A 72,089-nucleotide genomic window follows, 5' to 3' on the forward strand; every position below is an offset into this window, starting at 1 on the left:
TTAAAATTACTTCACCATTCCATTTCTGGTACCATAGCTCCCTATTGTGGTCAACCCTAATAACAGATCATCCTGATTTACTGCGATATAGTCTATTTATATTTATATTTATAACTATATCCAATGTTCAGTGTGGTCTAAAGTAATTTCATGAAAGCACAATGGGCAGAGTTGAATGGTCCATTCAACTCTTCCCCTTTTAAAAATTGAGTGACTATCCTTACTTAAATTACTACTGGAAATAGTCCAATTCCAGTACCTGTAATAATATCTGATTGATATAAATTCCACACAGGTAAACTCTAACAGGGATCAGCTGAAATACTGAAGGTGGAATACCCAGCACTTATCTCTGTGAGACAGGGTCCATGTTAATACAGGATCTCTCAGACTGCAGCAATGGTTCCCTGACACAGGCAGGATTTCACAGGACACCCGGCAGGAGTGCCTTCTGGAATACTCAAGACTATAACAGGTCTCTGACAAGACTTTAACCAGACTCAGACAAGGCTTAAATAAAGCTATAATCGGCAGGGTCTCAATGAGGGCAGCCACACCAAAAGACAAAGGTGTGCATCAACCCCAGGAAAGGGGGATCAGCATAACCTAGAGTGCTGATCTGGGGAACAAATACAAAACCCACACAGAACATATTAACTGCAGAGTTACACCGACACACTGGAGGCAGATCATAACAGTACCCCCTCTTGAAGATGGGTAAAGGGACCCCAATACCAAGTTTCCACACCAGGGATACATCCGAAACCCTGGCATGCAGGTACTTACCAAAACAAGATAAACAGAAACAACAGTGCCCCCCCCCCCCCTTGAAGGTGGCTACTATACACAATAAGACCGGATAAAAATACATTTTTACAAGCAGGGCAAGGTAAAAGCCAGCGCTTATTTTTATACTTCTTTTTACCGTGTGCCCGCTTGGAAACACCAGGAAAGGGGAAGAGATCTCTGGTTCAAAATAATCTTCAAAAAATATAGGTCAAGCAACCAGATGATTCTTCCCTTTCCTACCTGAATGCCTAGACACATTAGGAATCTCAACATAAATTGGTTCCATTCCCCTTGAAATTGAAACTCCAGGAGAGTTCCTGTAGAGAGAAGACAGTTAAGCACATCCAGTGGCAATAACTATGGACTGGGAGTTGTACACTTACTGGCTGAAGTGCTTCCCTTGGGTAAAGTCACTTGAACCCTCTCCTGAGGCTGTGACTTTTAGGACCCCCTTAGGGGTTATGGCCTTCAAAATCTCTTCTAGGGCTGTGATCTTCAGGACCCTTCCTGGTACAGTGGTCTTCAGGACTCTTTCTGAGGTTGTGGCCTAGACGACCCCTTCTGGGGTTCTGACCTTCAAGACCTCTTCTGGGGCTATGACCTTCAGGACCCCTCCTGGGGCAGTGGTCTTTGGTCCCTTTCTGAGGTTGTGGCCTTGAGGACACGTCCTGGGGCTATGGCTTCAAGACCTCTTCTGGGGCTGTGACTTCGAGACGTCTTTTGGGGCTGTGACCTGTAGGAACCCTCCTGAGGCAGTGGCCCTCAGGACCTCGGCTGAGGCAGTGGCATTTGGGACCTCAGCTGAGGCAGTGGCCCTCAGGACCTCAGCTGAAGCTATGGACCTTGGGACCTCAGCTGAGGCTAGGGCCCTCGGGATCTCAGCTGAGGATGTGGCCCTCGGGAACTCAGCTGAGACTGAGGCCTTCGGGATCTTGTCAGAGGCCGTGGCCTTCTCAGTGTCGTCCTGGGGATATGGATTCTGGGACCCATTTTGGCGCAACGCCATTTGAGACCCCTTCTGGAGTAACATGACTGAAGTCCCCTTGTGAGACAACACGGCTGGAGTCCCTCTCTGAGTCCGATCAGACATAACCACTTTCTGGGCCGGAGTAAGCCTTTGGACCCCAACTCGGGGATGTGGCCTTTGGGCCACCACTCGGGACTACGACCCCCACCTGGGGCTGTGCCTATTGAGATCCATTAAAGGGTAATGGCTTCTGGGACCTCCCTTGGGGCTGTGCCATGCGAGACCCCTTCTGGGACTGACACCTGAGACTCCCCAACTGGGAATTGCAGCTCTGATTTTACAGGAAAGGAGAAAGATAAGGGAAACAGCCTCCTTTGATTCCTGGATCTATAATGGAGCTCCCTAGTCCCTGGACCCAAATTATAGCTCAGAGTGCTTTTTTGTGTACGTTCTGGGACAATTACCTCTGCCACAGTAGAGACAGGAGTACAGTAGGTCTTGAAACCTGATTCAGTTTGGCTAGAAAACAGGACTTGTCACCACATTTTGGCCTGTGCAACTCACAGGTCTGAATATAGTGGCCTAAACCCCCACGATATAGACACAGATTTTGGTCTCTGCACCGCTTTCGCTCCTCTAAGGAGAGCTTGGGCCACAAATACCCACTATGCCTCTTTCGGGTCTCCTTCTGAGAACTCACTATCTAATAATTTCTTAGACTGGGCTGAATGAACCCCAACGACCTCTGGGAGGATAAGAACATTTTTGGTTAAAAGTTTTTGCAACTGCAGTAGGGACTGCTGTAGAACCTCTAACTGCTCAGGTTTTAAGGCATTGAAAACCATGTTTAAGCCCACCACAGACTCCTGCAGGCACTTCAAACAAAAACCAAACAAAACAAACTATGGCAAACCAGGCAAAAGTGGACTAAGACAAGACTGCACTAGACAAGACTGGACTGGACAACACTGAACTGGACAAGCCTGGATTAGACAAGACTGGACTGGAGTCAGCTCCAGAAATCTTTTGTTGGCCGGCTATGATGTAAGGACTCTGGGGAGTCCCCGTGTGCTAATACGGAAGGAGACTGACCACGCACCACACCTGACCTTGTTGTCTCTCCCAGTGGTCAATTGATGCATGCAGTGCTAGACCTCACCTAGAGCAGCCGCATCTGAAGGGGCGAGTTTGGCCAGCTCCAATCCAGATGCCCCCAGGTCTTATGTAGGACAATGCATCAACCGAGATTGAGAGACGGACAAAAGGCTAACTCACTAAAACTCGTGGAAACAAACAGACAGACAGTGGTAGACAATATAACAAGTGGACAGAAACACCAGGGAGTTGAGTGGAAGAATATGGGAGCAATCCTCCACTGAAGTCCCAGGATTGAAAAAATGCAAGAAGCTGTTATAAAAATAAATAATTCCTCACACCCACACTTGTAACTACAGATACACAGCAGAATGTGAACACAGCATGTCCTGACTAATGGCTAATGGATTAATGTTTCAAAGCGACTCACGATATTGCATGCCATTTGCATGCAATTCCGTCGAATACATTTCGTGTCCCCTCGCGGGGCTCACTGCGCTCGTCATGCTTGAGGCTCGGTGGCTCGCTGAGCTCGCCACACTATATAACATCAACTCAACGCCCTAGTGGATAGTGGGGTAATTAAATAGATAGTAAATCGCATGCGATATCACATGCAATATCGGATGTCAAATCGCATGTGATCTACGGGCGCCGTGAAACTACACAAGTACTGGCTGGATTTCAAGGGACACCCGGGAGGAGTGCCTGCTGGAATACTCAGGACTATAACAGGACTCTGACAAGACTTTAACCAGACTCAGACAAGGCTTAAACAAAGCTATAACCGGCAGGGTCTCAATGCTGGGAGAATGCCTAAATACTCAGATGCCTAGCAGGCAGCCACAACCAAAGACTAAGGTGTGCATCAAACCCAGGAGTGTTGATACAGGGAAGAAATACAAAACCCAGAAAGAACATATTAACTGCAGTGTTACATCGACCTGCTGGAGGTGGATCGTAACAATTTTAGGTACATTACAGTGTTTATTTTGAAAAAAAAAAAACATGAGCATGTTAGAGCGATGCAGATCATGTTTAAACTCAACCAAACATGATTCTTAGTACAGTTAATATTGGAGGACTCCTTCCTACATTCTCCCTTGACTGTTTTACATTGGTTGCCTCAATTACCTAACCTCCTACAGTATATCTGACTATTGGGCCCACAATATGGACTTAGAGAAAACTTAGGGAAATGTATACTGGTTTTGTCTTTCTGGCTCATTCGCGACCAACTCTATTGTTTGATAAAATAGCATTTCCACCTATGGTTTACAAGTTGAATTCATAATGTTGATCACAGTCAGGGATATTTAGAATCAGACAATTTATTGGTTCTTCTAGGGTGATGCGCTTTACTAATATCCAAGTGCAATTGCTTTTAATCAATAGTGAGACTTGCTGTTATGTCCAGATCAAACATTTTTTTCTAATCAAAAACTCTTCTTTCTGTAGAGATTTGTGGTTTGCAGCCATTTAAACAGTTATTGTTATCTATAGCCTCTCTAAACATGTAGTTTCCACTATTAATAAACTTTTGATTGTGAGCCATTATTCTCCATTGCCAAACTTTAGTGTAAAATAGGAGCGATACCTTGGTATATCAAGTGTAAATGGACTACATATGGGCCCTTATTCAGATCTGATCGAAGTACAATTTTTTTCTCAAAATGGGCAAACCCATGTGCACTGCAGGTGGAGCAGATGTATTTACCCTGCACAGAAACAAAATAACTCACACAAATCTAACTATCGCTATCTCTCTATACCTGTTACATCTGCCCCACCTGCAGTGAACATGGTTTTGCCCATTTAGAGGACAAATTTGTAATGCTATCAGATCTGAAAAAGGGCCATGATGAATCGCATGTGATCTAGCTGCCGGGGAGCTGTTGGGTCACTTGCCAGGGTATTGCACACGATGCTAGCATGTAAAAACTTGCACAGGTTTATGGGAACCTTAACTCTCACCTGAACCTTATCATCTGGTTCCAGAGGATATAACTGTTTCATCCAATGGATAAAATTATAATGTCCTCCGGTGATCAGTTTTGTGACTACAGTACACAAAGGTGTGGTTTTCTGGTAAGAATGCTACAAGCCTGCTTGCTAAAACCCCCTGATTTGAGCTTCGAGATTCTTTTGATCATTTGGCTCCTTGCTGGTGCCCCTATCCCTTCCCCTTCTTCTCATGAATGTGTACCTTATCTGTCTGTTGTTTACATTCTATTTTTCTACTTTTTCTTCTAATTGATTTGTGTTTAACTTACTTTTGAAGTAAGCCATGTTTACATGTATACATGGTTAAAGTACTTGTCAGTTTCCTTTTTAGACCATTGCCTTTTGTCATCGCTGTCAACATATAATGTTTTAGACTTTTTTATCTTCCAGAATATTTGCCTTGACATTTCTTGGCTATTTTGTATGTCTTTTATCAACTGTTATTAAAGTTCACAAGGCGGCATTTTGTCTGCTGTATTTGTATATTAAAACCTCAATATAATTTACTTGCAAGAAAACAAGTCTGTCTTATTTGTACAGTATATTGCTGCAGAGTTCAAATGTGTTTAAAATATACAGCTAAATGCTTTATATTATTTGATTTTTGCATTGATAAGTTATCTATTTTTAAAGTAGCCTAATATTCAGTTATTCTCCATGGTTGTTGTACCAAATAGTGTCTTAGCTGCATGCTATGGCATTATGGTGGTAATAAAGGATTGAATACAAGGGGGTTTGTTTGCCTAGAAGCAAACGGAAAGACAAATGTGCCTTTTTGGGCACACTCTTTTATACAGTAATAATTGTATGATAAGTGTATTTGTTTAAAACATAACTTTTATTGGGCTTTTTATCTAAAAGGAATACAGCACTTTCAATACATTTTTAAAAAACAAATGAAATATCAAATCAGCATTTTTGCCATTTTGTTTTATTTTTAATACATCTAATGATTCTTTGGTGGTGAAAATAGTACAATGCTGATCCCAATTATTTTAATTAACTATTGATTGCCTTGGCATTCACAATATTCCTAGGGATCAGCTATCCCATGTGGTCTAACACCTAGATGATCTATGTTGGTTATAAGCAGGGCTATTTTTGTGCAGGCTCTAGCAGGAACTGTTACCCTTATTCTAGCTCACTCTTTCTGACAAAATATTTCTTAGAAGGACAAAACCATGTGCACTGCAGGTGAGGCAGATGTAAAACCCCACCCAAATCTAATTATCTCTGCACAAGTAACACCTGCCTCACCTGCAGTGCTCATGGTTTTGTCCATCTAAGAAATATTTTGTCAGAAAGAGTGAGCTAGAATAAGGGCCACAGTTCCTGCTGGAGCCTGCACAAAAATAGCCCTGGTTATAAGTTATTATATTTAAATAGACGCAAAACCCTCTGAGGGTGAATTAAACTCAACTATTTGCAGCCAAGAATAGCCCAAGTGAGTAAGTGCTCCCACAATAAGCGGCTCCTGTGTATCTGCTGTTTGAGCACTAAGACTGCGTTATCATACCAGCTATTCACCAGGAGTCTCCTCTCTGGTTACTGACCTGGCCCCTCACTGGTCATGCTACACCTTAGCCAGTAGTGGGGTATGATGTTAACGACTGCAGAGGTAGTATCAAATAAAAGTACCAGGTTGATTGTACATGGGAACCTACATGGTAATAAAAGATATCTATTCAATTTAAATAGATCAGGACAGGCCAACCTGTGGCTCTCCAGATGTTGTGAAACTGCAAATCCCAGCATGCCTTGCCACAGTTTAAACACTCTCTTATAGCAAAACTGTGGTGAGGCATGATGGGATTTTATGTTTGACAACATCTGGAGAGCCACAGGTTGGCCAGGCCTAAAATAGATAAATACCAGGTTATAAAACAAATTACAACAGTCAAGTAAATAACACTATTTTAATCTAACAATATATACCAAAGCCCACCCCTGGTCTGTAGGATAGTCCGATATCAATGATCCAAGGGTGTATCATCATCGATCTCCTTCTACTCTCCCTTGAATCTCATATTTTGTTGCTATGAAAATACAGTGAAGTGAAGTGGAAGTGGTCAGTGGGAATGCTTCAGATCTCAGTGGGGATGTAGGTACAGCAATGCTCATTAGTCAGTAAGAGGGCTAGTAGGCTGCAAGGTGGTCAGCAAAAATGATTGCTATATTTTATTTCTAGCACACCAACATCATCTGCTGTGATATACAATGAGGGGACAAAACAACTGTGATTCATTTGCCAAGCTAGTTAAATAAATAGTTATATAACTCAGAAATTAAAATTCCACATTTTTAATTAAATTCATGATGATAAATATTGACAAAAAGTACCACATCCTTGTCATTAATGAGATTATAATGACATTGTTTTGTGCCATGCCAATCAACAAATAAGGAAAATGACAAGATCACCCTCAAGCACTATCCTGAGTGTATATAAGGTGAGAACTGAATGCTTTACTTCAGAGAGCTATCACTTGTTATTGTGAATAAGCGCTTGACAACCCATATTCTCACCATGAAGATTGCTGTCATCTTTCTTGTTTTTCTCGGCCTCACCAGTTCCCTGGGTAAGTATGCTTATTGATTAATGTTTGATTTGAAATATAACTGATTTGAGATATAATTATTATAAAACTCATTTGATTACAGAAAAGTTCAGCCATATGTAGCAAAAGATTATTTAAAATACATTTCTTATGAGATTCAAAAGAGAAATATAATGGGACAAATTTAATAGGGGGAGAGATTCAGAAACTGAGAGATTTGGTAGGAAATCTCCATTTTTTTTTTAAAGCTGCAATTATATACACTGCAAAACCAGTTTAATTTCGAACTGTAAATGATTGCCGCTTTAAAAATACTAGGGATTTCTTATCAAGTCTCTCACTTCCTGCATCTCTCATCCTATTAAATTTCACCCAATATCTCCTATAGATCCTAGAGTTTATTGTCAGTGGAAACATCTAAGCTACTCTGCCTCATATCTCAGGTTACTTTGCTGAAATCACTGAGGCAAACTGTCCCACTTGTATAAGTGGAACAATATGATTAAGAGAAGGGTGTGATTAAATACAAAGGTCATAACATGATGGTTTTCCAACATACAACTACAGTACAACTACAGTACAGTTAACACAATAAAACTGCAGTACAGTTTATATTCAACTGCCCCTAAACAGTGCTATGCTATCCAATGCAGGTGCCATGGATGGCCCAATGCATAAGATGTTGGAATGATATGTTTTTAAGGGGATTTATTACTAAGATGTATTTAAGTGTATGTTTATGTACTTATGTATGTATGTATGTATGTATGTATGTATGTATGTATGTATGTATGTATGTATGTGTGCATGTATCATACTAATTATCTAACTACCATATCTTTGTGGATCAGAAATAAATTATTCAGAGAACCTTTTTCATATATTTCACTGTTGCATTCCCATACTGTAGATACTGTATACAATTGAAGGGACAAGACGACTATAGTGTGATCCTGCATATCTACTACACATTGATTTGCAACTTGACTAAAAACCTATATTCGTCTCTATGTACAGCAGAGTGAAAAATGTTTTACTGAATAACCAAATCTACTGTATAAATGCAATTTTTGGCTTATTTATTTTTTCTTTTTTAGGAGCCACCATCCCCGGAAACCAAATAAAACTGAGTGGTTTGAGTGTAAGAAACTTTTTTAAAATAGTTTACATTACAGTATTTCAAATCTTGACACCATAATTGTTCACAAACACTATAACCAGCACGACTGTTTGTATAGTTGCATCACTTTACTATAATTAAATCATTATATGAATTGAATAAAAAAATTTTTTAAACATATCTCATACATTCCAATAAGGGATTTTGGTACTTATATGTTAGTTGGGCGCCCACTTTAATTAGTATGCTCATACCCCCACGCCCAACTAACATATAAGTACCATGATTTATTTTACAGCAGTAATCAGGGGATTGCCAATGTTGGTACATGTGATGTAAACTTTTAACATATTACATATACTGTAAGAAATTGATAATACGATTTGCTTATTCAAGAAAAAAAAGATAATTTTTAATAACCATTTTGTTACAGGGGATTTAAAAAAAATACTATCATTTATGTTGTTTCAGAAAGAAGCTGCTGCCAGTGTTGCTGTAATATTGCAGGGGGTATTAGAAAAATATGAAACGTTGCAGGTAAATATTAACATGGAAAGCTAAAATACTAAGATATGTCACAAAATCTATTAAAATATAAATACATTTCTAAAATACAGACTATATTTGCTAAATGATTATTATTCATTGTTCTCATTGTAATAATTTTGCAAATGTATCTAATAGATTATTTATTTATCATACACCTACAACTGACATAAATTGCTTTTTGCTATTATTGCTTTAAGGTATGAATTACAGTAGGTGCTGGTGCAGCCTCGCTGTTTAATAATGGCTTGACTTACAGTATATTATGCACATAAAAAAGACAGTATGAAATAAATCATATGCAATTCTATCACCTGGGAAGGTTCTGGATGGCTCAAGGGCACAGACAATTGCAGAATATCAAAATGAAGAAAATTGGTAAAGCTGTCAAATAAGTTTAAATCAGCAAACCCATGAAGTAGAATCTTGGAACTTACCATTTTCCATGGTTCGTTACTTAAGGTTGTTAGTAATGATTATAATTCTGTAAAATGTCTTAAATTACTATAGCAACCACAGTCAAATGGTACAAGTCATATAATCTCTTTCTGTTCTGTCATATTCTTTGTTCAACTCACCCCCACCCCTCAATGTCACAGAATATTCTGAAGGGCATTGCATAATATGTTGACATCTTTGTGATTATGACAATCATATTTCTTCTTATTTATAGATTTTGATTAATTTTTAAGACATACAGTAGATATGTTTTGAAAAACATTTCTATTACAAGACAATACAAAAAAATAAAACTTATACATACATCACAAACTGACTACCTATATGCATTCATACATATTCCAGGATAAAAATCATATATTTCTAAAAGGGATATTGCATTCTCATTAAAAATTTGGAAGAAATAATTTCTTACTCTTTATTTATACATTCTCAGATGGCACTCTCCTCCTGTTCAATATGCCTTTTCCAAGTATTCAATTTCTGAATTCATTTATTATCCATCCCGTCAGTTGTCTTCATTCTATAAGCTTCTATAAGTTTTCAGTATTGAACAATTGTTGTTTTTGTTGCTATAAAGACATGGTTCAAAAATGATGACAATAATATTCTTTAGAGAGATTTTGAAAATGAGATAACTATTTACAATTTATCAGCTAAGAGAAATTCAGATGCATGCTTATAAATATCTTAGTGGTTATTCAGGAAGGATCTTAAAAGCAAAATCTTCAGGTGTGTTCAAAATTAAATGTATATTGCAGTGTAAGGGGTACATTTCCTAAGATGGGAGTTCTATTGAAGATGGGATGTTGCCCTTAGCAACCAATCAGAATATATCTATTATCTTCTAGAAGGTGCAAAATAAATAAGATTAACAGTATAATCTGAATGTTTGCTATGGGCAAAATCCCATCTTCAATAGCACTTCCATCATAGTAAATTTACCCCTAAGAGTAAAGCAGCCAGTATTTCCCTGCACTGAAACAAAATAACTCACCCAAGTCTAACAGTTAAGCATGGTTTTGCCCTTTAGAGAAAGATTTTTCTTTTCATATCCTTATTGAATAACCCCCTTCATTTGCTATTTATAAACACAAAAGTGGGATTGCTGATTTAAAAAAAAACTGAATAACTATGTATTCATTAGTTGATTATTTTCAGTATATGTCAACCTTTTGCTTGTCTCAACCTTTTCTCAATGTCCATCTAGACCAGCAGTTCTCAAAGTGTGTGTCCTGAAACCAAAGAAGGTTCCGACCTTCTCAGCATGGGGTTGCGACTCCATGTAGCTGACCATCAGGCTGATAACTTCTCTGATCTCAGTCAATGATTTAAGGAGTCTTAAAAATCTGTTCAATTGTCTGTTAGACTCCTCACATCATTGTGTGCCTCCACAATGCTGCTGTGAATGTGCGGTCTGATGACTACCATGTGATGTGAGGACCTTCTGCAGTAACTTGAGGACCCCTGACCTAGTCCATATGGACCTTTTTCATGTGTGGACCTACTGCCTATCATCCAATAGTGGTCAGCCTATTGACTGTCGACCTAGACACAGTTGACTTAATAATCCACACCCCCCACTATCTGGGTAATGCCTTGATTTCCCATTGTTCAGCCACATAATTGTAGTGTGTTTAGTTTGTGCATACCCCCCACATTAGTGGCAGTGGAGGAGGGACACGAGAGTGCACCATAAGGGGCATGGCTTCATGGTCAGGCGGAGTGGCCTATATCTGTAGCACTCCCAAATGAGGGGCATGGCTTCTTGATCAGGGGGTCTGACCTATGTTTTTGGCACTTCTGTGAGGCCACCCACCATTTTTGGCACTTTTTTGGGGCATGGCCTGTGCTGAGAGAGCTGCTGTCAATGCCCCACATCAACCCTATGCAGTAAAAAAACACTGTGCACAGTGTCTCTTCCCTGATGCTCTGCTAACCAGAGCAATGGGTATTAGGGGGGACTCCCAAATACCCCCTTCCCCATAGTGGGATAATGCCGGTCCTGGACAGGATGCAAGATCATCTCAATAAAAGGACCGTTGCTAGATATGGTTTGTGTAGTGTGTACTAGTGTATACCTTTAGTGTTAGAGTGTGTTTGATGTTCAGAAGACATATACTATATAAAACCTGATTTACTTGTATAACCTAAGGTATGAGTGGATATTTATGCATAACAAATATGGCATACAGTAATGAAAGAATGTTTTATTACATTTGCAGAACAGCGCTGAAGCTGAGAAACCGGCAATCCAGAAATGTATAGCTTTCGATTTGATCCGTTTATTGGTAATTGTAATATACTCTTTAGTTAATTTAATTTAAAGAATAACATATATGTATAATGTTTTGTAGAAGATACACCTAAAAATTAATGCAACATATACAGTATGATTTAATATGTCATATGCACATTGTATATTAGATCATATTGTCATTTCAACATATAAAGTATAAATTCTATATTTTCCCAGATACAGTAATACTTTTGTTGGAATAATAAAATCAGTACATGAAGAAACTTAAAAAATACATATCATCATATTAAACTTTATCTCAAAAGTTTAAAAAAACACTGTACAGTATATTGTCATTTTTATATTTTGTTTTTGTTTTTTCACCAGAAATTATTATCCCTTGAGTTGCAATATCCACTGCCACAGCTTTTACGTCTCTTGGTAAGGTTCTTTTTATATACATATATAAAACATTTTTTTTTCATGAATTACACAAGAAAACAATGTCTGTAGTTCTATAAAATATTGAATTTAAATGTAATGTTAAATGGTGTTATTTTACAGATTCTAACATGTTATGTTTATTTTTATCTATTGTTACGGTCTTTGCTAGTTATCTTTATTTAGTGGCAATCAAGGCCACTTAGGCAGATAGCAACTGCCTAGGGGCTCTAGAATCTGGGCGGCACCAGAGTCAGAGTATCACAAAATTAAGTATGACTCTGAGGAGTGCAGGATGATTGACTGACAGTCGGGATTTTGACAGTCATTTCTCTGACCTCGGAATCCCAATAGGTTGTAAGCCGACAGTCATAGCCCTGACTTCCACGTTCTATTTTCCCACATGGGGGTCCACGACCCATACAGAGGGAGAATAGAATAGACAGCAAGCACAGCTTGCTACTGAGCCCACAGCTCAGGCTCTATGACAGTCGGGACTCTGATGTTGGAGAAACGAACATCGGAATCCTGACCGTCGGTAACATATACCATACCTGACTCAGAGATACATCCTTGTCAAACTTAAAGCAAATGGCAGGTGTGGGACCTCTAAAACATCACCTCCACACTTTTCACCCAACTTATGAAATGTCAACGTTGGTGTGTGGGTGGTGGGAGCAGTAAGCTGAAGTTTTGCCTAGAGTGCCATAAAACCTTGCACTGGCTTTGGTGGTAATATACAGTATTATCCAATGCTACAAATCATAGAATGCTTAGAATTAACATTAATTTAGTAACTTTTACATGCATTGTTTATTTTGCATAATGCACATGTGAAGTCTAAAAAATAACTGATAAATAACAAAACGCTACAGTAAGCTGGATGGCATTTAAGCATGTTCCTGACATGGTAGCATCTAATGAGATCTACTTGTTGTTTACTGTAAGATAATGCAATACTGTGCATCTCAAGGGGACTTCCTGACCCCTCTATTTCTTGAGATCCTCCTACTGTATTTGCAGCTGCAAAGAGGAGCACCTGCCAGTCAATCCAGCTTGCCCCCAGTGTTACAGACCTGGCAGATGCAATGAGGAGCAGCTGGTGCCATTAATACTTACAATAACAGAACTCCAGCAACCAGTGTTTTATGTGCCATGTATGAGTATTAGCAGTTTTCTAATATATTTAAGTAGTAGTGTGTGACCTTTATATGTTTTTATATTTTTATAAAAAAATATAACCATTGATGGCTCTTCAAACCATTAACATGTACATTATTATTATTTCAATGCCATTGATGATGGCACACCATCTATGTAAGAACTCGATGTTAAGAAATGATTGTTGATCCTAGCCTGGTGGCAGGAGTCTGCATATGGGAAGAACTTGACCTTCAATGGCTAAACTAGTGATTTGTTTATAATGTTGATTTTAATTGACCAGCTACCATTAGTATAGCTATCATTGGCCATAACTCTAGTACACCATACATAAATTGCAAGTGTCCCCATAAGCAATATAGAAGTATTATCTTTATACTACTAATTGTATTACAATTATTTTAGTGTGACTACAAAATTGATAGAAATATGTGCAAATTGTGTAAACGTTGACACAATTGGCTAACAAAAATCATTCATTTTTTAAAAGATTATCCAAATGTAATAATTTTCATGTTTTTATATTTTTTAGGAAATACCAGAGGAGGCTATTGGTTTTATATTGGTAAGTGTTATACATATAATAATAATAATAATAATAATAATAATAATAATAATAATAATAATAATAATAATAATAATAATAATAATAATAAAAATTAAAGAACATACTCTCAACATAAAAAGGAACTAATCTTTAAACAAACTAAATAAAAAAATATTTACAAAATATTTATTTTACAAGTGCCCAATATACTATAGGCCAATCTATAAATTAAAGAATATTGTAATTAAATTAAAAGCATGTCTAGTATTTGTTTTCAGTGCCATCCCATATATTGTGACAAGTGACTATTGAATTGTTCTCTAAAGAATATAGACGTCTGTGTTTATGTAATATTGTCCTCCTATACCAGGGGTTATCTTATGTTGGTTTATGCATAGTTACTATCTAGCTTTTGCAAAGAGCAGAAAGAGACACTGCATCAAGGGGGTTGTGTAAATAGTATATGTAAATATGCTATATAGAGTTATTAGGGGATGCAGTTACCATCCCGCGGTCGGGATCCCGGCATTCAGAATCCCGACGCCGGAATCCTGACCGCCGAAATGCCGACACTTTCTCCCTCCGTTGGTGTCCACGACACCCCTGGAGGGAGAATAAATTAGTGTGTTGGCATTTCGGCTGTCGGGATTCCGGCGTCGGGATTCTGAACGCCGGGATCCCGACCGCCGGAATTCAATACTGAATCCAGTTATTAGTTTACTAGAATTTGAGCATTGTATGATATAGTAATAATTAACATGCAGAATATAGCCATCATTTAAATAACAACATACAGTAAAAGTAGAAAATGATTCTATTGTGTTTCAAAGTGCTGCTGTACACAGAATATGGGATGCACTACTGTATGTATGAAAAAATCAAGTACAATGACTGTAAGGAGCAACAACTGCTTCTGCCATCTTCACAGTGCCGCCATACAAAAAAAAAACAAAAAAACAAAGAAAGGGTTTAGAAAGTCCCAAGGCACTGTCTAAAAGTCCATGCAGCCTCAATGTTGATAGAGGGTCACTGGAATACCTCCTGGAATGTGCAACTGGAAAAAACAGTGTTGATGGCGCTTCTGCATTCATTTTTCTCATTTAAAGCAAATACTGTAACTTGTATCATATATTCACAGAGGTTATTTCCCATTAGTTACTTACAGTTCCATGTTATATTATAAATAAATTACTGATAAAATGAATGCAATATAAAATAAATAATAACAATGTATACTAAACTTAATTTGTGTTTCCAGAATGGCCAAATTGACCAACTATTAGAAAAATTACCAATTTCTTCACTTTTGGGAACAGTTACTACATTGGTGGTAAGTTGACAGTACAATTGTTTTAACTGTTCATTACTGTACATTACAATGATACTGTAGCTATAACTTTACCACATCACATACAGTAGGTTAACGAGAGCTTCCATGGTTTGTTATTTATTTAGAAAAATATTATTTACCTAAAAATTCTGTAAGCCATATTAGACTATAAAGTTAAATATTAATATGGTGAATCAGTGGGTACAATGTTTGCCTAATATTTAAAAATTGCCACCAAAGATTTATTTAAAGACCCCATTTAAAGATAATGATTATATCATATCATCTATCTAATTAAACCAATGCTCCATACCATTTGAAATGTTTTTGTTTTCTTTAAACTTACCTTTAATTGGCTGCATTGATAAATAAACACAAAATGATTAGTGACTATACAGTATGAACATCATGTAGTATACATGAAACTACTGTATGTTAAAAAGGATATTGAGATCCCAGGGCTTGGAAAGCCATCAACCAGAAGACTGACAATGACATCTGGTCGGGATTCCAACACCTATATATATTAACCCAATCTAACCCTCCCTACCTGCATACTAACTCTAAATCTCCCTTCCCCATTAGTGTCTAATCCTGGCTATAACCCCCCCCCCCCCCCAGCCTATTCTTTTTTTTTTTTTTAATAATTCTTTATTAAGGCTTTTTTTAATTCATCACAAAAAAGGGAGACATACTTACATATAAACAAACATAATAAGGTAACAAAGACAAAAAAGAACAAAAAGAAAAAAGACATATACAGGCGTACAGTTTTATCACATAGTTTTTCAGTGAGTACCAAGACATATGTAGTATGGTTATATGGGAACTATAAAAGCCGTCAGGAAGATATTCTATATGCTGGCGTTTATCTGAGAGACCCACAGTCATATCGCCTCTCCAGGCATTTAATCTACTCTCAGGCACAACAAAGAACTGGGGGGAGGGGAGGGGAGTAAAGGACTGTAAAGAGGGAGAGGAAAAAAAAAAAAAAAAAAAAAAAAGATAAAAAAAAAAAAAAAAAAACCATAACTGTGTATATGTATGTATTAATTCATAGGTGTAGTCCTTATATAAGTTATAAAGTGCAAAGTGATGCCAATCATTCTAGGATCAGTGTTCTCAACAAAAAAAACAAAAAGAAAAAGGTACATAAAATTTATGTGTTATACTATTATCTCCTTCTAGCCGTGTGTGTCGCTTTGTTACATATTTTAAATATATTTATTTATACGTACCCAAATAAGCGTTATTAAGTCGTGTGTCATACTAGACCTTTACCAATTCATATACTATTCTTTTACCCAGTGATGGCCTATTTCCGCGTGAACCACTTATATCTCTATCCAGTTCTTAATTTCCTCTAATTCCCTATTCCCGCCTCCATCCCACCCCCCCCCAACCCACCCCCTCCCTCCACTTTCCTACCCTGTGTTCCCACTACCCCTATCTTTTTACTTTTACAGCTCTCCATAACCAGTACCCAACAAAGGCCATGGCTATGTATATTAATTCATTAATGTAATCTTTATATAGTTTATAAAGTGTGAAGTAGTGCCAATCCTTCTAATATCCGTGTTCACACAAAAAAAAAAAAAAAAAAAAAAAAAAAAAAAGAAAAAAAAAAACAACATAGCTGTGTACATGTATGTATTAATTCATAAGTGTAATCCTTATATAAGTTGTAAAGTGCATCCCTAACCAGCACCCCACAAAGGGCCATGGCTGTGTATATTAGTTCATTAATGTAATCTTTGTACAGATTATAAAGTGCAAGTAATGCCGATCCTTCTAATATCCGTGTTCACACACGAAAGAAAAAAAAAAAAAAGAGAGAAAAAAAAAAAAAAAAAAAGAAAGGAAAGAGCGGGAGCCCCATTCTTTATATAGGGGTCTGAGTTCATATACTTTTTAAGTTACAGTATTTCGAGTAATACCATATCGCCCATATATCAAAGAACCCATCAATAGAGTTCCTAGAGAGGTGCACAAATTTCTCATGAGCCATATTGTAATTAACTACTGCGATCCATTCTTATAGGGTTGGCCCTTTTTTTGCCATCCAGCACCGGGCGATCACAACTTTAGCAATAGCACACAGGTTTATTAAAAGCCGCTTAAACCCCTTTGGGGTATCCCTTGGCCACACCCCGAGGATTATCGATAGTGCAGAAAGGTTTTGTGATCCCAAGCCAATGTCTACCAACACATCGCATACTTCTTTCCAGAATACCTTCAATACTCTACATGCCCAGATTAGGTGCCAGAAATCGCAGTCTGGCAAGAAACATTTTGGGCAGTGTCCATTACCACTCTGCGAGAATCTTTTAATCTTATTCGGGGTTAAGTATGTTTGATGTAAGATGTTCAGTTGGACTTGTTGAATTCTTAGCGAATTCGTTGCCAAGCAGGGGGCATTTAAGGCCTGTCGCCAATTTTCATCATTAAGTTCGGGAATATTAATCAGCCATCTCCGTGCAACTGCATTTGAATCATCTTTTTGGGTATTGGCCATGAGATATTTGTAGCATTTTGATAATGTCTTGTTCTTCCCCAGTGCCCTAAGAAATTTCTTTAAAGGAGACTCTACCACTGTAACAGGATTATGCCTACGTTGTTGTGATGCAGCATTTCTCAGCTGCAAATATCTATAAAACATGTTTTTTGGCAATGCATATTCGGATTGCAGCTGAGAATACTGTTTCAATTCCCTGCCAGTGAAAACCTGCCCAACAGAGTTTACTCCGTATTGTCCCCAGACTCTCCTTCCCTGACTTTCATTTAAGCCAGCATACGAGGGAATAGAAAAAAGAAATGTGTCGGGATCTGCACCTAAGTATTCTATCTTTTTATGAACCCATTTCCATATACAACGCATTTGCTTAATGTAAGGGGGTAGATCTTGATATCCATTCTGCTTTAATAAAGCCTGCAGTGGAGAGTGTCCGGGAAATAGAGTGTCAATGTATCCAGCTAGCTCCGCGAGGTACTCATTATCATTCAACCAATTTGAAATTTGGGCTAACTGGGATGCATAATAGTACATTTTTAGATTGGGCATCGCGAAGCCACCTTGATTCCTCTCTTTACATAGTAGAGACATTCTGATTCGTGACACTCTATTCCTCCACACAAAAGATAGGATCACTTGATTGATTTTACGAAAAGTATTTTCCTTGATAAAGATGGAAGAGTTCATTAAGACATATAAGAACTTAGGTAGAAGTACCATCTTTACCAAGTTAATACGCCCTATCAGGGTTAATGGGAGCCTCTGCCAATTTTTACACCTGCTTCTAGCAGCTTCAATGATGGGATCTATGTTGAGTTGGATAAACTCCGCTGGGTTTGCAGAGACAACTATTCCCAAGTACCTAAATTTTTCGACCTGGGGAAGGCAACAGCTATCGTTCAATCTATCATTGTTGACCCTTGCAGTGCGTGTCACTAGAAATTGTGATTTGTTATAGTTAATCGTCAACCCCGAATATAATCCAAACTCTTTCATACTGTCTATGACTACGGGCAGATGGTTAGCATAATCCGTCATTCCCACTAATAGATCGTCCGCGTATAGCGAGACGATATTGTTAGACCCTCCCTGATATCCACCATCTAAACCCAGACCTGACCGCAGCTTACAGGCTATTGGCTCAATGGCAATTGCAAATAATAAAGGTGAAAGGGGACACCCCTGTCGGGTGCCCCTAAAGAGTGGGATCGGATCCGAGAGATAGCTATTGATTAGGACTCTAGCTGTTGGTAGCTGATATAAAAGAAATACCCAGTTGATGAACCTAGGGCCCACTCCAAAGGCTATTAACACCTGTCTTAGATACAGCCATTCAATAGAATCGAATGCTTTGTTGGCATCGAATGAGGCCACAGCAGCACTCGCGCCATTCACCTCTGCCATCTGCAAGAACATATATAGCCTACGAAGATTGATACAGGTAGATTTCCCGCTCATAAATCCCACCTGATCTGGGTGTATAATCTTCCCTATCACATTGTTCAGCCTGTTAACAAGCACTTTAGCAAATATTTTTGCGTCCGTCGTGATCAGAGAAATTGGTCTGTAAGAGTCAACCACGTCTGGGTCTTTCCCTTCCTTTAAGATGACGGTTATGATGGCCTCGGTCATTGAACCAGACAGTTGGCCTTCTGATTCCATTTCCTCATAAAATTGTAACAGCTTTGGGGCGAGGATATCAGAGAACTTCTTATACAGCTCGCTGGGGAGACCATCCACCCCAGAAGCTTTCCCCGTTGGGAGGGATTTAATTGCCGCAGTCACCTCTTCAATGGTAAAGGGTGCATCCAAGATTTCCCTGTCTCCAAAGGATAAAGCAGGATGTTTAATACTATTTAAGTATTTTGCAATATGTCGTTCGTCGAGGGCCAGCTTCGTGCTATATACTTGGGTAAAGTGTTCACAGAACGCTGCAGATATATCTGGAGCAGAGGTGACAATAGCTCCTGCGTTTAATCTTAGCTTGGTGACAATAGTTGATGGCTTATCTAGTTTAGACAAAAAGGCCATGTATTTACCGGCCTTATCGATATTCATATAGAATTTATGTGAGTCAGTTAAGACTTTATGGGCCATCATTATTTGTAAATGCTCGACCCATGACCGCTGAGCGTCTAGCCACTCTTTTTTTGCACCATCTGTATGTTCTCTCAGGAATTTCTGTTCCTTGAGTGTCATTTGATTTTCCAGCCCCAAAGCTGTTTCGCGGAGCTTCCGCTTTACACAAGCAATTTTTTTTATACATATCCCTCGTATATAAGCCTTTGATGAATCCCAGACTATGGACGATTTGGCGGACTGTGCATTGTCCCCAAAGAACCCCTCAATAAGTGGTTGCCACTCCCCCCCGTCACCACAATGGGGGAGCCACGATGGATGAAGTCTCCACAGCTTGGCACCCGAATTGCCAGCTGGGTCTAGCTGCATCGAGATTGGCGAGTGGTCCGATATTCCTCGTGGCATGTATTCCACAGACTTCACTTTAACCAGTAAATTTTTAGAAACGAAAATATTATCTATTCTGGAAAATGAATTATGTGGGGGCGAGTAGAATGAGTATTGATTTAGGTTTGGGTGCCTCTCTCGCCACACATCCCACCAACCAAATTCGGACACAAACTGAGCCAGTTTAGATTTTTTTCCAGGGTCACTTACTTTGCTATTCAATCTATCTATCCCACCATTCATTAATGCATTAAAGTCTCCTAGACAGATAGTATAGCAGTCCGGGCGAGCTGCGGCAAAGTTGACCGCCAATCTTAATACCTCAAGTGTGAACGGTGGAGGGATGTAGACAGCAAGAATACAGTATCGAATGGATTCCAGCATCCCATCCAAAAATACATAACGACCCCTCGGATCAATTTCGGACGCTAAGAGCTCAAAGGGGATGTTTTTTTTTATAATAATTGATACCCCACGGGCGGATGATGAGAACTGTGAGTGGAAGGCTCTTCCTATCCATGACCGCTGCAGAGACGCCACTCTGTCCCCAGAGATATGCGTCTCCTGGAGACAGATGACATCTGCCGAGGCGGTCCGGCACTGTTTAAGCACCAAAGAGCGCTTTATCTTTTCGTTGAGGCCTCTCACGTTCCACGTCAAGAACCCAACCATGACCTAGCCTTTTTTTAATTTTACCAGCATTGCATAAGTGGACAAGTATTTGCATCTAGTTACATGTATTTGCTGGAGAAACGGGATACCTCCCAAACCAACCGGAGCATTTATCGTCCCATAATATGTGCCTCCCATCTCTACAGCGCCTCCTTGTCTTAAATGATATTTCAGTACACCTTGACATACACCATACAACATATACCCTTCCCTCCCCCACCCTGTATCACCTATCCCCTTAGGCATACTTTCACTAACCCCTCCCATCCACCAAAAGAAAAAACCCAAATTAACCCTAAACCCGACCTTAAGGGGCAGTCTTATCAGGAACCCTCTCAAGACGTGTGTGGCTCTCCAGCGCCATCTAATAATGATTTATGTATCCAGGACCCCTTCCCCCCCTTCTCCCACCGGTCCTGATATACAAGTGCATAGTACAGTACATAGATGTGTATCAAGAATTCAAAAACAATACATCGTTGACCCGTATTGAACAGCACAAAAAAAAAAAAAAAAAAAAAAAAAAAAGGAAAAATATCATTCATCTACGATTCTACATCAATCCCGTGCCATTTGCATTTTGGTGGGGAATGCCCTATCGAGCCAGACCGCCACTTCGGTTGGGGTAGAAAAAAATTTGACCTCATCCTCAGCAACAACACGGAATTTAGCGGGATAAATCATTGAATATTTAAAGTTCAGTTCACGCAGTCTGGCTTTCACATCCCGGAATCGTGCCCTGTCCTTCTGAACTTCATAAGGCAGGTCCGGAAAGACAGAGACCTTCTTTCCATCATATTTCAGATCCCCCATTTCCCTAGCAAGTCTCAGGATGGTGTCACGATCTTTGGAAAGTAATATTCTTGCAATTAATGTGCGGGGGGGAGCACCAGGGATTGGGGGTTTAGCTGGGATTCGATGGGCCCTTTCCACCGAGAATTGGGAGGAGAGGGCTTTACTACCAAATGTTTGCGTGAGCCAGTCCTCGATAAACTTCTCAGGTGCCTTGCCCTCAGCCCGCTCATCAAGGCCAACAAAACGTATGTTGTTCCGACGGGATCGACCTTCCATATCGGTTATTTTATTACGCAGCTCCTGCATCCTATCCACCAGGATCTTAACCTGGGCCTGCATAGGAGTGACACAGTCCTCAATTCCCGAAATCCTTGACTCAGCCTCAGTCACTCTATCCCGCACCTTCTGTATGTCATCACGGATTAATGTAATATCAGATTGCACCTTATTTATCTGTACTGTTAAACGGGTTTCTGATGCATTAATTGCTTCAAGAAGCTGCGTCAGGGTAACCTCATTCTGCTGGGGACTACTGCTGCCCTTAGTAGGGGTGCTCTGTGGGGTAGGGTCACGTGACGCAGGCAAACCTTGTGTCTGTGTTCGGGCGAACTTTTCCAACCGCGTAGCTGCGGCACTTTGTGAGGATTTACCCATCACCACGAGTTATTAAATGGTGTAGTGTAGATTTGGAATCTAGCTATAGGACAGCAGCGGCTGCGTTCGACTGGATGAGACCCGACAGGGATATATTTCAGGTAGGCAGGTACAAATTCAGGTAAAGATTCTTCACCACACACACCCGGGTTTAATACTCAATATGGTTACTCATGCCCACCTGTATTTTATAGTATAGTCAGCTCTCTCTATACAGAGTTGGAGCACATCGGTATCACTGTGTCACAGGCAGGTATTTAGTTCCCCAACTGGAAACGGGTTAAAGGATAGGTGTGTGTGGACTTACCCGGATTGCAGATCAGGGAAGCAAGTCTCTTAGGCTTTTATGCAGACCGTTTCTTGCTGCATATGCTGGATGTTGCTGCCTGCCGTTCACTCCTGGCTATAGCTCGTGGCTATAGTTCATCAAGAATTGCCAGTCCAGTCCCTGCAGGGAGGGATGTATCTATGCCAACTGCCGCTATCCCGCTGTTTCATCCAGCGTAGGTGCAGGGTATCCCCCCAATTTGCGGCCAGCGGACCGTGCCCAGACACCGCCAATGTCAACAGTGTCTTAGCCCTCCGTATTCGCTGCACCCGGGTCTGGGTCACAGCGCGCTGCCTCGAGTTGCGGCGTCGCGTTCTCCTACAGCAGCCGGATCTGCGTCACTCTGGAGCGCCGGGACGGATCACGGGAACACAGGCAGACCTCACGCGGCGGAGTATTGTAGTCCAGCCGCCCGTCTCAGCAAGATACCGCTAGCGCACACCACCGGAAGGCAGCCCAGCGTCCAGCAAGGCAGGTAGGTATATCGGTGGGGGATTCGGGGAGAGTCCGCTATCTAGAGGATATGGGCGCTGGAGAGCACATCAACCTCCCTCACTCACACGCCGTCGTGGCCCCGCCCCCCCCCCAGCCTATTCTTAAGCATACCCTCTTAGGGCCTTACCATAACTTCCAACACTACAGTATAACCCTAACCCTACTACAATGGTTACATGTACCCCCTCTTCCTACACACAGGCCCTAACCCTTACCACCACAGTTTATAACTATCAGGATGCTGATATTTGTAATCCCAGTACCAAAATTGTGAGAAGTGTTGGAGTTCCGGTGGCGGTCCTCTAAATAGTGCTGGGTAACCACCAGCATGCTGACTAGAATCCCATGGCAATTCTTTTTGTCTAGAGACTAAATAATAACTGCCACAATTTTTTTTATATTTTCAAATGCCACATAATATTATATCTAATTATATTGCTAATTTGTTGGTTATAATGGGCTATCAATTGAAGGGATCATGACAAAACACAAGTTATATACAATGACAATAAACAAATGATTAGGGTGATTGTATCTAAATAATTTGAGAGGTTAGAGGTGTATTACAGAATGCAGCAGACAGGGTCAGCGACAGGGGGTCAAGGGGAATGTCTGAGCCGGGCCCCAAGGGTCATGGGGCCCCAAGGATCAATGGGCACAAAAGAAAACATGCAACTCATTTTCTTTGTATTATGTCTGCTCTGCCACAGCGTTGGAACAGACAATAAATATCCCAAGTATCCACCCGGTTACTCATCACTTGGTTTGATCCTGCTGAGAGTCATGATGCCATGGTGCTGTAACATGCGGGTCCTTCCAATCTGATGCCGCAGAGGAGCTGCACTGTCCCCACCCCTTAACTCCAAGCCCCAGTCACATACAATCCTCTATGGGAGAGAGTGCGGCCATTAGCACCCGCACTGAACTTCAAACACCAATTGCTCTTGAAACACTGTGGGTGTTTCAAGAGCAGCTCTGCAACGTTGTCCATTGGGCTACATTGCGTCCTGCTCCGTAGACAATTGACTTGCTGAGTTTATTTGACTTTCATCTCCCTCACTTATCTTCCTCTGTAGTAAGCTGGTCCCTAATGCTATCACCCCCTTCTCCCCCAATCACCAGTCCATTGTGGATATTGTACTTAATGCAAATGGAGGATATCTCCATTGTCTTCATAATTATGTTCATATGGGCTCAGATTTCCTTAGGACAACCCACCCTTTTGCATGCCACCAGTCCATTGTGTTCCATTCTGATTATTTTTATTTTACCAGTCTCAAACAACCATCATAATTTGTTTATGCTTCTGGAGCCCACAAAACTGAATAGAGGGGTCTCCAATCATGGATAGATGTACTGTAAAAAAATACAGTGTATTCATGAAATATATACAGTGGGCATTATGTGTAAGTAGCACTACAGGGGGCATTATGTGTGTAAGCGGCAATAGTGGGGGCATTATGTGTGTACGCAGCACTACAGGGGTAATAGTCATGCCCAGGTCTATCCTTATAGCCCCCATAAACCAGCACAAGCTGCTGATTAACAGGGATTTGCTTTACCTTCTCCAGACAGCAAAAGCATAATCCCTGAAAGCAGTTTAGCTTTCAGCAAAATACGAATGGTTATGAATGGGATTGGACAGAATTGCCAGTTTTTTGAAACTGAGAATTCGGCAAATGGACCCAACTTCTCAATACTTCTATGGGTAAAAATAAAAGGGTTAAAAAAGCAGATTGGGGTCCACCATCTTGAGCATAAGCAGTTCTGATTTCCAAAATACAGGGAAAAAATTATGTATATTATAAAAACGTATATTTTAAAAATTCACATATTTTAAAAATCAAAACCGGACTCTTGGACATGTCCTGGTTCCAAAAAAACTGGTGAAAAAGAAGTAGGGGTCCCCTGCAAATTATAAATATGCCCTGGGCACCAACAGTCAGTAGGTTAATGCCACAGCCAGAGAACACTTTTATATAGGTCCCCTGGCAGTTCCAGGGGAAACCACTGACTGGTCAGCCCTGGCTGGGGTCCCTGGGGGGAACACCTAACCCCCCCCCCAGGGCACCCAAGGGCCAGAGCTATCCCCAGCACCCCAGGGTGGTGGATGTTGGGTTTGGGCTTTTAAAGTGTAAAAAGCAAGTTAAGTAATGTCTATAATAAAAACCACAAACATAGTGAAAGTAAAGTTTTATTTACATACATTTATTTACATACATGCACTCATACATACATATTTACACACATACTGTACTTACCTATGTTCCCACAAGAATAAGTTCCCTTGTCCTATAGGTCTCCATAGCGATCTGCAAAATATACTCCACAAAACCCAGAGTAAGTCAGTCCTCAATGTTCCATGTAGGCATCCACAGGGTTAAAAAAAATACATGACCCAATCCATTTAGAATGCTGCTTCTCAGCTTAATTGAAAAGGATCACACAAACACCAGTCAATGGGAATCCCTTCAGCTAATCAGCTGCAAGCTCCAGAGTGACGCTTATTAACCTTGGGGATACCTCAAATTAACTTTGCGGTTAGACTGATTTGCTGGTTCCCATCATAGGAGTCAATGTTCTTTTCATAACATTGACTCCTATGATATGAACCACCATAGAGGATAAATGTTGTTTTCGTAAAATTAACTTCAATGAGATGTGGCCAAATAATCACTGGCAGAGCTCCTCTGAAACTTGCAGCTGATTGGCTGAGAGGATACAAATTGACTGACATCAGAATCAGCTTTATTGGCCAGGTATACTTGTGTACACTAGGAATTTTATTTGGATTGCTGTGCAACAGCCATTTAGGTAACAGTTAAACAGTGACAGTACAGATATACATAACACATATAGTTATACGCTCAAAGTGCCCTGGGGATAGTAGACGCAGGGAACATATATTCACTGAGCTGCACAGCATCTAGGCAGCCAACAGCGGCACCACTGGTCACTGCTATAGCCAGGTAGGTAACAATTTAACCAGAGACAGTACAGTTATCACACAGGGAACACCTACCCGCTTGTTTGCACAGTGCCTAGGCAGTCAACAGTGGCGCCACTGGTCATTGCAAACAGCCAGGTAAGTAACTGTTAAGCAGGGACGGTACAGTTTTAGGTTGCTATGCAGTGTGTGAGACAGGGGAGACACAGGGTACATATGGCTATGTGGCACAGTTCCTAGGCAGCCATTTGTGGCTTCCATCAGTGGGATTTCCATCAGTTACATGGAAATATAGGGGAAATCTATAAAAAAAATTCCCAGTATTTCAGGAACCAGGACTGTGGCTGGTTATACTTGTAGCAGAGACCCCATGCTATATATATATATATATATATATATATATATATATATATATATATATATATATATATATATATATATATATATATATATATATATATATATATATATATATATATATATATATATATATATATATATATATATATATATATATATATGTATGTATGTATGTATGTATATATATATATATATATATATATATATATATTCACCTTCTTAAAGTGCATGCTTCAGCAAACATGAATGGCACAAGGCGGTCTAATTGCCAGATACGAATGGTCATAAATTTGCCAATCCTAATGAAGTCTATGGAGAAATGAGGCTGAGTTCTATCAATGGTCTTTTAATTCATACATTTGGCTGCAGCCATAATTTTTATCTGAAAAAGTGGCACTCAGCTAAATTTGTCCATTCATAAATTTGACAATCTGTGAGTCCCGGCCAAGAATGGGATTGAATAAGTATGAAGAAATGCCCATTCAATATTCAAAATTGTTCCTGCAGTAGCAGTAGTAGTAGTAGACATTGCTGGGTAAATTTACTAAGATGGGAGTTCTTTTGAAGATGGGATGTTACCCAAAGCAGAAAATCATATTGTATTTATTATCTTCTTGAAGGTATTAAATAAATAAGTAGTATCTCATTGGTTGCTATGAGCAATATCCCATCTTCAATGGAACTGCCATCTTAGTTAATTTACACAGCAATGTCTTCTACTACTACTACTACTACTACTACTACTACTACTACTACTACTACAACAACTACTACTACAGCTACTAATACTACTACTTCTACTACTACTACTACAGCTACTACAGCTACTAATACTACTACTACTACTACAACTACTACTACAGCTACTACTACTACAGCTACTAATACTACTACTACTACTACTACTACTACTACAACAACTACTACCACGGCTACTAATACTACTACTACTACTACTACTACAACTACTACTACAGCTACTACTACTACTACTACTAATAATAATAATAATAATTATAATAATAATAATAACTATATGTACTTCTATTTCCTAATTCTTATGCTTGTTTTACTTGCAGGAAGGACTTCTTGCACAACTTGGGCTACTTCTTAAGACACTGCTAGGAAAAACTAGCAAACTTCTGGTAAAAAAAAAGGATTTGTTTGTGCTCTTGTGTATATGAAAGTGTATGTGTGTGTTATTTATAAGATAAAAACAATATATATATTTTTAATTACTTCCTTTTTTTTACTATTCACACTATGCAATGGGAGAGTACAGTATATTACAGGTATTGTCTACCATCAAAACCTCACATGTATATGTGTTGTGCTACAACCCCCTTTTAAAAATGTAATTTAATAGCCACAGAATAACTGTATTTACCAGATCTATTAGTGAGCACCATATGGTGTGATGATGGTGGTTAGAGCACAGAATGAGCAGTGGCTTGAGGACAAAGCAATGCTACAGTACATCAATGTGGTATGTGCTGATATGCTGTACTATATGGGGCTTTTCATAGACCATGTGTGATGAGAAGCTTCATATATTGATTTTTTTTTATTCCATTTACAGAATTTTATGCAGTATGTTTCTTCAAACGGTCAAACTTATTTTATTTTTCCTTTCTGTTATTGTGATTATATAGAACATTACAAACTCTATGTAGATTTATTTGTATTACGATACATGTGCACATTGTACCCATTATAAATGTGCCACTTCCTCACAGCGCAGCCACTAAGTTGTGGATAGGCAGCAGAGCACAGTGCAGTATGCCTCAACTGGAGTGAAATGGCGCCACCATGGAATCTTTCCATGCAATCCAAAACCCATGAGAATTTAATGCTGTGATTATGTTTTGCCTCAATATGGCATCCGAGCTAGTCAAGAAAAAAATTAGCCGCATATCGGATTGAAATTTGGGCACAATCGGATGTCAGGTTATACGAACAGATAATCTCTATTAAAAAAACCTTACCAATGTAACAATAATGTTGTGTACACACGGGGGCGATAGGGGCTATAATCGCTGGGAATATGGCGCAGGTGACCATATTGCCAGTGATGGAAGTGTGCCCCGGCGATAAATAGCCGGGTGCGCGCTCCCGTTTTCTGCACCATTGTAATCGCTGGTCGCAGGAGCTTGCTCCTGCAACCAGCTAATTACCTCTGCGGCTCCCCCAGCAAAGGTTCTTTTTCATCAGCGACCATCTCTGGTCGCTGATAATAAGGAGACACTGAGCAATATATTGCTCAGCAATCTATTGCAAGCAATAGATTGCTAGCAATATATCTCCCCCCGTGTGTAGGCACCTTAAGCAACAACATGAGAGAAATAGAAGAAATGATGAACATTGGAAAAAAAACAAATTCAAACAAGGCTGCAATAATACGATACGATATGAAACACAGAAATTGAAGTAATGAACTGAATACTTCAGTAAATGTGAGAAGGGAAATAGGGAATCTAAGATAAAATAATTTCATTTAGTTTACATTAAAATAATATTAACATTTGGTCTAATAATTAGGCAAAAGAACAAAAATTCAAGACCAAAGACTGTAATAAATAATGCAAGACTAACCATGTAATATTTGTTATTGTAACACTTGTTGATTACAATGGGCCGGATTCTGGTGCAGTCAGAACTTTTATGGTGTCACAACTGAGTGATTATCGGTTGACTGTGCATGCATTGTAACCGCAGTGTGCATGCTGCCGCACCAAGGTACCTTTGTAATACCATTCAGACTTGGGCAGGTGTATTAAGCCTGGAGAAGAGATAAACTGAAAATAAAGTGGAGATAAGGTGAAAGGAGTTAAAGCACCAGCCAATCATCTCCCAACTGTCATTTTCAACCATAGTTCATTGGCTGGTGTTTTATCTCCTTCACTTTATCTATACTTTATCTCCAGTTTATCTCTTCTCTTGGCTTTATGCATCTGTCCCACTGAGCTATCAGCCACAAAGAGGTTGACAGGAGGATTTCCATCACTGAAAAAATAATTAGTATAATATCTGATTACATTCTAATGTATTTATTCTTTAACATATGTTTCTTTTTTAGGGCTCTACTCTTAATTTGGATTCCTTAAGTTTTGTACATGATACTATCAATCAAGTAATTGAAGTAATCGGAAAAACTGCATTGGGACCTGTACTGAATCTTGTTGATGTTGTATTAAACCTGGTCACTGGACTGTTGGGTGGAAAATCCAGTGGAGGCCTGTTGGATGGCATATTGGGTGGAAAATCCGGTGGAGGCCTTTTGGGTGGTGTGTTGGGTGGATCCGGTGGAGGCCTTTTGGGTGGTGTGTTGGGTGGATCCGGTGGAGGCCTGTTGAGTGGAGGCCTATTAAAAAATCTCCCAGTGGTTGGAGGTCTGGTACAAAATCTCCCAGTGGTTGGAGGTCTGGTACAAAATCTCCCGGTGGTTGGAGGCCTGGCAAATTGAGGTAACTAATCTATAAAAATACACATTATAAAAATGCACATCTAATGTTTTCTATGAGAAAGACCTGCTTTATCATTTCATATAATCAATATGTGATACATTTACTAAGATTACCATTGAAGAAGGGATGGTGCCCATAGCCACCAATCAGATTCTACTTATTATTTATTTAGCACCTTCTAGAAGATAATAGATATAATCTGTTTGGTTACTATGGGCAACATTCCATCTTCAATAGAACTCCCATCATAGTAAATTTACTCCTTTGAATTGATGAAGGTAAAATAGCCAGCTTAGGGTAGTGACATAAATTAGCTTACCGCTGGAAAATAAAATGGATTAGAAAAAATATTTATTCTATTGGATTGATTCCAAAACTGCTTTGTTATAACCATTGCAACTGAGAATGCCCTAAATATAGGACACCAAAATAAAGACTTGTCCTAGATGGTAGTTGAAGGCAGAACTACAATATAATACTATTTATGAAATAAAACTCATCTGAGAGTATGTGTAAAATATTAGTCTTAATATCCACAAAGTCTATTCATTTGCTTTGGGTCTGAAATAACAATGTAAAAGTTTTTGGGGTACATGGCTTAAATACTATAATAAAGCTCGCTTCTGAAATTGTATTAATTTTAGATCTGTGATGACAAACAAAATCACAACTAAATCAGCAGAATAACATTTATATTCTTATCTAAAATGTACATATATGTGTGTAATATACTTGAAAATACCAATAGAGCTTTTTGTTTCACTTTGGATAAACAAAAGTATTGGAAGACTGTAATTGTGTTAACTCCAAACCATGTTGCTCTAACACAAAGTTGTCAAGATTAATCCCTTAAGTGGTGGGTTTTCCTGGGGAAGGACAAGCCTACCGGGGCAGGGTTGTTCTGCCCCAGAAATATTCACCAGTGAAAGGGCTGTCAACTGTTCTTCTGCAGCAGCCCCTTCTCCCCTGGGGCTGCTCCTGTCGCTTATTACTTGTAGCCACCACTCATAGCATTCAGTCATTCGTGTGTTAGGGCACCCAAACAAACAGGTGCTTGAACGGCCCCAAACATCTGTGAGGTGCTACAGAAAGGATTGAAGGTGAATGACATATGGCAGGGGGGGTCAGGCAATGGGGGGTGGAGCGTTGGTGCCAGATTGTAGTGCACCAGTGTTGTGCCGCTGGCGATACCACTGCCACACCCCTAAATATCAATGGCATGCCTCAAAATTTCCAGGAGAACCCTTTCTGGCAGCGCATCTCAATCTGGAAAATTTCCGTGCATACCACTGAAGTGGTTAATATGACATTATCCTCCATATCACAGGTGCTGGCTGTTCCATCATTACAAGAAACACAATCTGTGGGTTATTTAGACCTGATTGCTGATGTGCAAATTCAAAATCTGTTTGAATATCAAATGACTGCGCCATATGTATGGATCAGTGCGTGTATGCGCGATTCAAAGTCTATCTAGCAAAAATATCTATTCACAAACCCCATGGCAATTTTACAGACAGGAAGTCAGCTTTTAGGGGCGTAAATCTGCAATGTTCTTGGAGTGTCTGAAAAGCACAGGTGTGCTCAGGTGTTTTAAGGAAGGGTGTGTGATGTCAGTGCCAGTGCCATTCTATCTCATTTGCACAGACTTAGAAAATCATTTAGTGGGGAGTGAATTGCATATGGATCTGAGATGGGGGAGTGGATTGTGAGATTTACGCAGTCTGGGGTGCGCTATGTACTCACAAACATCTGTAAATTTGCAGATGAGCGATTATGCCTGAATCTGGTCATATATCTGTAAAAATGTCTGTAATATTGCAATATTCAAATGCTAATACTACGGTTTTTATATTCTTTTTTAGGTGCTGAACCCCAGTGAATTCCAGTTTCATGGCAGAAATATGATTTATGGTCATACAAGGGAACCTGCTTATCTATCATATTAATCAAAATAATGTCTTTGAATCATATAATAATATGTAGAGGAAATGTAACTTCTGTATTTGATTTTGAGACTTTCTTTTTCTTAATAAATTTGATTCTAAGCAAAACTTTTCTAGTGTTTCCAAAATTATTGTAAAATTCTAGGCACGGGTCTCTCAAACTGATGCCTATAAGTAGCCTAATGGGGCATACACATGGGGAGACTACAGCCCAATTTTAAGCGATCTGATAAGATCGCTTAAAAAAAAAGCACGGATCGCTCCATGTGTACACCCGTCATTGTCGATGCTCGGTGCCGCACTTCGCTATCGCTCCACTAGATTTATACTGCATGCAGAATACATCTAGTCATTGCCAGTTTTCTGTCACCATAGAATACTGGCAGTGACAGATCTCTCAGCACATATCACTGGTGCATCGCTGTGTGCTGACCGATGTGTGCTGAGCGATCTGAGAGACACTACATTATTCTGCACGGAGGCTGACTCTCCCAATGTGTACGGGGCATAACAGTCAAGGTTTTAAGGATATTAATTCTTGTGCACAGATGGTATAATCATACTGGCTGTGGTACTATTTAAGTCATACTGTACATTTCTTAAAACCTGGACTATACAGGTGCCATGTAAGATGATTACTGTACTGTATGCGAGAAAAAGAAAATACTGGCTTAAATGAAAAATAGTTATTTGCTACAGTTACCCAAAGTTAGCCAGAACCAGCACTGCTGGTGTCAAATTGAGTATTATTCTTCTGAAATCTCTATTATTGTCTTTTATGAATCATACCTCTTTCAGACATAAGAGGTCATTCTGATTTGTATGCTCCCCTGCACATTTGCACAGGGTAGCAATGTTTAGCTATTGCGCATGCGCATGCGCATTGATGCACATGTGCAGCTGCTTTGTGCGAGTGGGCCTGGCAAACTGATTATTTTCCAGCCCATTTGCATGTAGAAGTATAGGTGAGGGGCATTGTGCGGTGGCCATGGGTAGCGCCCATGAGAATGCCTTGCATTTCACTTGCGTTCCAATGAAAATGCTAGGTGTTCCCATTTAAATTGCCTCATAATGCGGGTGTTGGTATCGGTCAGCTGACGTCAACAGATGTCATCTGTTTGCCCTGTTTCCATACTAGGTCACCGCAAACCAGCGAGTGACCGTGCATTCATGCGGGCCGAGGGCAGCGTTTAATTGAACCAGAATCAGAACCTATGAAGGTCATTCTGATTGACTGGCAAAGCTGTGAAATTTCCAGCTTTGTGAGTCAATCAAAATGAACTCCATAAGGCCTAATTCTGGTTCACTTGCAAAAGCAAATTCTCTCTCTAATTGACAAAACCATGTGCACTGCAGGTGGGGCAGATGTAATATGTGCAGAGAGAGTTAGATTTGAGTGGGGTTTGTACTTCAAATGAATATCTATATTGCAGTGTAAAAATAAAGCAGCCAGTATTTACTCTGCAAGGAAACAAAATAACATCTAAATCTAACAATCTCTGCACATGGTACATCTGCCCAACCTGCAGTCCACATGGTTTTGTCCATTAGAGCGAGAATTTGCTTTTGCAAGTGAACGAAAACCAGGCCCATACTCCAAAATCACTGGTTTTTGCTTGGGTGAGCAGATCTGGTTCTATGTGAATCGGACTCCCAGGGATCCAAGTCTGGTTTGGGTTTTCCCACGAGTTCAAACCCAAAACACTAGACAAAACAACCTAATCCCGCTGCCGGATTCACATGTTTTTTGTTATTCTATACAGCATGTCCCCCCTTTCCGGCATTGAAGTGTGTGGAGGATAGACCTGTCTCAGTCCAGGGGTGCCTTGTATGCTCTGCTGTATCTGTCCAGTGATGCAGAGTCTGCTCTGCTGTATCGGTTCAGGGGTGTCCTGTCTGCTTTACTGTATTAGTCCAGGTAGGGCTGCCACTAGAAATTGTTGGGCCCGAGACAGCCCAGATCGTCTGCGCCCCCCCCCCCCCCAAAAGCAAACATTCCTTGCGTGTGTGTGTGCTATATATATATATATATATATATATATATATATATATATATATATATATCCTTTTATGTAGGAGATAGAGGTCCCATAGAGAGATTATAAATTGCTGTGGTCCATTCTGTACAAATTGATTGTCATCTTTACAATTGGTTGTTTTAGGGACTAGCATGAGAGGGGTAGGAGACGCATTATAAATGTTTATGGTTTTAATATTTATCCACCGGAACTATATTTATAAATCATCTTGATTGGTAATCAATAAATATGTAATGTTATTTGCTCCCCTGATGAAGTCGATTTAGACAAAATGAGTTGGACTTTATTGTACTGCTGTAACATCATTGACTATTCATTAAAGATCAAAAAAAACTTTTACCTTGGAAAAATCTTTGCTTCATTTCAAGTTGGATGAACACATATGGACTATGGAATAAGTTAACGGCGCTGAACCACTATTGGGAAGTGTATGTCGTGTTGTGTTGCCCAGCACTCTGGGAACTTTGTGGTATAGTGGCCATCTACTATTGTTATCCTGCAAAAAGTTATTTAGAACCGGCACTCAATTGATTGGTCCAGCATAGTTTTATTAGGACATGTAGTGAAACACAAGCACGGCCAAACAGCCGTTTCAACTGCTCAGTGCAATTTTCCTCGGCGCGCATGAGGAAATCTGCACTGATCATTTGAAATGGCTGTTGTCATATGAGTCAAGTGGTGCTGCATTTTCTGCTGTATAACTCAAAGGGTGGCCTACTGTATGTGCCGAATAGGACAAGGGTGCCCTGTCTGCTGTATCTATCCATTGGTGCTGCCTTGTCTGTGGTATAAGTTCAATGTTGTTGCCAGATGTGTGAAAAGTCCAGTGCTGCCTAGTCTGCCATATACATCAAAAGGGGCTGCCTTTTCTGTGTATTATTCCAGCGGTGCTGCACCCAGTGCTCGAAGTGGGGCGGTATACGGCGGTATGATATACCACCACTTCCCGACGCCACTTAATTTTTGTTCGTTTCTAGACTGTACCATCGCTAGGATTAAAAAAGGGATCCCAGCACTAAACAGTAGCAGCATTGTTAGGAGAGGTGTCAATCTAGGTAACCTCTCCATTGGTGGCAGCAACCCGCTGCAATGGGAGTCAGGATGGCCGTACCTGGTTCCCCCTGCAGCATGAAGAAGTCGGCACCGGCTGCCAGCCAATCCTGGCTCTCACGGTCTGGCTGCCAATCAAAAGAAGGGCAGATTTTTCTGACTACTGGAATTAGCCAATCACGTCTCACGGCCACCAGCCAATGAGAAGTTACTAAGCGGGAGGCATGGGAGCTACATGCAATGGCCGCCAGACTCAGGGGATGGAGGTTGGAGCGGGTGCTGGACCAGCGGGGCAAGGAAGCTGCAGCAGTCACTGGACCCTGGAGCGTGAGTGAGGCAACAGCGTGCGCTGAAGGCTGAGGTGGGAGCTAGTCTGGGGGTCTGGCCTGCAGGAGGACTGCTGCTGGTGGCGAGCGCAGAGCAGTCTGGCCCCCAGTCTGTAATATATACTCAGTGGCCACACAGAAGATCAGGAATCTGCTGGATCCTCCAGCAGCTGCACCCATCACAGATCCACACTACAACATTCCATAGCCTAAGCCCTGCTGCCAAGGAACTGCATTCACAGCAAGTGAGCTGCTACTGTATGGCTTGGGAGAAGTAGAGATCAGGTGAGATGCTATCTGGCCTTTGGAGGGATAGGGAAGTGAGGGTCCCAGGAGGGATAGGGAAGTGAGGGTTCCAGGAGTGATAGGGAAGTGAATGTCCCAGGAGGGATAGGAAAGTGAGGCTCCGGGGGGGGGGGGGGGGGGTTTGGTGAGTGAGGGTCCTGGAGGGGTTAAATTTCCATACCCCAACTTCTAAAATTCCACTTCGAGCACTGGCTGCACCTGTATGATGTTTAAGCCAGTGTTGCTGCCCCACCTGCCATATAAGTCAAGGGTGCCCTGTCTGCCTTATAAGTCAAGGAGAGCTAACCCGTCTGAAGTATAAATCCAGTGGTTCTACCCTGTCTGCTGTATAAGTCAGTTGCTGCCCTGTCTGCTGTAAAAGTCAAGGTGTGCTGCCCTGTCTGACATATTGTATAAGTTCAATGGTGCTTCCTTGTCTACCGTATCAGTCAAGGGGTAACCTGTCTGCTGTATATGTCCAGTGGTGCTTCCCTACCTGCTGCATTAATCAAGGGGTGCCCTGTCTTCCATATAAGTCATGGGGTGCCCTGTGAGCTTTATAAGTCCAGTGGTGCTGCCCTTTCTGCCACATAAGTACTGTGGTGCTGCCCTGTCTGAGTCAAAGGTGCCTTATTTACTATATAAATCAAGGGGTGCCCTGTTTTTTTTATAAGTCAAGGGGTTCTGCCCTGTATGCCATATAAGTCGAGTGGTGCTTTACAGTCTTCCATATTCGTAAAGGGGTGCCCTCTCTACCATACCAGGGGTGCCCTGTCATATAAGTCTATTGGTGCAGTATAAATCCAGTAGTGCTGCCCAGTCTGCCATATACATCAAGAAGATCTACCCTGTCTGCAGGATAAGTCCAGTGAGGTTGTCCATCTGCTGTATAAGTCAAGAGGTGCCCTGTCGCGTTCGCCAGCGCAGAGGCACTCCATGTGACTGGGACGCATGTGCGTCTCATACGCACATGTGTCCCAGTTTCAGGATGGCTACACGGCAGCATCCTGCACGTCTAATGTTTAGGGAGATGGGCAAGGATAGTGGGACGGCGAGGCGGCGAAGGGCACAGGGGGCGATGGTGGGGGAGGCGGCGGGCAGCGGATCCAGCTCCATAGCCACAGGGCACGCGCTAGCATCTTGTGCGCGTGCGCCCCTGGTAAGAGCCGGCCGCTGGCAGTGTTGGCAGTGCATAGAATCGCCAACCCCTGCAAAGATGGAGCAGGCTCCATCTGTATTTGTGGGCTTTCGGCCAAAGACAGGGCAGGCAGCAGACATTATGTTATGTTCAGCTGCCCATCCATGGCACACCTCCTCCCACCTGCAATCCAATGGCAACACCTAGAGTTTTCATGGGGGATGCCCATGAAACTCTGTGCGTTCCCATGGGTGCAACTCGTTCCCACCTGCACTGCTCCTTGCGAAAGACTGGAAACTATGCAAATTGCTGAGTATATTTGCCAAGAGAGCCTGCACATTCGCATAAATAATTATGCACATGTGCAGAAACATAACATCATTCACATGTGGGAGCTATAGAACCAGAATGACCCCCATACTGTGTGTTGGATACAGTGCAGTTTGTATACAAAATGGAAATAGTGTGGATTAGAAACAGTGCTGGATACGGAGTGGGTTGGATATAGGCCCTTATTCTGATTGAGTCAGACGGCTGCGTGTGCGGTCGGACATCCGATGTTTGCGCTTGTGCATAGGCGTTTCTGTACATTTGCGAACGCCTCGCACGTCCGAACATGGCGTGAGTTCTGTGCAGAAAATGATAGGTCAGAACCATCAAAGCAGGGGGTGGAGAGGGGCATGAAGGGATGTTGGGGCTCTTTACCATATGCGTACGTATGGTAATCCGGCCATATCCCTGCTTTCATATGGAAAAATGTCCGAATGGTCTGGAGCACTCGGTGCTGCCGCTCGGTCCATCATTCCATTATTCGATGGTCGGCGACCATCGGAGAATGGGGGAGGTTCCCACAGATGGGGGAGGTGTTTGCATGAAACATCCACTCATGGTCCATTTGCTCTGCATCTTACCGCATTCGGACGGTGTGAGCGATCCATACGGTAGGTGGGGCTAAGAACACTCGTGACCGTCAGTGCATAATATATTGTGAGATGGATACAGTGCAGGTTGGATGGTGTTGGCAGTGCATGGGTGCTGGTGTTGTCCTCAGAACGGGGTGATGGCAGAACAAGAGTTCTGGCTGTGACATCAGTACAGATGTGCTTGTGGTGTGCTCAATTCAATGGTGATGGTTAAGAAAATGGTACTTGTGTAGTACCAGGGCATGTCCCATTTTAGTGCTGTGCGATGCGATGTTCCTAAGTAATTTATTCACTGCTCTCTGACCACGGGCTTATCGCACCTCATGCAAAATCGCAATGCACTGCAATGACATGCAATGAGATTTTTAGGTATCCCCCACTATCCTCCCCACCCCGAAGCGTGGCGATCGGCGGCGGAACGCGTCCTCCCGACCTTTTCAAACCCCCATTATCCACGTCGGCGTGGAGTCGATGTTTCATAGTGTGAAGCCCGAAGCGTAGTGAGCGCAGCGAGCCCCACGAGGGGACGCTGATTACTTTACATGTACAGTATTCAGTGTCCCCTCATGGGCTCACTACGCTCGCCACGCTTCGGGCTCAGTGGCTCTCTGTGCTAGCCACACTATATCAAATCAACTCGACCCCGACGTGGATAGTGGGGGTATGAAAAGGTCAGGAGGACGCGTTCCGCCCACCCTTCGCGGGTCTCGCTGCACTCACCACGCTTCAGGGTGGCGAGAATAGTGGGGGTGTTTTAGGAGCACATTCACACCGGCCATATCATACATCTAACACAGTAATGACAACATGTGTTAATGATTAACTTTAAATTTACTTAATAATGAATGATAAATATAACATATTAATTAATAACATTTATAAAGAGAAATCAAATTAAACAACAATTAATTAAGAAAAATAGAGTCACTATGAAGACAGTGCATTTGCCTTCGGCAGCAGCGTCAGAGCATGTAGATTGCGAAAAAATGGATTACTAGCACCCAGAGTCTTTCTCCACATAAATTCCTACAGGTATGAATCCAAATGTTTGCAGGAGGTGCCTCTTTGACGCTTGTTTCACCATTTACATGTCCTCCACAGCCGCTCTATATTCTGCGTGTGAACCCCTGAGTCCGGGACAACAAAGTTATATCGATGGTTCACACGCGCTTGCTCATATCCGGCCTGCTGAAGCTGGTCCGTGTTGTAGGCCTTCCAACAATCCGAATAGATCATCGATCCAGGAGCTACAAATTCGTTGATGGTGGCCATCAACATAGTGGCATCTCCCTTCTCCACTGCACTGACAAAGCAGGCACCAGTCTCCCTGCAGATCCCTCCAAAAATCCACTGCTGAGGCAGCATCCTTCCCACATGACTTTTGCGATTGACAAATAGACTTTTGTCCACTTTGACCACCATGCCAGGACCGCCAATTTGACTATGGGGCTGGGAAATTAAGTCCATAGTGCATGCCTCCCGCATCAAGCCATTGTACTGCACAGCGGTTTTATTTGACATGTACAGCTCCCGGTCACAATACGCAATACTTGTCATCTCCTCCGCCCATGAGTAGATAAAGCGGACAAGGGTGAAGAAGGGTAATCGTCACCCCGGGAACCAGTGCGCCGCTCTGAGGCTCACCTTTTTCGGACAGGCCTTAATGTGGCAGCGCCACATGCTTTCCTTCAGAGATAGCTGCATCGGGTGGCCGTTCACACAATTTTGCATGACCGGAAGCAACTGGTGGCGCTGGAAAAACATAACAGCCTCCTCCTCTGTGTTTGGCAAGGTCAACATGGTGATTGGTTCACCAGCAATCACTGTCACCTCCATCGCGTTCTCAGCTCTCCCTGATGCAGCCACCACTCTCAGTTATTCACCTAAGACTGAATCTGACAGGGACCGGGAACACTTACGCAAGTTTTGACTGACTACGCTGTTTGCACAGCCTACTCTTATTCAGAAAGCACAGCTACGCTAACCACCAAACGTCCATACCATATTAAATACTGAGATTGCATCGCACGCCACTAAAATGGGCCGTGCGATGCAATTTACTTACGCTTGCATACGTATGTTAATTTGGTGCCCTGGTACTACACATGTACCAAAAAAATAATAGTGTAATCAGTGTAGGAGTGCTGACAGTGTCTGCATTGTGGGGTGTTGGCTTTGGTGGCAGTATAGGATTGCCAGTGGTGGGAGGTGTAGAGATTTCAAAAGACCCATAAATTCACATCCATATGTTTTGCCATTAAAAAATATACAATTCGCAAATGTAATAGGGTGCAATCTTTAGTAAACCTTACTAAAAATTGCAACTTAAAAAGACCAGGCTCTGACTGGCGAAATTGACTAAACCATGCATCAGTGAGATATGTGCATGGTTCTGTCCCTAAAAATATGTAAAGTAAAAATAAAAAAGCTACATAGAATCCAATAGGGGTACCTGTGGATGGAAATTATACTCACCCACCATCTTCGGCGATGAAAGGTGTGCTTCTCCGGCTGCACATACCCCTTGTCCGAAGTTAGAATGTGGTTTTGTCCCTAAAAAATGTGTTAAAGTGACTTCCGCTTCCGGCGTCATGGAGTGAGCAGCCTCAACGACTGGAGAAGCGGAGAGGTGACCACAACATGGCGTCGGGACAGGACAACGCCCAGGGGACTCCCGCGTCAAAAAACGGCAATTACTGAGCCGGAATGCCACCCGGATTCTGCCCAGGATAATGCAAGTATATCCACACTCACATATAATGATCTGGTGGCAGCAATTCAATCTACTATGGCACCATTATTGCAGAAAGCTGTGAATGATATAGCTACGCAGTTACACTCACTCAAAACCCGGGTCTCAGAGGCAGAGGATAGGATTGGGAAGAACACAGACCAGATTCTTTCTCTACAAAAGTCAGTCTAAAGTTTGCAGAAAGAAAATAAACGTCTGTCAGACAGTCTTGACAATATTGAAAATAGGACAAGACGTAACAATCTTTACTATACCAACAAAATCTGAGGCTTCTGGAGAGCCTGATGGGGATATAGCGGATATACCGCAGGGCTGAGCTATAAACAGTGGCTACAGATCCAAAAAGCTAAAAGCGCTTGGAAATATTTCTGTTCAATTATCACTATATACCACACATTCCTAGTGAGGGATTACTTGCTAGTAGTGTGGATACTACTATTAACTGTACATATTTTTGACTTAAGTACAAAGGGAATATGCTAAGTAAAGCTGCTCATTTAGGGCCTTATTCTAGTTCACTCTTTCTGACAAAATCCTTCTTAGATGGACAAAACCATGTGCACTGCAGGTGGGGCAGATGTAACTTGTGCAGAGAGAAATAGATTTGGGTGGGGTTTTACTTCAAAGTGAGATCTACAGTATATTGCAGTGTAAAAATAAAGCAGTCAGTATTTTCCCTGCACAGAAACAAAATAACTCATCCAAATCTAATTCTTTCTGCACATTTTACATCTGCCCCCTTGCAGTGCACATGGTTTGGTCTAAGAAGGATTTTGTCAGAAAGAGTGCACTAGAATAAGGCCCTTAGTCTAAGTCGAACTAGGTTTAATTGTATTATGTTCTTATAATAATTAGAAGGTTAAATATATACAAATTCTTAATATGGGGAGATGCAGGTGGTCGGAGTTGGTCTGATACTAGAATTTACATAGTTTGTATTTCTATTGTGCAGCATTCTGGAAATGTCTACATCAGAGAAAAGGTAGAAGTCCGTTATGCTTATAATAATGGCTGTTATGACTAAGGTTATACTATCTAAGATCTATGCTTTGTCCGTTGCACTTGATGATAAATTAGTGTTTAATGGATGTATGTCTTGTCTTTGTGTTCTACGTGACCCTTATGTTCTTTCCTCCCCCTCTTTCCCTCCTGTGAATCTTCGTAGAGTATTTCAGAAATGCTTTATTACTATGCCTGAATTATTATGTCTATAGAAATAGGATCACTCAACATAAGGGGCATACATACTCCAGCGAAAAGGCACAAACTTCTAACTTATTTGGATAGACAGAAAATCGACCTTGTCTGCCTGCAGGAGACGCACCTACTGCAAAGTGAAGTGAAAAAAACTAAACTTTTTACAATGGAAGGTGTTGGGCTCTGCGTCACATACATCTAAGTCCTGTGGGGTAGCAATCTTAGCCAAAGCATCAGTAGATGTTTAAGTCAAGTCGGTGTGTGCGGATCCTGCAGGTAGACATGTCTTAATAAACTGTAACTTCAGAGGTAAGGAATTGACAATTTGCAGTGTTTATGCACCTACACAATATAGTAAAAAAAAATATCACCCAGCTGCTGGCTAAATTAGTTATGTACAACCCAACTTCACTAATAATTTGTGGAGATCTAAATTTAATTTCCTCATCGTTTATGGATCATACACCCCCTCCAAAATGACTCATTACTCTCCCAAAAATAGGGGTACCGTACTTGATTAACCCCTTCCCGACATTTGACGTATATATACGTCATGGCCGGGATGTACTTCCCGACACATGACGTATATATACGTCATGACTTTAAACTGTCCCCGCGTCTATAGACGCGGTGACAGTTTAAACATGTCTGCTGTCCCTGACAGCAAACATATCCCTGCATGCCCAGGGGGGGTGGCGATGCCTCCCCCCCGTCGGCGATCGCTGTGATTGGCTGTTCAATGTGAACAGCCAGTCGCAGCGTTTTCCTGTGTTACCGGCGAATCAGACGCTCGGTAACACAGGTGTCAATCACCGCCGGGTGTGAGGGGGCATGAGGGGGTCACCGGTGATGACCACACCTCACCCCACCTCACCCCACCTGCCCCCAAGGCTGTGATTGGTCCGTCGGACCGACGGACCAATCACAGCCAAGGCGCGTCATTTAAACTAACGGTGACTGCGCTGCAGACGCCATTCAGGTCTGGAATTGCGTGCAGAGCGGTCACCGGCCACTCTGTCGTGCTATACATACCTGAACCTTGCCTGATACTTACCTGATCACCGCTGATCACCGCTGGTAGCGTGCTGCCAGCAGCTGGATGCTTCCTGGATCTTGTGACTTCCTGTGTGCTGCTGCTGCAGTGTCATAGAGTCACAGATCGTGAGAGATAGTGACAGATAGTGACAGAGAGTGACAGAGAGTGATAGAGAGTGATAAAGAGTGCTATATTTTGTGTCTGCTGCACCCCTTTTGTGCTGATCAGTATATCTGTGCTGATCAGCAACTTTTTTTTTTTTTTTTTTTATATATATATACCTGTCAGTTGCACCAAAGGTTGTGCTGCCTGTGCAACTGACTGCTGCCCCCCCTGCTGCCCCCCCTTTTGTGCTGATCAGTTTAAATTAATTAACTGATCAGCAACTTTTTGGGGGTCCAGGTTTTTTTTTTTTATATTATACCCTGTCAGGTTGCACCCACAGTTGTCTGCCTGCTGCCCCTCACTGCTAATCAGTGTTGCATCACTGCATCACTGATCTGCAGTTTTTTTTGGGGGGGGGGGGGATTGCAGTGGGGTTTTGTTTTTACACCCACGTTGCTTTTGTGGGTGCTTTTGTGGGTGTCCTGTGGCCGCTGATCAGTGACGTACATCACTGAACAGCATTTTTGGCACAGGGTTGATATAATTTTTTTCCTGCAGTTTTTTTAAATTGTTTTTTTTTTTGGAGAGTGCTGTGGTTTATTACACCCACGTTGCTTTTGTGGGTGTCCTGTGGCCGCTGATCAGTGACGTACATCACTGAACAGCATTTTTGGCACAGGGTTGATATAATTTTTTTTCTGCAGTTTTTTTTTTTGGAGAGTGCTGTGGTTTATTTTTTTTTTAAATTGTTTTTACACCCACGTTGCTTTTGTTGGTGTCCTGTTGCCTTTGAGCGCTGTTCAGTGACGGACGTTACTGACCAACATCTTTGCTCAATTTTTGGCGCAGGACCTTTTTTTTTTTTTTTTAACCCCTTCAATTTTTTTTTTTTTTATTGGGATCAAATTCCTGTATAAAGTATTTTTTTTTCTGCACTACATACACACTACACACTACATACCCCCCGTGTTGAAATGAAGTTTGTACCCCCCCTACACTATACACGTGTTGAAACATTACACTTACAGAAACACAAAAATAAAAATGGCATCCCAAATGGCATCCCAAATGTCATCCCAGTCATCCAGAAGAATGTATTCAGCGGAGGAGGCATATGCCATGCTTGCCTCTGACTCTGACACAGCCAGTGATGCAAGCGGGGAATTTGAAGGATTCGTCTTAAGCTCCTCTTCCTCCTCTAGTGATGAGGGACCCCCTCAAAGACGCCCCCGTAGAGCAGCTGAGACCCCCCCCAAATGATTGATCCCGTATGGACCCCACCACCAGACAATTTTGAGCCCCAGGTTCCTGAGTTTTTGGCCATCCCAGGAATCCAATTTGATTCAACAGGTCTCAGAGAAATTGACTTTTTAAAATTATTTTTCTCTGATGATTTTATAAATTTAATGGTGGACCAAAGTAATTTATATGCCCAGCAGTTTATTGCTCAAAACCCCACGTCATCATTTGCTAGGTGGACCCCTGTAGATGCAGTAGAGATGATGACGTTTTGGGGTCTGGTGTTACATATGGGCATAGTAAAAAAGCCAGAAATTAGGCAATATTGGAGTACAGATGTTCTGTACAGCACCCTATTTTACCGTATGGCCATGACTCGGACTCGTTTTGAGACAATCCTTAAATTTTTACATTACACCGATAATGCACAGTGCCCACCCAGAGATGATCCCACCTTTGACCGGCTATTCAAAGTCAGGCCGGTCATTGATCATTTCAGTGCCAAATTTGCAGAGATGTACATCCCTGAAAAATTTATTTGTATCGACGAGTCCCTTATACATTTTAAAGGAAGGGTTAAATTCCGCCAGTACCTTCCCAGTAAGAGGGCAAGGTATGGCATAAAAATGTATAAACTGTGTGAAAGCACCTCAGGGTACACCCACAGGTTTAGGGTATAAGAAGGAAAGGATTCAAGAATTGAACCGCCAGAATGCCCCCCCTCCCTCGTAGGTGTTAGTGGAAAAATTGTCTGGGATTTAGTGCACCCCTTCCTGGATAAAGGTTATCACCTCTATGTGGATAACTTTTACACTAGCATCCCCCTGTTTAAGGCCCTTGGTTCAAGAGGTACAGCAGCTTGCGGTACTGTGCGCAAGAACCAAAGAGGCCTCCCAAAAACGCACATTGCCCAAGTACTGAGAAGGGGTGAAAGCAGGGCACAATCCACCGAAAATATGTTGTTGGTCAAATATAAGGACAAGAGGGATGTCCTTATACTGACAACAATTCATGGAGACAGTACCACCTCCATCCCTGTACGATATGAGGCATTGCCGTACTCGGGAGAAATTGGGGCACAGATTTTGGGGTGCTTTGTCTCCTTCATTCCTTGTGAAAATGAAAAATTTTGAGCCAGAACTGCATTTTTGTGTAAAAAATTAAATTTTTCATTTGCACAGCCCAGTTGTATCAAAATTGGTAAAACCCCTGGGGGTTTGAAATGTACACTATACCCCTAGATGAATTCCCTGAGGGGTGTAGTTTGCAAAATGGGGTCACTTGTGGGGGGGTTCCACTGTATTGGTGCTTTGGGGGGCTTGCTAATGCGACATAGCACCCACCAACATTCCACAAGAATCTGTGCTGCAAAATCCAAATATCACTCCTTCCCTTCTGAGTCCTGCCATTTTTTGGTCACACATGAGGCATTGCCGTACTCGGGAGAAATTGGGACACAGATTTTGGGGTGCTTTGTCTCCTTCATTCCTTGTGAAAATGAAAAATTTTGAGCCAGAACTGCATTTTTGTGTAAAAAATGTAATTTTTCATTTGCACAGCCCAGTTGTATCAAAATTGGTGAAACCCCTGGGGGTTTGAAATGTAAACTATACCCCTAGATGAATTCCCTGAGGGGTGTAGTTTGCAAAATGGGGTCACTTGTGGGGGAGTTCCACTGTATTGGTGCTTCGGGGGTCTTGCTAATGCGACATAGCACCCACCAACATTCCACCAGAATCTGAGCTGCAAAATCCAAAAATCACTCCTTCCCTTCTGAGTCCTGCCATGCACCCAAATGGTATTTTTCGGTCACATGTGAGGCATTGCCGTACTCGGGAGAAATTGGGGCACAGATTTTGGGGTGCTTTGTCTCCTTCATTCCTTGTGAAAATGAAAAATTTTGAGCCAGAACTGCATTTTTGTGTAAAAAATGTAATTTTTCATTTGCACAGCCCAGTTGTATCAAAATTGGTGAAACCCCTGGGGGTTTGAAATGTACACTATACCCCTAGATGAATTCCCTGAGGGGTGTAGTTTGCAAAATGGGGTCACTTTTGGGGGGGTTCCACTGTATTGGTGCTTCGGGGGTCTTGCTAATGCGACATAGCACCCACCAACATTCCACCAGAATCTGAGCTGCAAAATCCAAAAATCACTCCTTCCCTTCTGAGTCCTGCCATGCACCCAAATGGTATTTTTTGGTCACATGTGAGGCATTGCCGTACTCGGGAGAAATTGGGGCACAGATTTTTGCCGTACTCGGGAGAAATTGGGGCACAGATTTTGGGGTGCTTTGTCTCCTTCATTCCTTGTGAAAATGAAAAAATTTGAGCCAGAACTGCATTTTTGTGTAAAAAATTTAATTTTTCATTTGCACAGCCCAGTTGTATCAAAATTGGTGAAACCCCTGGGGGTTTGAAATGTACACTATACCCCTAGATGAATTCCCTGAGGGGTGTAGTTTGCAAAATGGGGTCACTTGTGGGGGGTTCCACTGTATTGGTGCTTCGGGGGTCTTGCTAATGCGACATAGCACCCACCAACATTCCACCGGAATCTGAGCTGCAAAATCCAAAAATCACTCCTTCCCTTCTGAGTCCTGCCATGCACCCAAATGGTATTTTTGGTCACATGTGAGGCATTGCCGTACTCGGGAGAAATTGGGGCACAGATTTTGGGGTGCTTTGTCTCCTTCATTCCTTGTGAAAATGAAAAATTTCGAGCCAGAACTGCATTTTTGTGATAAAAATGTAAATTTTCATTTGCACAGCCCAGTTGTATCAAAATTGGTGAAACCCCTGGGGGTTTGAAATGTACACTATACCCCTAGATGAATTCCCTGAGGGGTGTAGTTTGCAAAATGGGGTCACTTGTGGGGGAGTTACACTGTATTGGTGCTTCGGGGGTCTTGCTAATGCGACATAGCACCCACCAACATTCCACCAGAATCTGAGCTGCAAAATCCAAAAATCACTCCTTCCCTTCTGAGTCCTGCCATGCACCCAAATGGTATTTTTTTGGTCACATGTGAGGCATTGCCGTACTCGGGAGAAATTGGGGCACAGATTTTGGGGTGCTTTGTCTCCTTCATTCCTTGTGAAAATGAAAAATTTTGAGCCAGAACTGCATTTTTGTGTAAAAAATTTAATTTTTCATTTGCACAGCCCAGTTGTATCAAAATTGGTGAAACCCCTGGGGGTTTGAAATGTACACTATACCCCTAGATGAATTCCCTGAGGGGTGTAGTTTGCAAAATGGGGTCACTTGTGGGGGGGTTCCACTGTATTGATGCTTCGGGGGTCTTGCTAATGCGACATAGCACCCACCAACATTCCACCAGAATCTGAGCTGCAAAATCCAAAAATCACTCCTTCCCTTCTGAGTCCTGCCATGCACCCAAATGGTATTTTTTGGTCACATGTGAGGCATTGCTGTACTCGGGAGAAATTGGGGCACAGATTTTGGGGTGCCTTGTCTCCTTCATTCCTTGTGAAAATGAAAAAGTTTGAGCCAGAACTGCATTTTTGTGTAAAAATGTAATTTTTCATTTGCACAGCCCAGTTGTATCAAAATTGGTGAAACCCCTGGGGGTTTGAAATGTACACTATACCCCTAGATGAATTCCCTGAGGGGTGTAGTTTGCAAAATGGGGTCACTTGTGGGGGGGTTCCACTGTATTGGTGCTTCGGGGGTCTTGCTAATGCGACATAGCACCCACCAACATTCCACCAGAATCTGAGCTGCAAAATCCAAAAATCACTCCTTCCCTTCTGAGTCCTGCCATGCACCCAAATGGTATTTTTTGGTCACATGTGAGGCATTGCCGTACTCGGGAGAAATTGGGGCACAGATTTTGGGGTGCTTTGTCTCCTTCATTCCTTGTGAAAATGAAAAATTTTGAGCCAGAACTGCATTTTTGTGTAAAAAATGTAATTTTTTATTTGCACAGCCCAGTTGTATCAAAATTGGTGAAACCCCTGGGGGTTTGAAATGTACACTATACCCCTAGATGAATTCCCTGAGGGGTGTAGTTTGCAAAATGGGGTCACTTGTGTGGGGGTTCCACTGTATTGGTGCTTCGGGGGTCTTGCTAATGCGACATAGCACCCACCAACATTACACCAGAATCTGAGCTGCAAAATCCAAAAATAACTCCTTCCCTTCTGAGTCCTGCCATGCACCCAAATGGTATTTTTTGGTCACATGTGAGGCATTGCCGTACTCGGGAGAAATTGGGGCACAGATTTTGGGGTGCTTTGTCTCCTTCATTCCTTGTGAAAATGAAAAATTTTGAGCCAGAACTGCATTTTTGTGTAAAAAATTTAATTTTTCATTTGCACAGCCCAGTTGTATCAAAATTGGTGAAACCCCTGGGGGTTTGAAATGTACACTATACCCCTAGATGAATTCCCTGAGGGGTTTAGTTTGCAAAATGGGGTCACTTGTGGGGGGGTTCCACTGTATTGGTGCTTCGGGGGTCTTGCTAATGCGACATAGCACCCACCAACATTCCACCAGAATCTGAGCTGCAAAATCCAAAAATCACTCCTTCCCTTCTGAGTCCTGCCATGCACCCAAATGGTATTTTTTGGTCACATGTGAGGCATTGCCGTATTCGGGAGAAATTGGGGCACAGATTTTGGGGTGCTTTGTCTCCTTCATTCCTTGTGAAAATGAAAAATTTTGAGCCAGAACTGCATTTTTGTGTAAAAAATGTAATTTTTCATTTGCACAGCCCAGTTGTACCACAATTGGTGAAACCCTTGGGGGTTTGAAATGTACACTATACCCCTAGATGAATTCCCTGAGGGGTGTAGTTTGCAAAATGGGGTCACTTGTGGGGGGTTCCTAACTTTTAGCATCTTATGGTGCCTAGAAACCTACATGGTGCCTAAAAAATAATCTCATAAAAAGGAGGCTCCAAAATCAAGTAGGTGCTCCTTCTATTATGAAGCCTGTGGTTTGGTCAACGTGCACACTAGGGCCACATATAGGATATTTATGAAAACAAAAGAATTGGGGGAATCAATTTTTAGTCACATTTCTCTAGTAAAATCTACTGTGTTCCTTAGAAAAATGTATTAAAATTGCAAATCTGCAAAAAAAATGAAATTTTGAAATTTCACCTACACTTTGTTTTAATTCCTGTGAAACACCTAAAGGGTTAACAAACTTCCAAAATGCTGTTTTGAATACTGTGAGGGGTGCAGTTTTTGAAATGGCATCATTTATGGGGGTGTCTCACATACAAGTCCCTCAAAGTCACATCAGAACTGAACTGGTCCCTAAAAAAATCAGTGTTTGAAATTTTCTTGAAAATTTGAGAATTTGCTATTCATATTTTAAGCCTCCTAGTGTCCAAAAAAATTAAAAGGAGGCTGAAATAATGATGGAAACATAAAGTAGACATATGGTCTATGTTAGTTATTAACTATTTTGAGTGGTATGATTATTTGTCTCACAAGCAGAAAATTTAACATTTTGAAAATTGCTAAATTTTCCATTTTTTTACGACATTTTGGTATTTTTCACAAAAAAACACAGACTGTATCGACCCAAATTTACCACTAACTTGAAGTACAATGTGTCACGAGAAAACAATCTCAAAATCACTAGGATAAGTAAAAGCAAAAAAAAGTTATCCCCACTTAAGTGATACATGTCAGATTTGAAAAAAAGGGCTCTGTCAGGAAGGCAAAAACATGCTGCGTCAGGAAGGGGTTAAATCCCTCAATATGATAGATTCATGGAGGTCTTTAAACCCAGAAGAAAGAGAGTATACTTGCCTCTGAATGGCACACAATACTTGGTCTAGAATAGACTACATACTTATTGCAGAGCCGCTCTTTCCAAAACTTGCTTCAGCTGATATTTTGGCCCCAGTACTATCAGATCATAATTTTTCAAGATGATAAGAAGACTAAGTCACAGTGGAGATTTCCATCTCATTTGTCCCAGACCCGAGGTATGCAAGAAACCATTCAGAAATCTTGGGACTATTACTGTTCTGAGAATAAGGAATTTTTACATTCAAATACCCTTCTCTTCTGGCAGACAGCCAGAACTGCAACATAAATGAACAGAATCCTTTCAGAAATTTAAAATGGACCCAACTTTAGAAAATAAAGCAATATATCAAGCAGAAAAATCATTATATAATGAACATTTACAAATACAGGGAGATAAATATTTATTTAATGTGAATTAAAAATTTTACACCTTTGGAAATAAAGTTGGGAAAGTATTATTCAACTTAATGCAAGGTTCTAGACAACAAATAGTAATCCACCCTTGATACAACAAGACAATACATTAACCACATCAGATGCACAGATAGCGAAAGTGCTAAAAGATTATTATGAAAAACTTTACACCCCACCTAGTGCGACCCCGGATGAGCCAAATAGCGATACCCGACTCCCTATTCATACGAATAGATCCTTTACTAAAGAATTCTGGGAAACAATACCTTTACCACAGGTCCCTGTGGAACTTTCCAAGGCTTTGGCAAGTCTAATTACGAACTTAGAGGTTAGGTGGGCTATTGGACAACTTAAACTAGCTAAGGCGCCAGGCCCAAATGGCTTCACGAAAGAATTTTACAAATTCATGGCCAGTCAACTCATAGAACCCTTGACAGCATGTTTTAACACAATACTTCAGGAAGGAAAAATACCAGACTATTTTCAGATGCTGTTATTTTTTTTTTATTATTATTATTTATTGTTTTCTTTATTTTCTTTTTGCATATTAAAACATAGAATATGCCCAAAAAAGGGCACACATATCACATTAATATACACAATAATATTTCCAAAACAAGATAGTGTTCTTAACATATACCAAAAAAACCCTACCAGCCCCCCCCCCCCCTTCCCCCGCTCGGTGAACTAATATTAGGAGTTCCGTAAAGAGTACCAGGAATTTATCTCTATTTCCTTTAAGCTATCTGCCTAGTTACATTGACCTAGTCCCGGTCGATCTTGCTCCTTATGATCTACACCACTACTTTGCTAATTGATGCAAAGTTTATCTTATGCAACGGTGTGTCCCAGTTTCGTTGATAGTGCATGCTTAACTTCTGTGCAATATTCCAATTTTTAAGCAGTTTACTTTTAAGAGTGGTTAACCTAGTGCTTTCTTTGGTAAATAGTTACATTTTAGTGTTATTGTTACGAGGTATCTTTTACCCACTATGTGTTACTTAATTTTATTTATAAATTTATTATACTTATATAAATATTATATATATTTTTTTAAATTAAACTTTACCCATTCCCAGTGCTCTACTGTGTTACCTTCATTGTTGTCAATTATTTATTTAATTTATAATATATTTATATATATATACTTAATATTATTATTGTTCTCTCCACTGTGTATAGTGATTGAGTTGCGTATATTTACGTTATAGGGAAACAGTTGACCCAGCGGTGCCAATTTTTTAAATATTTATGCATCGAGTTACGACTTATAGCAAGAGATTTTTCATGTTTAGCGGTGTAGTTCACTAACGCTTTCCAGCAGGCTATTTTAGGGCCATCCTTCGCCATCCAATTTCTAGCAATAATTACTTTTGCTAGAGCAGAAAAATTTGTAACATACTGTCGATCCCCTGATTCCAGCTGGTTAAGATCAAGAATATTCAACAAACAACCTCTGGCCGAAAGCACTGCCCGTGGGACACCTGTATCCACCATCACTTGGATTACATCTGTCCAGAACATAGTTAGCTCCTGACACTGCCAAAGAAGGTGGAAAAAGGTGCCCTCTTCCTGCTTACATTTCGGGCAGAGCGGAGTTCTACATCCATTAAATTTTACCATACATGTTGTTGACATGTAGGCTCTTTGCAGGATAAAGTATTGCACCTGCTGCACCCTCAGAGCGTTAGTAGCTCTAGCAATATTTGAAACTGCAAAGCACCAGTCTTCCTCCTCTATTGGCCAAATATCCTGGGTCCATTTGAGCCTCAATAGCTCCATACTGCCTAGACCCTTATCCTGGTTAATATATTTATAAAGTCTACTGACCAATTTTTTCGCCCCACCTGTTCTTAATATTCTCTTAATCGGGTTTTGTACTAGGCACGGGGGGCCGTCTCGAAAGCGAGCCGCCAGTGCCGTTTTTAACTGTAAAAAACATTAGAAATATTCTTTGGGTAGTGAGAATTCAGCCTTTAATTCGGCAAACGTTTTAATTCGGCCGGGAAGGTATATTTGGCCCAGAGTTGTTACGGAATATCTAGTCCAAACTACTCTGACCTGGGTCGCACTTGACTCTATAGTGATCGTTGGATCGTCTATTGGGTGCATTGGGTCGAGGGACTGAATTTTACACCTTCTGTTAACTTCCTGCCAGATTTTTATGGCTTACTTAACCAGGGGTGGATCCCGGGGTATGATGTTAGTTTGTAAAATTCTATTTATGGGGCAGCTTCTTGGAGAGGTTACTTCCACTAAAGCATGGGCTATGTCACTGTCCTCCATCTCCTCAAACCAGGGCCATAAAAGAGCTAGTTGGGCGGCTAGATAATACGCAAAAAAGTCTGGAAGACCCAGTCCACCTGCCTTCCTATCCAGCATGAGTTTATTCAATTGGACCTTTGGTCACGTGTTATGCCATATAAAGGAGGAGAGGTTACTGTTAAGTTTGCGAAAGAGCTTTTTTGGAAGAGGAATTGGCGATTGTTGCAACAGGTACAACAGCTGAGGAAGGACCACCATTTTAATTAGGTTTATCCTGCCCGTCACTGATAGCGGGAGCTTACCCTATGACTTAAATTTGGTTTCTATTTTACTCATCATTGGAAGGATGTTCTGCTGGACGAAGTCCTCTGAGTTACGAGTTATTTGTATCCCAAGGTATTTGAACTTAGATGTTCATACTAATGGGGACGGTATAGGAAGCATCTGAAGCAGCGCGCCACCAAGGTACAAAATATGGGATTTGTTCCAGTTTATTTTTAAGCTAGAGAGTTTACCAAAGTCAGCAATCAGCTCTATGACCCTAGGGAGCGACAACCTGTAATCATACAAGTAAATCAGGACATCGTCTGCATATAGTGATACCACATCTGTACAGTTGGCGGTTCGCAAGCCACGGATGTCATTTTGGGATCTCAACCTACAGGCCAGGGGTTTGATTGCGAGTGCGAACAACAAAGGGGAAAGGGGGCACCCCTGCCTGGTACCTCTTGAGAGCCCAAATGATGGTGAGGTCCATCCATTTAAGGATACCCTAGCTGTGGGGCGGTTGTAAAGGAGTTGTATCCACTTAATGAAGTTTGCCCCTAGTCCAAAAGCCTTAAGGGTGGACCATAGATATGGCCATTCCACCATATCGAATGCTTTGGTAGCATCCAAGGATACTACCACTGGTTGGCTATCTGGTTCCAGGGGCAACTGCAAGTGGGTAAATAGCCTTCGTAGATTAGTTGAAGTTGACTTGCCTGGCATAAAGCCGGACTGATTAGAATGGATTATTTTAAAAATATGTCTTTTTAATATATTTGCCAAGATTTTTGCTAATATTTTTGCCTCGTTTGATAATAAGGAAATGGGGCGGTATGAGTCTAAATGTGATGGGTCCTTCCCCTGCTTTAAAATAACTGTTATCTTAGCTTCTACCATGGACGCTGGGATCTCACCTTCTTCAAAGCAACGCATTAATGTCTGGTGGAATTGGGGGGGCAATAATATCAGAGTGTCTTTTAAAGACCTCCACTGGAATCCCATCCAACCCGGGGGCTTTATTGCAAGGTAATTCTTTAATGGCCTGGCAGACCTCACTCAGCAATAGTGGCTCTTCCAGCTCCTGCCTTTCCAATGGGGAGAGGCTAGGTAGTTTACAGTTTTCTAACTGAATCAAAATCTCCTCAGGGGTTCTCTTAAGCTCGGAGGTGTATAAAGCCTGGAAGTATTTACAGAACATCCCCCCTATTTGCGGGGTATCGTATATCTGCTGGCCCTGGGTATCTACTATTGGTCCTATACAGCGAGGTGGTCCCTCTGCCTTGGCCAAATAGGCCAAGTACCGACCGGTTTTATCCGCTGATTGGTAAGCCCGACAGGACTGGTGCAGCAGCAATTTTACATTCTCGTCCTGTATGGCCGCCAGCCAGGATTTTTGTGCCTGTTGCCAACTAAGTTTTACTGCTTCATCTTTGTTCAGCAAATATTCCGCTTCTAACTCCAAACAAACATCCTCCAATTTCTGCAAGTGTTGTTTCTTAGCCCTCGTACTTTCTGTTATTTGCTTCCTATAAACCCCTCGCCTATACGCTTTGAACGCATCCCACTCAGTAGCCGCCACTGCAGAGCCCTGATTCATCTCCCAAAACTCGCTCCATAACTTGACCATCTCATCCTCCTGCCCCAAATAGGGCAACCATGCTGGGTTGAGTTTCCAAAACCCCTGGCCCCTTGCGAGTTTATCCGAAAATTCCATTATTACGGGGGAGTGATCGGATATACCCCGTGGCTTGTATTCTATGTTTTTAACACGGGAAATGAAGGACTGTGATGTTAGTATTAGATCAATTCTAGAGAAGGTCTGATAAGTCAAGGAAAAACACAAGAATTGAGGACGTGTAGGATTACGTTCTCGCCAGATGTCCCGCCATCCTATATCCCGTATGAACCCTGCGAAGGGGGTACGTGACGCTGAACCAGTGGGGGAACCTCCTCTCCACCTGTCCAGTGCAGGTTCAAAGATGTTATTGAAGTCCCTGGCACATACCACCTCTGCTAAGGGGTAACGTGCTGCAAAGGCCACCGCCTTCACCAGTATTTCATACGATAAAGGAGGGGGGATATATATTGCCAATTATACCAAGGGAAGTGCATTGTTTTTTTTTTTTTTTAACAACTTTTTTATTAAGTCAAAGCATCATTCATAACAAAATATTTTGTTGAGCATTCAGGCATTTGATACAGGTACAAAATGTTCAAGTACATGAGGTAGGGTTGAGTTACATTTTAGACATATATTGCCATGTTATTATCATATGTATACAGGATGTCTATCCTAACAAAAGAGGGGAATCTTTTATTCTAGGATTAGCGGAGGATCGTTGAGTAACATTCTTTCCTCGTACCAGCGGGTATTCTGGAAACATTGGCGAAGGGTTTGTTTAGTTGACACGGGTAAGGTTTCCATATAACTGTTCCATGTGGCAAAAAACAGTTTGGTACGTGAATCTTTTTGGAGGGAAGCCTCCAACCAATCCATGTGAAAAATAAAAAACAATTTATCTTTAAACATTGCCAGGGCTGGAGGGGAGGTTTGGATCCATACTTGAAGGATCGTTTTGCGGGCTGCCGATGAGATTGCCAGCATTAGTTTTTTGATGGGTTTAGGGGCTCTAGTTTCCTCAGGTAGGATGCCAAAAATGGCCCATTCCGGGGTGAGTGGGGTGTAATTAACCAAGTGTTCGTTGGCATAGTCGCGGACCTCTGTCCAGAATTTTTTAACTAACGGGCAGGCCCATAAGCAGTGGTATAGGTCTGCTTGAGAGTTATTACATTTGGAGCATCTCGGAGAATCTAGGATTTGCATTTGGTATCCTCGTGAGGGAGAAATATATGATCTATGGAATATGTTTAGGTACATTTCCGAGAATTTTGCCATTGGGAATATCGTGATTGAGGTTTGTAGGGTTTTTAACAAAGTGTCTGTTGTTAGGGTGGGGAAGTGCTCTAGCCATTGATTAAGGCCTGTGCGTTGTGATGTGTAATCCATAGGCTTTCGGAGGAACTTGTAATAGGTAGAGATCGCTTTTTTAGGTAGAGGGGGGGCCAAGAGTACGTTGTCAAGGTCATTGTTCCAGTCTTTTTCCGGAATAAGTTTTGAGACCCTGTCTACGTATGATTGGGCTTGAATAAAATTTAAGTTGAGGGTGGTTATGATTGGGTAATCTCTCTAAGGGTTCCATGAAAGTAAGTGGTTTATGAGTGTATGTGTCTATTAGTTGCCCTACTCTCCGAATTCCTGCATTTTTCCAGCTCGTGAAAAAGGGTGGGGCATTACCATCGTGGAATTGGGGGTTTTGTATGAAAGGCAGATGTATGGAGTGATTAGGGCTTAATTTAAAAGTGTGGCGTAGGGTTAACCATAATTTGCGGACCGACATTAGGAGGGGATTAGTTTGTATTTCTGGAGGGATGTCTCTGTCTTCTAGATGTAGGAAGGCAGTTAGGGATATATGGGGTAAGAAATTTTGTTCTAGAGTGGTGTTGGCATAGGTATGGTTCATAAGTAACCAGTCTTTGAGGTATCTAAATACCGCCGCCTGATTGTATACCGTTATATCTGGGAAATTAATACCGCCGTTCCATTTAGGTTGAGTTAGTTTTATCATTCCAATCCTTGCCCTCCCCTTGTTCCAAATAAAAGTTCGGAACAGCTTTGTGATAGCGAGGGTATCGGATTTAGTAAGAAGAAGGGGCAAAACCTGAATTTGATATAGGATTTTAGGGAAGTATATCATTCGCAGGAGGTTCGCCCTTCCCAAGTAGGACAGCTGGAGGTGACTCATTCCACCCAGGTCTCTGGCGAGATTTTTAATAGTTTTGCTTATGTTATTGGTGTATAGGTTTTGTATGTTTTTGGGCAGGGTTATGCCTAAATAAGTCAGGCGGCCCTTAGCCCATCTCATGGGTAGCTGTGAGGCCCACTTGGGGCGCGTGAACCCCTGCTTTAAATATAGAATTTCTGACTTTTCCAAATTAATCTGGAAGCCGGATAACCGGCCTGAACTATGTAGTAGGTCTAAGAGTGGGCGTAAAGAAGTTTTGGGGTTTGCTATATAAATTAAGACATCGTCCGCGAACGCAGTTGTTTTAATTTCCATATTGCCTACATGTATACCTTGTAGGGTGGGCCAGGAGTCAATTAGTCTGAGGATGGGGTCTAGGGAGAGGTTAAATAGAATCGGGGAGAGGGGGCACCCCTGCCTAGTCCCCCTGTGCATCTGGATAGGTGTACTTTTAGTTCCGTTAATGAGTAGGGAAGTGCTAGGGGTGTCATAGAAAAATTTAACCAAGCTTATGAAATGGGGTCCAAAGGAGTAGGCTGGCAGTGTTAGGAATAAAAAGGGCCATGAAACAGTGTCGAATGCTTTATGGGCATCTAAGCTCAGTAACATATGTGGGGCATTGGGGTGGAGATTGGAGGCAATTACCGAGGCGATAGCCGTACGGATACCTTTGACGGATTGTCGACCCGCGACAAATCCCATTTGGGTAGGTGAGATGATTTCCGAGAAGAAGGACTGTATCCTAGTTGCCATTATTTTAGATAAGAGCTTGAAATCTACGTTCAAGAGGGTGATGGGGCGGTATGAGTCCAGTTTCATGGGGTCACGTCCGGGTTTGGGGATTAAGGTCGTGTATGCCGCATTAAATGTGGGGTAAGAGGGTCGGGACTTGTGGATAGTCTGGAATAGTTCTAACAGTGCCGGGATGATATCCGGTTGCAGTATTTTGTAATATTCCCCGGAAAGTCCGTCCGGCCCCGGGGATTTATTTGTTTGGAGGGACGAAATAGCTTGAGTCACCTCCTCAGCTGTGATGTCTTTATCAAGCATTTCTATTTGGGATTGGGTGAGGGATGGAAGTCTTGAGTCTCTTATCAATTGATCCATTTGTGTATAATCTGGGGTGTCCGCCTTGTAAAGTGTAGTGTAAAAATCCTGGAACGCGTTAACTATGTCGTGTGTCTTTGTCAGAGGTGGGGAGTCACTGGTTCGTTTTATGGATGTGATGTGGCTTCTGCGGTGGAAGGGTTTAGTTAGATTGGCTAATAAACGCCCCGTGCGGTTCCCCCATCTATAATATCTGTTCTTTGTGTAGTCAAGGTGTCTTTGAGCTTGTGAAAGTAGGAAGTCTTCGAGAAGGTGTTTCGCCTGCTGGTAAGCTATGTGGTTGTCATCGGTGGGGTTGGAGATATAAGCGTTGAGACAAGAGTTCATATTGGTATGGAGGGAGTCGTATTGTGTTCTGGATGCTTTATTTCGTTTGGCTACATATGCTATTATGTGTCCCCTCATTACTGTTTTTGCGGCTTCCCAGAATAGTACTGGTGTGTCCCAATGTTCTATGTTGGTGTCTACATAATCCAACCAGTGGTGTTTTAGATATTGGCGAAAGTTTTCTGAGTGAAATAGATAAGAGGGAAATCTCCAAGATCTATGTAGCGTGTTTGTAGTGGATATGTTGAGGGATATATTTATGGGGGCGTGATCTGAGATTAGGATGTCTCCTATGTTGGCTGAGGTAACAGAAGAGATAAGGTGGTCCGCTATTAGAATGTAGTCTATCCGTGAGAATGAGTGATGGACTCCCGAGTGGAATGTGTATGATTTGTCCGTGGGATGGAATAGTCTCCATGCATCTGTCACATGTGTTTGGGTCAAGAATGTGTTGAATGCTGTCCAGATGTTGGAAGAAGTGGTTCGTGGGGGAGGTAATTTGTCCAATATGGGGTCTTTGACTACATTGAAATCTCCTCCTATAATTAACGGGGAGTTTGGTCGTTGTGCTAGTAGTTGGGAGATTTGGCAGAGGAAATCTGGGGTCTGGGTGTTGGGGGCGTATATATTCAAGATGGTGTATGTCGAGTCTCCTATCCGGATATCTAATAGTAAGAATCTGCCCTCAGGGTCTAAAATTGAGTCAGTAATGGAATAAATCAATTTTTTTGAGAAAAGTATGGCCACTCCTCTTGATTTCGTGACATATGGGGCGGATATGCACTCTGCAATCCATGGGGCTCTCAGTGTTGAGTCCTCACCGGCCTTCCAGTGGGTCTCTTGTAGTAGGGTGATATCAGGGTCGTGGTGTTTTATGTGAGATATTATTCTTCTCCTTTTGATTGGGGAGTTTAGGCCGCACACATTCCAAGATAATACATTAATAGAGTGTGGGGGGGAAGAGTATGGTAGGGTCGTGGGAATGTGCGGTGTCATCCTACTCCAGCCCTGGCAAAGATATTAGAGCAGAAATTAAACATACAAGACGGTCCCACATCCCAGCGAGTGTGGGGCCGTGTCTTGATAAGTGGTAAACCCCATATCAAATAGGTTAAGCATGCCTGATGAAACAATATAATTCTGGTGTGAATTATAAAAAGAACATAACTTGAAAGTAACATATGAAGCTTTGACAACATTTTCCGTATTTTCCAATCCAAACTTTCCCGGTGTGTTCTGATTGGGGTATCAGAACCGACCGGATGTGAACTATACAACAATAACAGTATACTTAACAGTAAGAAACTTATCATTAATCAAAATCTATCGTCTATCATAGGGGGAGACAATAAGAACATTAGTGTTGTGGGTAGGTTCAAGTGTTCACTAGTGGGCCAGGAGAACCCATTGATGGCATAAAGTGTGCTCTTGCAGCTTCAGGGTCATCGAATAATAAGGTGCGTCCATTGTCCGTCACCCGTAGTTTGGCCGGATATAGTAGGGCGAATCTCCTATGGGAGTCTACCAGAAATTTGCATATTGGGGAGAATGCCTTACGTTTTTGGGCTACTGCCACCGAGAAGTCTTGAAAGATAAGTACACGGATGCCATCAATTGTAAGTTGCTCCATTTTCTTGTAAGCACGTAAAATTGATTCCTTTGTTCTGAAATCAAGGTACCGTGCTATTACTGGTCTAGGGCGCGAGTTGGGATCTGATTTCTCAGGTCCGATTCTATGTACTCGTTCTATCTGTGGGAGGTCAACTGCGTCCGATACATCTAGGGCTAGTAACACTTTGGAGGTGAGATAATCTGACAGCATATTTGGTTTAACACTTTCTGGGATACCTATGAATCGGAGGTTATTCCTCCGATTTCTGTTTTCTAAATCCTCTATTTTGTCTTGGAGTTCCTGTATCATCATGGTTGAGGCATCAGAGGAGGATTGTGCACTGGTGATGGCGTCTTCTGCGTCACTCACTCTTTGTTCAAGGTCGGCAATACGGGAGGTATTAGATGCAACTTCCCGGACTGTAGTCTGGAAAGAGGCTTTGAATTCATCCAATTTTTTGTCAATATGTGGCATCAGGACTGACAATATTTCCTGAGCTGTGGATGAGAAGCCTGTCTGGCTATCTGAGGGGGAGTCATCGTCAGGTGGGGGATTCACATCCGTGGTGGATTGTGAGGAATGAGGAGTTAAGGGTGTCTGTTTGGTAGTTCTATTGCGGCCCATTCTATGCTCGTCAGATATTGAGGTGGAGCGTGAGCGTGGTGGGGACAAGAATCTGTCCATTAACCAGGTTAAATATGGGTGGGGAAAATGGGGAGAGTAAGGGTTGAGGTTTCGTCCAGGGTATAGAGTTGGGCGACGGTCAGAGCAAGTGGCGGGTAAAGATTGTATTAACAATAGTTTGACTGTACCAAGTAATGTATCTTTTCTGAGGTCACCCTTTCTCCTCCGTTTCTTAAACAGTTAGGATAGGACAGCAGAAGATTGAAATGGAGTCGGGCCCACTAGTGAGGTCAAAAGTAAAGACAGTCAAATATCACATTATCATATTAAAACAAGTGAGCGTTTCCCCCTACTGAGGATTATAGTCTACATTGTATCTATGCAGTAGTATGTAATTAAAGAGTAATAAGTGCTTTGCACCCTATAAACTTTGCTCTAAACGGCTGTAGATAAATTTAACTCCCGGCTCTTCTGCAGGGTAGTAGTATTCAAAAATTATTGAGAGCGACAAATTTCTCAGTAATTTTTTAAGATATGGAGTGTATGCTATTGAATCTGATAAACTGAGGTAATTTCAGTTTTCGCCACAAGATGGCAGCAGATGCTCAACAAATGTGATAAACATACAGTACTTTGGTGCAAAGATATATAAAAGTGAGTTTTTAACCTGTAAGGAGCTGGGCAAAACTGCTGCCTCCTGTGGTAGTTTGTTATGCTATTAAATACGGTGCTAAGCAGTATTAGAGTAATTTGGCTGTTATACACATATATTATGACCTTAAACAATTATGTAGCATGTGGGCGGGTTTCCACCCATTACCAGATAGCGTCAAGTCTCAGATATATGAGGGATAGTTCATCCAACAGCTGTGTTCCTTCAGGGGTATCCGGGTTAGGGCAGCACCAGGGTATTGAAGAAGGGGAGAAATGAGGTCAGGGGCAGGATGGAATAACAATAGGTCCAGAGGATCCACATGCAGTTATTAAAGGGCTCCCTTTGGTTGATGGAGTACGTGCAGAAGCTTGTGTCTGGGATGGGTGATCAGCAGGGCACGTATATCGTGTAGAACAGTCTTACAGCATATAATTAAGTTCCCAGCAGCTATCAAATAGTTCAGAGCCACAAAGAAGTAGTGGCAGTAGTAGTAGGGGGGATTTTATCCAATGGATGTGCCCCTGCAAAGCAGCTTATGTTGGGACCACGGCAGGATGGTTTGGTGTGGAGTAGGAGCAGGTTTAAGTGTGTTACAAGCACTTTTAGTTGGTGGGTTGTGATATATCAAGCAGCAAGTAGCAAGTCCAGGTTCAAGAGCTGGGGGGATAGGAGTAATAGCTGCAGGTTTTCAGTATTCCAGCAGTGCTGGGGGTACGGGCATTCACCCTATGGGGCACGATCTGTTAGCCTCCTGATTGTCCGGTGGTATGGGCTTCAGGTGTGGTTTCAGGTCCCCCCCGGTCCTCTGTTCCCGCTAGGGTACGGACTCCGATGTGGCTGGCTTTGGGCACAAGGGTTGGGAATAGGGGGTATGTGTGGTTGTCCGGTGGTATGGCTTTTAGATGTAATTTCAAGCCCCCCCCCCCCGTTCTCCGTTACCTCTAGGGCACGGGACTCAGGTGTGGCTGGCTTTGGGCATAGGGGCTGAGGATAGAGGGTGTGTGTGGGGAGGGATCGGTTCTCCCTGTTCCGTCTCCCCGGTGGCTGTTACCTCAGGGCGTTTAGCCCGGTGTCTATCTGTGCCTCCGGTCAGGGGATGCTGCGTGGGGCGCGACCTCAGCCGTCTCCAGTTTCCTCCAGGCGCGTTGTCAGGGCTGCTGGGGCTATCGGGGACCGCCCGGCGTGATGTCCCGAGGATGCCGCTTCCCCCGTGCCGTCCGTCAGCTGGTGTCCAGGGGCAGTCTGCGCCCGCGCGACTCTAGTCACCTCCGCTAGGTCAGCCGATTGCCGCTTCCAGTCCCCTTCGTCTGCCTGTCGGGGCTTCGCGGCGTTGAGGAGGTGAGATGTGCGTGGTGTGGAGGGGGCTCCGATGGGACCGGCGTCTGCAGGAGGGGAGGTTGGGATCTCTCGTCTCCCTCTGTTCGGCGGCGTCCCACGTGAGGACCCGATCACGGGCCAGACTTCGGCGGTAGCAGGCTTTTTCAGGTCCGGGGTCCACAATATAAGTATCGGGGTGTTCCCCTGGTGTTTGTGAAGAGGCCGGGCACAGTTATCAGCCCGTGTCTGGGTGGATTACAGGTGGATTTCGCTGGATGTAGCCTGGGTGAGCGGAGCTCTGTTAAAACGTGGCCATCTTGGATGCGCCACCCGCCGGAAGTCGGGAAGTGCATTGTTAATACAGTCCAAGAAGATATACCTGCCTCCTGGATCTATTTCCACCCTGTTACTCACAAAGGCCAGTGATTTCCTTATAAGTAGCGCAACCCCTCTAGATGAGGTCGTGAACGGGGCCTGGTATAACCAGCCTACCCAGCGTTGTTTCAGGGTGAGCTGCTTACCACCCACCAGATGGGTTTCTGAAACACAGGCAATGTCAACCCCATACGAATGCAGCTGGTTCAGCATCAGGGAGCGTTTGATCTTATTATTTTATCCCCTAACATTCCATGCTAACAACTTAATCATTTGTTATTATATATTTTCTAAGTATGGGTACCCAATATTGATCTAACATCACCCACATGTTTATATCTGACAAATCCCTTTCTGTGTAGCCAAGAAAGAGGGAAAAAGAACAATCCCAGGCCGGGACAGGAATATCTACCCCTCACAGAGAAAAGGCCCTTTCTTCTTCTATTAATTACCAAGTGGATCCTGCCCACCCCCCACCCTGTATACCCGCTCCCAGTAGGCATACCTGTACCCCACCCCCCAAAAAAAAGAATGGTGGTAAACCAACACGTAAAAAAAACATTTTTGAAATACATAAATTACTTAATGGAGACCACCAAGAAAAAAACGTCGTCATGCTGTGGGGGCTGATGAAAAAGAAAAAAGAAAGGGCCACCCCTGAACGGGTTGGGGAGCCCCCCCAGCAGGGTGCATCTGTCTTATTTCTATCTTGTTACGTAACTCTACACAGGCGCCTGGCGCCTAAGTCCCGGAGGTTTTTTTTCCAGCCACTGGGCTGCCTCACTAGGAGTAGCAAAGAAGTGTGTCGTGTTATTGTCGACCACCCTTAATTTGGAGGGGAAGATCATGGAGTAGCTGATATCAAGGTCACAGGGTTTTCTCTTTATCTCTCCAAACTTGGCTCTCTCCTTTTGTACTTCCAATGCAAAGTCCGGGTACACGTCAATCTTGTTACCGTTATACATCAGGGGGCCGTTGGTCCTAATTGAACGCATCACAATGTCTCTGTCCACGTAACTTAAGAATTTCACAATAAATGGTCGTGGTGGAGCTCCTGGAGGAGGAGGCCTCGGCGGGACTCTGTGTGCTCGTTCTGCCGCAAATTGTGCTGTAAATGCAGTTTTTCCTACAGTGTCCATCAGCCACTTCTCTACAAATTTTTGAGGGTCCGGCCCCTCCGCATGCTCTGGTAGGCCCACAAACCGTAAGTTGTTGCGCCGAAGCCTACCCTCCATCTCCACCATTTTGGATTTTAATTCAGAGGTCTGTTGAGTACAATAGTTCATCTTATTTAGCCATTGATTATTAATGTCCTCCAGATTCGATATTCGTTTTTCTGCTTCGTCCATGTGGACTGTGATTATATTTATATCTGATTTTAAGGACAAAATTTCCGATTGGAGATCTTTAATTTGCCCAGAAAGTCTCTGTTCAGAATCAGTAATGGCATCTAAGACCTGCTGAATCGTTGGAGCATTTGTTACTTCGGGAGCTGTGGCTTTCGTCGGGGAGGCATGGGGAGTTATACTTTTAGCCTTCGTCGGGGTGGCGTGAGGGGTTGAGGACGGGGTCTGGATGGAATTGCCCGCTTGCGATCTGGCAAATTTCTCAAGCCGAGCTGCGGCTGTGGCATTACCAGTTTTGCCCATGGTTATTTCTCTTTAGTAGGCCTGCTTGTTGGTCCTGCTACTGGAATTTAACCACCAAGGGTTAATGTGCGGTATCCGGGGTTCTGTTAGGGACAGCTCTCACCTGGCCCTATATGGTATTGAGGTACCGTATTATCACTGTTTTATTTGACCCTGGTACCCTGTTCCTCTCTCACAGGAACCAGCGGTACCTATATGGGGTGCGTTCCAGGACCCTGTGTGCCGGAGCCTGCAGCAAGCGTGGTGCCTGCTTGTTCTAATGGAACTGCTGCCCGGGTTTATGGCGCCGTACGTGTAGCACTCGGATGAGCGCAAGCCCAGCTCCTGCATGTTCCTTGTAGCTTGTAGCTGCGGCGCCTCACTCCCCTCCACCGCACAACCTCCCAATTCGCAAAGCGGGCAGCAGCTGGACACCGGCACCGGGTCTAGAGAGCGGTATCTCCGGCTACCAGCAGTGAAGTCGCGGGTCCCGGCGTGGTACTTCCGGACGCCGCTATCACGTGTTGCCGCTCTGGCACTCTGATCTAGCCTCTATGGTTCTGCCGCCGGGGAAAAGGGTCCGTTCTCAGAGCCTGTGTAGATGCCGCATATTTTCCCTGCTGGGGAGCTCACGCACCTGGTGTCTCACTCCCGCTCCGTCGTGGCCCCGCCCCCCTTCAGATGCTGTTATTAAGGTGCTACCAAAACCAGGGAGAAATTTACAATTGCCAGGGTCATATAGGCCCATATCCCTGCTTAATTCAGATTATAAATTGCTCACTAAAATCATGATGGAAAGATTGAAGCCATTACGACCGCATATTATTCACAGGGACCAGACGGGGATCATCACCGGAAGACTTTCGGTGGTGAACGTACGTAGGGTTCTGGCAGCGATTGAGCAGTCAAATGCCTTCTCCGCTTCAGAGACTGACCTTAACCTAGTGTTGACGTTGGACGCGGAGAAGGCATTTGATATGGTGCTGTGGCTCCACCTATTTAGAACATTAAAAAAATTGGATTTCCCATTCAATTCATTAAGTTCATAAATACACTCTATACCTCCCCTAAGTCGTTAATTGCATGTAATGGCCTATTATCTGCACCCTTTCAATTGGGGAGAGGAACAAGACAGGGGTGTCCATTGTCACCTCTCCTTTTTGCGATTGCAATAGAACCGATGGCGGTGGCAGTTAGATCTTCTACCCTGATACGGGGGATTGCAATTGGTGGAAAGGAATTAAAAATCGCTCTGTTTGCAGACGACACATTCATTTTCTTATCTAACCCCGGTCAGTCTTTCACAGTTCTTTTACAGCTGATTGGCTCGTTCGGGGATACCGCTGGCTACAAAGTTAACCTCACAAAATCTGAAGTTTTGTTGTTGGGGAAAAATGCTCCTATAAAAGCTCAGGGATTACAGGTACCTTTCACAATTGCTCCATCGCATTTTAAATATCTGGGGGTACAGGTTACAGCTGATACCTCACGCCTTTATGCTTTAAATTTTTCTCCCATAATAACACAAATATCGACAAAGCTAGAGGCACGGAAAGACCTTCCCCTATCAATGATGGGGAGAATAGCAGTAATCCAACATATAGTATTCCCCAAAATATATTATACCATGCAGATGCTCCCTATTGCTCTTAACACTAAAGATATGTCTAAATTGGATTCTATCTTCTCAAAATTTTTGTGGCAGGGCAAAAGGCCCAGAATAGCCAGAAATAAATTAAAAACGTTAAAAAAAGATGGAGGACTAATACCCGGATCTGAAAACCTATACTCAGGCAATCTTTTTTAGATATGTCAGTGATTGGATCTTAAATAAATCAATATATACTGATAATTCTTTGGAAAGAGTGGCTCTACACCCATATGCACCAGGGGCATTAAATCAAACTAAACAATCCAATATACCACTTCACATTAGGAAACATATCCTCTTTAAGGATACTTACGGCAATTGGGTGAGAATTAATAAAACTATGCACAGAAACCTGTATGTATCAAGGTTTCTCCCTTTATGGGGCAACCCAGCATTCCCCCCCTCCCTAACCAATCCTGCTTTCCTCATGTGGAGAGAGAAGGGACTGGACTCCTCTTCTAGAGTCTTTGATCCAGGTGGAATTTTAATGTCATTCGCAGAATTGGTGCAGAAGTATGACCTGCAAAATTCACACCTACTGTATATATGTACTTACAAGTAAGACACTACTTACAGTCATTAGAAACACCCCAACACAGTATAGATAAAGTAACTACGGTATTGAATGTTTCAAATATAGATAGTCTTTTGAACTATCTGATTGATAAGCCATATACGTTGAAGCATCTATATGCACTTTTAATGTCGGTTACCTCAGTCACAACTTTACAATGGAAAGTGTTACTAGAGAAATGGAAAAGAGATATACCCTCGCTCACAGACACTGAAAGTATGCTTGCTCTACATAATAAAATGCTCAAATCTCTAAAATCAACTTACCTGCAGGAGGTATACATAAGAACTTTGCACCGAGCGTATATTACCCCACACAGGAGAAAATTTATGGTTCCAGACGAATCAGGTCATTGCATTAAGTGTGGTGTGACGGAGGCCACCTTCTCACACTGTATGTGGGACTGTTATAAACTGAGGCACTTTTGGAACAAGGTGATATTGTATATTAACATTTTTGATACCCAGCTCTCTACCTCTCCAGCGGCAATAATGGGACTGAACTTTTCGACCTGGAATCTAGATGGATTTAATAAATTCAAATTTACTTTACTGGTTACAATACTAGCGATTGCTCGGAAATGTATTCTTATACACTAGACGAAAAGATCAGCTCCACAACTAAAATTACTACAACAAAAAATGCTTCAAATTTTATACTTTGATATTAAAATACGCGAGGCTAGATATTAAAATACGCGAGGCTAGATATAGAAAAAGGCGCTGAAAAGTTTTATAAGAAATGGGCAGCACGGATGGTGTAATGGTTAGCATTACTGCCTCACAGCACTGAGGTCATGGGTTCAATCCCCACCGTGGCCCTAACTGTGCTGAGTTTGTATATTCTCCCCGTGCTTGCGTGGGTTTACTCCGGGTACTCCGGTTTCCTCCCACAATCAAAAAATATACAGGTAGGTTAACAAAAATTAACCCTAGAATGTCTGTGTGTGCATGTAAATGTGGTAGGGAATATAGATTGTAAGCTCCACTGGGGCAGGGACTGATGTGAATGTTCAAATATTCTCTGTAAAGTGCTGCGGAATTTGTATGCACTATATGAAACTGTTAATAAATAAATAATAAATGTTATTTATGGGAACAGTAGATAAACCTACGAAAGATCATATTGTCCAGGCTTTTGAAAATGGTAAATCCAGTCACCCAGAAGGTGATCATAATTGATATACTGTAAAGCATTGGCCCATATCTCCTTAGAAGAATAGCCATACTTCTAAACACCAGTGGTATATCTATATGAATTATTGTGGTATGATCCATGTATGTATGTCACAAGATTTCTTTGTAACAGAATAAGTATAAGAAGTACTGAAATGTCTCTCTTTTCTAAATTCCCCTCCCCCCTACTTCTTCCCTTCACCTTTCTCCCACTAATTCCTCCTCTATACCCCTCCCCCCCCATCCCTAGTCTCCATGCAGTCTGCGTCTTTATGTTTGTCTGTGTCCGTTAGTCTTACTAACACATTATGGGTTATAACAAAGTTCAGTAAAAACAGGAAAATTAATAGTAAGTGGCAAGAGTTTTTATTACATAATAGGGAACATAGTATTACTTTGCACACAGAAGAGTATAAACCAAGAAAATCTTACTCTACTATGATCCCGAATATGGATAGACATACAAAGATCTTTGTTTGGGAATTAATTTGTTTCCCTGTCATTTATTGCATTATTGTCATTTATTCTTGTAACCCATTGTGTACAACTTACGCTATGTGCATAATTGTGTTATCACTATATTAAAATATTTCAATAAAAATGTATTTAAAAAAAATGTGTTAAAGTAAAAATAAAAAAGCTGCATAGAATCCAAAAATGGTACCTGTGGATGGAAATTATACTCACCCACCGTCTTTGGCGATGAAAGGTGTGTTTCTTTGGTTGCTCATACCCCTTGTCCAAAGTTAGAATGTTGTTTTTACATTCTCAGCTCCACCCACAGACAGGGGTTAGTCCAGCCCACCAGGAGCAGACAATTGCTGAATTGTTTTATTTATTTATTGTTTTAAACATTTTTTTTTGTTAGGAACACCCACAGGGCTCCAGGGCTCTGAATCTCTAAATTATCTCTGAATTATATTATCATGTAGATTTCACAGATCACTGCAGGCTTCTGTCAAATTTACTTGCCAAAAGCAGATCTATTATTGTTCTTTCTTTTAGTCATGTTTAGTGTGCGATTTGGACCCTATTACATTTGCGATTTGGTATGTTTTCAATGTGATGTAATTTTTTAAGTGAGTTTTTTTGGTCACAGCAAAATGGACATTTTTTTTTCCAGAAATCCCACTCTATTACATATGCCATTTGCAGAAATAATGTGATTTGCCAATATTTGGACAAAAAAAAACCCTGCACAATTTTCAAAATAGCCCCTTTATCTTGCTTCCCCCAACCTAAAATTGTTCATGCACCCATGTACTGTATATAGCACATGTTGCTTTGACAGGTAAGGTGAGCCCCTATCAGCTCCAGGCCCCATAGAAGCTGCATGTACCTACATGCACAAGACCATTCAGCTATTTGGAATTAACCAATTGCCGACCTTCGATTGTTTTTTCTCCCCTTTGGTAATAAAAGCCTAGACTGACTTTCATTCTGGCTATAATCCGCCGAATTCAGGGAGGATGCTGATTTCATGTCACGTCTGCTGCCTCCCCGAGCAGACATTGCCATAACTGCATTCTCAAAGGAGAGCCCAATGTTTTTTGGGGACACCCATAAAACGGTGGGTGTTCCCCTACTGCTGCCGCATGCCCGCCCCCTTCTCTGCTTCGCGAAGAAAATAGCTCAGCATTTATGAGACTCACCGAAGCTGTTCGCTCCTGGGGTCTGTGCATGCACATAATCGTGCATCCGCAAACTCTGAACATTGGGTGTGGGGCCAAATTTTAACCCAAGCAAACGGGTCTGAAACGGCTACTTAATTCCTCTAATAATTTCCTAGACTACTACCCAATCCCTTGAGTTACGGTTGAATTCTCTAATTTCGCTGAAAATTGGATAATGAACTTTATTTTACACTGAAATACTCTCTGTTATTCACAGTGAATGGAGCATGTGACATTTATGCATGTAATATATTACATATTAGTGACAAGCAGACATTGAAATAGAAGTGTGACAAACCTTTTAAATAAATAAATGAAAAGGGAAGATAATATTCTTCTCTGTTTATATTCCAGGATGTGTGTTCATTGTCTTCTGGCAATTATCCTATTTGCATATAGAAAATCTGTACAATAAATAAAAAGTGAATCTTAAACAAGGGAACTGAATACCTACAGTATGCCAGCTGCATTATACATTGCCAAGACAGTAATTTAATAGTGTTTATTGTTGTATTAAGCAAATTTCAAGACAGTGATACATTTAAAAATACTATATTAATTAGAGATGAACTGTTTGGATTCCAAGAAATCCAAACTGCTCCAAACACTGCGAGTTTTTGACTCCGTTCAGAAACCCGAGCGCGGCCAAATGTTATCTAACTGCGTCAGGATCTCACAAGACCCAGTCTTTAAATTCATTTCTCGCCACGTTTCCGAACAGCGAACAACTCTGCACTTGTCTTATGCTAGCACCATTTCATTTTAAGGGCCTAGGCATAACAGTTGCTGGTGCACTGCAATTATTATTATATTTGCAACTTAGAGTGTGTGTATGTTTCCTGGGGGGCTGTGTAACTCAGTAGTGCAGTAGTAGTGCGCAGATGGCAGAGGCTGTCAGTCAGTGTAGTGTACAGGTTTTAAACAGTTAATCTAGGCTGCGTGTCCCCGGTACCAGATTCCATCTCGGTTCCATTCCTGAAAAGCCATTCCTGAGCTGTACCAGTACATTAAGTCAAAAGTAATCCATGGCCTGAAAAGTGGGATTGTAGCCAGTGTCCACTTAACCATGGATATGTTGACAGGCAGCAGTGGACATATTTAGGATTATATGACTGTGACAGCCAACTTCTTGGTTGAATCACCTTCAGCAGCAGCAGTAGGATCTAGCAAGCATCACCAGCTCATTCATAGGCAGGCTACGCTATGTATCACTGGCTTTACTAAGAGGCATACCACTGAGAACCTCTTGGAAAAACTGAGAGATGTCATAGTGACCCCACTTGGACTCTCCTCAGGATTTGTCATTTCTGATAACGCCAGTAATATCCTGAAAGCCTTACAGCAAGAGATGCTGTGTGTTGCCCAAAAAAATTTGAGCCATTTTCGGCATTCCACAACAGCGTGCAGCCGATTGCGGTAGCTGCAAGAGGACTTTAATCTGCGCTTCCATCAACTGAAGCAAGAGGTGGTAAAAAGGTGGAACTCCACCCTCTACATGCTTCAGCAGATGGAAGAACAGCAGAAAGCACCCCTGGACTGATCTGGCACACATGGAAGCATGTTGGGATTATCTGGCACACATGGGAGTACCCCTGGAATTATACGGCATGCATGACAGAACCCTAGAATTATATGCATTCATGGCGGCATGCCTGCAATTATACACGACTCATGGCAGTACTCCAGGGATCATACAGCACACATCACGGCACCCCTGGAATTATACAGCACACATGGCAACACCACTGGATTTATATGGTACACATGGCTTAACCCTGGACTGTTACAACACAAATAGCGGCACACCTGGAATTATACAGCACACATGGCAGTATCCCTATAACTATACAACACATATTGCGAAGCCCTAGAATTATACATGACACATGGCAGCACCCCTGGAATAATACAGCACACGTTATGGTACCCCTAGAACAATTAAGTACACATGGCAGCACTCGTGGAATTATACATGATACATGGCAGCAGCCCTGGAATTATGCGGCACATGGCAGCACCCCTGGAAGTAAACAGCACACATGGCAGCACCCCTAGAATTATAAAGCACACAAGGCAGCACCCTTGGAGTTATACATGGCACACATGATGACACCCTTTTTTTATAAAGAGGCCACTTAGTTATCCCCCACAGCAGCACCCTTAGTAGTCCTCAATAGTAATCCATGTCCCCATTAGTAATCATTCCCATAGTAATCCGCTGTTGTTGTCCCCCATAGTAATCCCCCATAATTATCCCCTTCAGTAGTCCCCCATAGTGATCCCCATTAGTAGTCCCACATAGTAGATCACCCATAGTTGCCCCCCGCTGATCTTCACAGCCTTCACTGCAACCTCCCCCTGCATCAGACAGCACGGACAAATTCATGCTGTCAGAAATCTCAGCTAGAATGAAAACTGTGCCGATCGCCGGGACCTATATAGGGTACGGGTCTCACAAGAATCTGAGAGCAGCATGATGACGTTAGGCGTCGTTCTGGATCCGGAATACGGCGCGAAGGAGTGAGCCATCCACGAGCCTGCATTTAATCAGATGAGTTCAGGGGGGGTTCGGTTGTCTAGGAACCGAACCTGCTCATCGCTAGTTAAGACTAATATATTTTACATTTTTGGGATAATTTTTTTCCTTTCACATATTTTATGAAACCATAATACTGATCATTCAAAGGCATATAAAGCTTTTAAGGCATATACTGTAACTTCAAAATCATTGCACATATTTTCTAAGGATTTGGGGTCTTTCTTTACACCCATGGCAGCATTTATTATACCAAATTTCTTAACAATCTTAAAAGGTCAGTCTAAAACCTGAGTTGATTTTTTTGTGGAA

The 72,089-nt window shown here is 42.1% G+C and overlaps 1 protein-coding gene across 1 annotated transcript; it reads left to right on the plus strand.

Moving 5' to 3' along the window:
* The first annotated feature begins 7,382 nt into the window (after nucleotides 1–7,382).
* LOC146072957 (uncharacterized) lies at nucleotides 7,383–31,925 on the plus strand. Its single transcript, XM_083180129.1, has 10 exons — nucleotides 7,383–7,434; nucleotides 8,511–8,554; nucleotides 9,005–9,070; nucleotides 11,764–11,829; nucleotides 12,165–12,218; nucleotides 13,912–13,944; nucleotides 15,185–15,256; nucleotides 27,565–27,630; nucleotides 29,562–29,949; nucleotides 31,815–31,925. Exons 1-9 carry the CDS (start codon nucleotides 7,383–7,385, stop codon nucleotides 29,946–29,948), a joined length of 840 nt encoding a protein of 279 aa, XP_083036255.1. The 3' UTR covers nucleotide 29,949; nucleotides 31,815–31,925.
* The last annotated feature ends 40,164 nt before the right edge of the window (nucleotides 31,926–72,089 follow it).

This window comes from Crinia signifera, chromosome 4 (genome assembly GCF_055691185.1).
Source record: "Crinia signifera chromosome 4, ASM5569118v1, whole genome shotgun sequence".
Taxonomy (NCBI): domain Eukaryota; kingdom Metazoa; phylum Chordata; class Amphibia; order Anura; family Myobatrachidae; genus Crinia; species Crinia signifera.

Coding starts and splice junctions, on each gene's coding strand:
- LOC146072957 (XM_083180129.1), top strand. CDS start 7,383: ATGAAGATTGCTGTCATCTTTCTTGTTTTTCTCGGCCTCACCAGTTCC. Junction 7,435..8,510: donor CGGCCTCACCAGTTCCCTGG/GTAAGTATGCTT, acceptor TTTCTTTTTTAG/GAGCCACCATCCCCGGAAAC. Junction 11,830..12,164: donor TCGATTTGATCCGTTTATTG/GTAATTGTAATA, acceptor TTTTTTCACCAG/AAATTATTATCCCTTGAGTT.